Below are 72,089 nucleotides of genomic sequence, written 5' to 3'. Positions count from 1 at the left end.
AATTTGAGAAAGAACTTAGTCACCAGCAAGAATATAAGTCTGCAATATGAAAACGGATCATGAAAGTGTCCACAGCACGTGGTCAGTAGGGGTACAAGCTATGTTTTGGCACATTTTGTTAGTGTGGGTTGCCTACATCAGGGACAGGTATGCCCTCAGGGGCGAACCTATTGTTCTTCTTTGACTGACTGGTACTTAACCTATTGTTCTGTTAAGTGCTTTTCCATGTCACCCCCATTTCATTTTGATTAACAGGCACTTATCCTATTAAACAAAAGATCGCTAACAGAAAAAAGGCTCCAATGTGCGCAGGCACTGCCCACTGCCCCCTGTCCACTAGACCACACAGGAGGCTACCGCACACGCCCCCAGAAATCGGGATGCACCAACAGACCCCGCAAAGTGATGTGGCCGTCAGTTTCCAAGCCATGCACAGGTGCCCATTAGGATCCCTCAAACATGAGGTGGCCGCATCCCTTTCACACTTGACACCTGAGAAATTCCTGTAGAAATACATGATCACCTAGGCACCACTGCTGACGCGACTGGACAGGGGCGAAGACCTCTTTGCTGAGCAGAGATGCTCCAAGAGCACACTTACGTCGATACTGCTGTGACCCACCACTGGACACAAGTCAGTGCGAGCCATCACTCCCATGCCACTGCTGTCTACAACGAGCAGGTGAAAGTTGGGTTTATTTTAGGGTATACAGTTAGAGTCCTTTGGGTGTTTTCTTGACATCATAGAGCTTCAAGGCGCGCTCACGCCGGTAACATATGCGAGACACCTTTGGGCAGCATGCGTGTTTACTGTTGATGACGCAATGCCTACAAATACTGACATCACAAAATGGCACTGGGTGTATTCCTCCTAGTGGTACTAATGGGACAGCGTGTCTGTCACTGAATTTACCTGTCAAATTGGTGCTGCTGGCGGTGTGGGAGCACCAGCTGTCATTATTTTCTACAGATGAGACTTTCAGTGGCAAAATTAATTTGCATAGAACGCTAAATTGCACTGACAGTTAAAACCCGCTACTTTGCAGGAGAAGTGATATATGCTTCCTCGAGTACCATACAGGATATGTATTTATCCATTCTGAGATGACTGGATGCTCTTTTGAATGCTGGCAGGATTCCTACACCGTATTAGGTACGGTAATCTATTTTGATGTTGGTGTTTCCACGTTTTCATCCAACACACGTCTGCATGGCAGTTGTCGGATATTGTCCAGCCCAAATAGCAATCCACAGTATCGAGAGGCCATGATCCTACCGCTGGTGGACGTTTTCCCATCTTGCATGAGGAATCACATGATCTTCTCACAATCATCAATATTCAAATATGATTTCTGAATGGGTAACTCTCTGTATAATCTTCCCTTGTATATAGAATGTAGATGGTGTCACACCTACCCACTTTCTAGTGCTGCACTGAAATTCCATGACAACAGTTTACATACCCAAGAATGTAGCATTTCATGGCTATTTGACGTTTGTCACCTGCTGCCTTCATCATGTTGCAATTTTAATAATCAATTGCAATTTTAATAATCAACAGTGTATTTTGTTCACCATACTAGAGTTTGGTACTGTGTCCAACGCATTTTGGTAGTCGAGGATTACGGCAACAACCCATTCCTATGTGCTGACAGGTTGCATTGAGTTTCACAATATCTCTTTTTACGAAAACTGTGGTCAGTTCGGAGCAGGTCTTTCCTTTGTGAAAAAAGTTATGATACCAGACTTGAAAGGTGTTCTGTAATTTACGACAGATTGATATCAACAACACATATTTACGTGTATATATCCAAACACCTTTCTTGTAAACCACCAGACTGGCCTACTTCGTTTTTCCATTACTTGGAACGCTTCGCTTTTGCTGTAACTTACGATAAATTACTTCTGTTAGGCCACCATACTCTTATGAACAATTTATATAGAGCCCTTTTGAGTGATTATACAGAGTGTTTATATATGAATATCGGGGTTTTAACGCTTTATAATATTTATTACATTAGACTTGCAGTTATAAATGATATGTCAAATGAAAGAGCAACTCAAACAGTTTTACCAAGAACCTTATAAATGTTCAATGTGAGCACCATTTGTCACACGGCACACATCGAGTCTATAGCCAAGTGCTGGATAGGCCTCAAGGGGCCCAATGACAGGACTTGCTTTGCATGGCCTCCACGTTCACCATGCGATTTTTTCCTTTGGGGCTTCATCAAGGATCGTGTGTGCGAGCATCTGCTACCAGCAGACCTCTCTGATTTAAGAAACCGGATTGAATCAGCTGTTGGTACAATCACTGAAGACACATTTATCAACGTTTGGGAAGAACTCGTCTATAGATTTGATGTGTGCCATGTGACAAATGGGGCTCACATTGAACATTTATAAGGTTCTTGGTAAAACTGTTTAAGTTGCTCTTTCATTTGGCATATCATTTATAACTGTAAGTTAAATATAATAAGTATTATAAAGCGTTAAAAACCCTGTACTTGATTTCGTTTTCTGGGATCATTTATGTCTACACCTGTCTTTCGGGCCTCGCAGATGATTTAAAAGAGGGATAGTATGACCTGAAACCATTCCCAAACAAGTAATTTAGTATTTCGCTCTTATATCCATCACTTCCGTTTCGGTGCAGTATAATCACTGACCAACTGTATAGATAGCTTTGATTTGTTGATTCACTAACGAAAAAAAAACTTAGGATTTTACATCAGATTGTCCTAAACATTTACTTTCAAATTCACTGAACGCACTCAGGTTGCTCTCATTACACTCAACATGGCTTCGTTCAAAAATCGTTAGTCACTAAGGCCTTGATTTCCTCTGGATCTGAGATGAAACTCCCTTGGATTTCACAGCTTACATTCTGATTTGGTTTATATGGGTATCTGCTCCATCACAAATATTTATCGCACATGTATTTCTACAGGACACTGTACAATACCCTTCAATTTTATCCATTCATGGTTCATACACTCAGCTCCGAAGATGTATCTGTGACGCTGACTGTTCTTGCAATTGGTTAACAATATCTTCTTGCAGATGGCACTTACCTAAAGGTTATGCATTTATCAGAGTTACTTTTCCTTTTTATACATTTATTATGTTTTCATAGTGGCCAAACAGCAATATTTTAAGTACTTTGGTTTTTAAATTGGATTTATTATTTAGACAGCTACTCTGTTTCCTTACTATAATGTTGTTTTAACATGAGCAAAGAAACTGTTTTACTAGTTCTGAAGTTAATTTGTCCATGAAGACTATATACAGTTGAGAATGATTACTATCTTGAGTTCCCTACACCTAAACAACGGCAAATGGACAAACACAGTCTCAGAAACCACTATGCCACAACTGCCAAAAGAATTAGTCTGTATAAAGTACATGATTATCATTTCTGATCATTTTTCGCGTTTACTAGTGTGACACCATGTGAGGGAGTGCAACCGACACGATGCGAATCAATCTGGGCTCCCTCACCCGTCAACGATCTGAATGTTCAGCCATTAGTGCAGCGCAATCATTTAACTTTCTCTTACACTGATATTTCACACAAAAGCATCACTCGACCCGAAAACCATTTTTAATCTCAATTACAAGACAGACATACTGCAAGGTAAATAATGTTTATGTAACTCATTATATACATAATACCGATGACGCACATATTGAAACGTCCCCTTAGAAAAATTATAAATGACTGTGCTTAAACTGACACAATCTGACTTTCAAAAATCCTTTCAAAAGAATGGCCCTGACTAACAATAACCTATACCTTTCATGAATCATTTACCTCACAAAAATCTTCGCTACTCGAACTACTGCAATACAGCGAGCGCCACTACTGCCAGCTAAATAAAAGATTCTAACTACTGAAGGGACTAACTACTGATAGGCATAGTTAGCAAATGAAAGATTTTGATAAAAAACAAACAATGTATGTACCTTAATAATGTTCAAAAGTCATTATATATATATATATATATATCCAGTATTACAAATTTACTCTCTCTGATGGACACAAGTCCAGATCATCCGCTCTCAAAACTCCGCCATCTCTCTCCCCACATCCACCACTGCTGGCGGCTCACCTCCAACTGCGCAACACTATGCGCTGTTAACAGCCAACTGCCCAACACTACAATAGCAAATTCCAACAATGCAAACCAGCCACAGACTGTACACAGCACAGTCAGTGATTTTCATACAGAGCGCTACGTGGTGTTACCTACATAAAAACCTAAACAGACTACTTTCATAGCCCCCATGCTCCCCACAAAAAAATTTTACAAATTGTTTTGGGCAGTGGCCAATACAGATTTGTAAAAATTTTTTCATAATTACAATAACAAAGAAATCAAATTCACACACTTATTGATACAATGTTGGTCAAAAGCTAAAATTTTCTCACAGTCCATAAAGACAGTCCTGATCATTCATTACAGTAAAATTGCAGTGTTTTTTTTTCTCAAAGTCTAAGCAGTAAAAGAAAATGCATATGGAAGTAGTGGCTTTCCATGCAGTCTTGAAGAAGTAGTATTGTCCTTCCAACGGGAAGACAGTGCTGACTCTTGACATGCAGACAGGTAATGGGCCACAACAGCGCAAACCCACAGCAGAGCCAGTCGAAGTTTTGAAGAATATTGGTAGGTAGGTCATCACAGAGTAGACCCACTGTAGTCCTGTTAAAGGTTACGGTATTGGTGGGCCACCAGAGGTGCAGACCCACTGCAGTACTTGTAGAAATAATGGTATTGGTGGGCCATCAAAGATGCAGACCCACTGTAGTCCTTGTAGAAATTGTGGTATTGGTGGGCCATCAAAGATGCAGAGTAATACAAAATGAAATTTAGTAACACTATGCCTGGCAAACATCAGCAGCAAATGCTATAACTTATATCTAAACATGACAAAGCTCAAGCAGAAAAAGTATTACAGTAAAGATGGCCATGTCTAATACCTATGTCACATCTTAACACTAGAGTGATACATCACCTTGACTTACTCTACAAAACAAGATACCCAGTCATTGACAAAAATTATGTATGCAATTCCTGTGAAGGGAAAAGTCTTTTTGTGCTTCCTCGTTTTTTTTTTTGGAAGTAGATCATAAAATTATTATTTACTGGATCTGTAGGCATAAAATATATATATTAGTAGATCTATTAAATTTTATTTTAACCAATGCTGCAGTGCAGCTAGAAACTAGATATTAAAACAAAAACTAAGCAACTATGGCATTTAGTAAGGCAGTAAAAAATCTCTCAACTCACAAGACAATAGCCGTGAAATGTTTCTCATCGTTTCATTAGTCATTTCAATAAATATCAGAAAGTGTCGTATTTGCGATGCTTTCTACAAAGGAATGTCAATATCGAGGTTTATGGTCTCTTTTTTTTCTCCACCTAATAGCTTTTTCTCTGGGCAGGTGGCACAGCTAGGCGCCCACGACACATTACGTGAAGGTCACTTATCTTTCTTACCAAAATATTTACAACAGCAGTGACAGTCTCATATATAAAGATTTCACAGATTGAGAATTTGCGTTACAAATGTGTAGAAACAAAATCCTATAAATATAAGTGTCCAAAAACTTTTCGCCGGTTTTGTGATACAAACACGCATGTACACACATTTCATGACTCTTAAAGTATGATTCTTGGTTTCCAACATCCTTTTTCTCAAATCAGAGTCCCTAACCACTACCCATTATTCCTTACCTCATTACCCATATACATATTCGTCGACACTTCTTCAATATTTCATCATAATAAATATGTAGCATAATCAAATTCGTCATATTGCATCAGCTTATTGATCATAAAGATACCTCAGCAGCATAATACACATCGTTGAAGTAATAATAACATCATAACACCTCAGTCAAATATGAAAATCGTCATAGCTTCCTCCAATAATTTCAAAACCTAAAAAAAAATTATCTCCTCATTTCAGTAGTGTCATCTACCTCAAACGTACTTTAAAAATCATGATCCCATACCAAATACATCATTCACAGCTCTCATAGTATCACAATGGTTCCAAAAAAATATGAACAGTTCACATAGTACAGACGAAATACAATTTCATAAGTATGAAGTTATCCAGCTGTGTAATTGCGTAAACATGTGTCACTGACATACTAAAAAAAATGTTTGTCTCTCTCAGTTAAATGATCAGATAGCTGTGTAATTTATGTGTTAGAGAAATATGGTACCGATGTGTAAAGTTGTATAAGCAAATACCATATTAGCTAGGGCTCCTTGTGTTTGCTACACACATGGTACACAAAGTAAGTGTGTACCCCCCTGAGGATTTATGTAATTATACCCTCAGGTGTTACAGATTACAGCAATGGAATGAAATGTATCACGGAAAACCTTTGTATCTTTGTAATTCAAAAATCTTTAAAATAAATGTTTTCAGTACAAAATTAATCACTCAAATACGTGTACTGTAGCGCTAAACTGTGCGTCTTGTTCTAAGATAAACTCTGTCATTACTTAAGGGTAAAAATGTGCCAAGTGTAGTAATTATCGTCGTTCGTAAGCAAAGTTCTGTAGAAGTCAATGTATTTACCTCGTAATAACCAAAAGTGAAATGCTATGTATAGATATCGTAGTTATTACGTACAGTACCGTGATCAAGAAAGTACTATACTGTAATGTATTGTTGTGCTACGAAAAAGGCTGTCTCATTGTAGCTCTACCACAAAAGTTACTACTAAAACATGTTTTACTTTCCAGAAGAATTCAGAAAAACTGTGCAGATATGAAACAGATACACCGCAAAAGCAACAATGTAAATTGTGTCACATTATAGGAGGGTCATGATATGATCATGTAGCTGTCAAAGAAATCAAATGCTAAGTCATCTTTAATCTCACAGAATGTAATTCAAATAAAGAATGTCTTTTCAAGTAAACCAAAATGTTGCATTAAAATTTCGTTAGCAGTGCTGGTATATGTTCTAAGTATGTGAGCCTTATAGTCATTACGTAATCGTGCAACTAATAAGCAAGAATGTACACACACAGTAACACTGTGTCCTCTGTTCACTATAACAATGCATTTGTAATTACTTGTCTAAATAGGTTCCCTAGGTTCTTGACTGGATAGTTAACTTTAGAACATAGCTGCATGTTAACAGTTTCTAAGTGTGACAAATAGTACTTGTAACGTGAAGTGAGAAATTTTATAGCAAAGACTAAAAAACAGATTATCTCTCAATAAACGGTTTTACATGTGAAATGTAGTGCAATCCTTGTACCCTTTCTAGTGCGCAGAGTTTCAACTTAAGGCAATTATCATGTTGTATACGTCGGTAAGGAATGCCAAAATTTTTCTCAAGGTTAGCGTCTATGTTATTTTTCTCTGAGCCAGCCGGTGCACTTGGCTGCCTGCGGTTCGAGTCATTGTCTTTGTTGGCGCGCGTCGTTATTGGGATTTGGAGACATAACTTCTACAAATTCACCTTGTCGAGAGGGCCCTGCCCTGTTTGGATCCCGCCAGTTCTGATGAAATTCAGGTCTGTCGTTTTGTCGGTAGTTTACATAGTTTCTTTTTTGTCGGTCATGTGGTGGAAAATTTCTCCCGGAATCGCAACTGTGCGGAGGACCGTTGTGTCTGAATTCATTCTGTCTCCCTTGATAATAATTGTTTTGGTTCCCATATTGTCTGTTTCTATGGCTGTCTCTGTCACATTCATTACTATGGAAATGCGATCTTTCTCTGTAATTATTACTACTCTGCCAACGGTTGTCATACTGGTGGTGTCTGTTGTGGTCACGATTTGCGGTGTAAGAATAGCCTTGTCGTGTCCAGTTATTATTTCTGTCATCGCGGAATTGTGACGGATGTGACCTATAATTGTTGTGCTCCTGTTTTCGCGTTCCGCGATTGTCAGTGTCAATTTCCAATTCTTGTAACAGTCCCTGAAAAGCTTCAACGTCGTCTTTGCAACGTCCTGCCAAAACAATATGTCGTAAATGTTCAGGCAGTTTGATTAAGCAAATGCTGATGAGTTCTGGGGGGCTGTATGGGTTTGAAAGATACTGATTCTTATGCAACATGTCTTCAAAATATTTCACAAGACTGGAAAATTCTGATTGTTCGAAATGTTTCATCATTATGATGCTATGTTTTACTCGGTCTTGTGTAGCTTGAGACCAATATGCTGAGAGGAAGCCATGATAAAATTATCCTTCTCTGTGACAATCGTGATTGACCGATAGCATTCTTACAGCTGGTTCATTCTCTAAATAGCCACACATAAATTCTAATCTGTGCTCTGATGACCAGTTGGCAGGAAAACAATGAAAGAATTGATGTAGCCACGCTTGTGGATGAATGTCGTTGCCGGAATTCTTAAATGTTTTGAATTTACTTGTAGTAATAAACAGCTTATAGTCAGCTAGTCGCATGTCGGTCATTGTTACGTCGTTTCGGCGACTCCATCTCAAAATTCAGTGTACCTTGCCAATTTCTTTCATAATTTCCGAAGTGTCCTGTGTTATTATATTGTGGCTGTTCCGTATTTCTATGTCCCTCTTCCTGTATTGGAGCGCGAGTGTCCTCTGAAATATGTAATTCTTGTATTACTTGTGCTAACTGATCTTGTACTTCCTGGATTTCTCTTTTCTACTATGTATTGATTTAATTCTGATTTTGTTTGAATTTTTTAATTTGTTCATACTCTTCTGTGTCATTAAAGATTACCAGTCTTGTGTCACTCAGAGTATCATCTACCTTCATAGATAAATTATTAAGCTGATCCGAAAGTTCGACTACTTTCTCTGATAATGAACTAATTTCCACCATGTGTCTTTCTGAACCAATTTTCAGAGTATCTACTGTGTCCTTTAAGTTTTCCTGAGTTTCTGCAAGTTGTGTAACCGAATCGGTAGATGCAACTGAGTCAATTTTAGCATGGAAGGTCTTGTGATTTTCATGAACAATAGTTTGCAGTTCTTTTATGGCTGCTTCGTCATTCTGTAATGCATTTTCATGCCGCGAAAAAATAGGTTGCAAATGCTCACAAATTTGTGTTTGTACGTAATTACAGACTTTTTGACATTTCAATTCGATGTTGTGTAACTCAGTAGTTAAATCTTCACGTGTTTGTTGAAGTGTTTCTTTAATTTGTTTCTGATTTTGTTCCACTTGTTGCTGTGACTGTTTCTGATTTTGTTCCATTTGTTTCTGATTTTGTTCAAGCGTTGTGTCTTAACTTTTGTAGCCTTTGTCCCATTTGTTGCGTTAACTGTAATAACAATGCACTGGTGTCTGAAACATGTTCCTCAGTGCTATTCGGTAGTGCATTTGAACCGGCAATATTCCCATTTTGAAAAGCAGAAAATGTTTCTTGACTTATTTGAGAAAACGGTGAGGACGCAAAACCTGAATCTACGGTATTTGCAAGATTGTGTCCTGTCATTTCGGATTCCTGAGGCGAGCTGTTGCCGACCGATCGATCGATAATGCTTCCCTGTTCACTAATTGTTTCACTGTTTACACCATTATTTGTTGCCTGGTCCATTTCCCTATGCACAGATACCAAATTACTATTCTGAATATTTGTTAACTCATTACACAGTGGCGCTAACACACTACTCTCGTCTTCACTGTCATTTCTTAATTTACTTTGGAGCCTAGTGTTACGTTTTTCATACGCCATAATTATCACGTATTTCACACGATAACAAGAAAAACATAATTTGAAGAGCAAAAACAAGAAAACACATTAGCATAGCACTGAAAATAATATCTCGTTAATTACAAGCGCAGCTGCGAAATACTTGGTGCAAATCTACATGCATGCCACAACTGTTTTACTGTACAACAATGAAAAACTACAACTACAAAGGAAATTCTCTCTATAATTACGCACTAGCAATAAACAATAGCTACACTAATTACACAAACTACAAGAGCAAAACAGAGGATTCCAGTGAGGTATCCTCGGCTAAGGGTCGACATATGAAACGTCCCCTTAGAAAAATTGTAAATGACTGTGCTTAAACTGACACAAATTTTTAGCGCAACGCAATCTGACTCAAAAATCCCTACAAAAGAATGACCCTGACTAACAATAACCTATACCTTTCATGAATCACTTACCTCACAAAAATCTCCGTTACTCGAACTACTGCAATACAGCGAGCGCCACTACTGCCAGCTAAATAAAAGATTCTAAACTACTGAAGGGACTAACTACTGATAGGCATAGTTAGCAAATGAAAGATTTTGATAAAGAACAAACAATGTATTTACCTTAATAATGTTCAAAAGTCACAATATATATATCAGTTCATGATATCCAGTATTACTAATTTACTCTCTCTGATGGAGTCAAGTCCAGATCATCCGCTCTCAAAACTCCGCCATCTCTCTCCCCACATCCGCCACTGCTGGCAGCTCACCTCCAACTGCGCAACGCTATGCGCTGTTAACAGCCAACTGCCCAACACTGCAATAGCAAATTCCAACAATGCAAAGCAGCCAAAGGCTGCACACAGCACAGTCAGTGATTTTCATACAGAGCGCTACGTGGCGTTACCAACATAAAAACCTAAAAAGCCTACTTACAATATATCAGTATCTACTGTACTGCCCTTCAGAGTGATTGCGACCGTATGTAAACTCATCAAGCCTCAGCAATCACTGCTTTACAACCGTAGCTGCTACACTATGTGATCAAAAGTATCCGGACACTCCAAAACATACGTTTTTCATGTAGGTGCATTGTGCTGCCATCTACTGCCAGATACTCCATATCAGCGACATCATGTGAGAGCAGAATGGGTCGCTCTGCGGAACTCAAGGACTTCGAACGTGTTCAGATGATTGGGTGTCACTTGTGTCATACGTCTGTACGGGAGATTTCCACACTCTTAAACTTCCCGCACAGCCCAAAACGTGCAGGCCGGCCTCGTCTGTTGACTGACAGAGATCGCCGACAGTTGAAGGGGGTCGTAATGTGTAATAGGAAGACATCTGTCCAGACCATTGTACAGGAATTCCAAACTGCATCAGGATCCACTGCAAGTTATATGAAAGTTAGGCGGGAGGTGAGAAAACTTGGATTTCATGGTCGAGCGGCTGCTCATAAGCCGCACATCACGCCGGTAAATGCAAAATGACGCCTCACTTGGTGTAAGGAGCGTACACGTTGGACGATTGAACAGTGGAAAAACTTTGTGTGGAGTGACGAATCTCGATGCACAATGTGGCGATCCGATGGCAGGGTGTGGGTATGGCGAAAGCCCGGTGAACGTCATTTGCCAGAGTTTGTAACGACCACAGTAAAATTCGGAGGTGGTGGTGTAGTGCTGTGGTCGTGTTTCTCATGGAGGGGGCTTGCATCCCTTGTTATTTTGCGTGGCACTATCACTGGACAGGCCTACACTGATGTTTTAAGTACCTTCTTGCTTCCCAATGTTGAAAAAAAATTCGGGAATTGCGATTGCATCTTCCAACACGATTGAGCACCTGTTCATAATGCACGGCCTGTGGCAGAGTGGTTACACGACAATAACATACCTGTGATGGAGTGGTCTGCACAGAGTCCTGCCCTGAATCCTATAGAGCACCTTTGCGATGTTTTGGAACGCCGATCTTCGCACCAGGCCTCAACGACCGACATTAATATCTCTCCTCAGTGCAGCACTCCGTGAAGAATGGGGTGGCATCCCCCAAGAAACCTTCCAGCACCTGACTTAACGCATTCCTGCGAGAGCTGAAGGTTGGCCCGTGTGGCCGAGCGGTTCTAGGCGCCTCAGTCTGGAACCGTGCGACCGCTACTGTCGCAGGTTCGAATCCTGCTACGGACATGGATGTGTGTGACGTCCTTAGGTTAGTTAGGTTTAAGTAGTTCTAAGTTCTAGGGGACTGATGACCTCAGATGTTAAGTCCCGTAGTGCTCAGAGCCATTTGAACCATTTTTGAGAGCGGAAGCTGTCATCAAGGCTAACGATAGGCCAACACCATACTGAATTCCAGCATTACCGATGAATGGCGCCACGAACTTTTAAGTTATTTTCATCCAGGTGTCCGGATACTTGTGACACAGTGTAACTGCAGCAATAACATTCACATCCTTAGAGTGAGCAGCACAGTATAGACAATATGTGGCTATACGCTTACACATTAAGCAGATGGATCGTTTGTGTAGGCAGAGAGCCTAATTGTTCCAATATCATATAGTTACACTTCAGCTGCTTCTAGATATTTTGTTACATATCTTTCGCAATCATTAACCACATATACATATTCCGCATTTATGGAGTAAACACAGAAGCAATGGGACTTTTTTAAACACCAAGCCCATGTCCGAAACAAGAATCGAAATCGTAACTTACACTTCCAAGGTAGTGACGTCACTCACAGTCCACAGAAGCCGGCAAGGAGCGGAGTTCATATTCCGAAAGCTTATTCCCTGTAGGTTCTCCGTGGTTTCTGTGCATTGATCCAGGCATGACATGTTTATCACGATGTTCCGTCGAATTTAGAGCTTGGTCGCTGTTAAGGATCTTTCATCTTTGTTTCTCTGCTTGTTGATACCGCTGCTTCCGTTCATTTGTCGTGCCACATGCGTCATATCATAGTAAATGTTTGAGAGGTTCATACTTAGTTTTGAACGCGTTCATGAAACCAAGGCTCTGCTTCGTTACAGGCACAGCTGTCTCAGGCTTCCTCCTAGATTCAACCCGTACTAGGTTTCCTGCTGGATTCAACCCGTACTTGAGACACAGAATTAAAATTTTGATTACATAGCCGCACAGAGGTGCATGTGCTGGCTTCAACATCGTCTTCTTCATTATCTACACAGTGGATTAATTTTCATACAGAAATCTGTGTGAAAACTTGTGCAGTCCTAAATCATCGACTGCACACCGATCAGAGCAGTGCCGAGGAACGACATCAAGAAGGCGTTGACCGCGTGCCAATTGAAAGAGCGGACAGTGCCACACCTCCGGGAAGACAGGAGTTAAGCGCCCCCTGTCAACGCTGATGTAACCAGCCGTTCATCGCTTGCCGGCGCCAGTTCGGTCGAAGACTTCGTGAGCATCAACACTGAGCAATAGGAAGCCAAAACTTACCTTGCGTTCTGCGAGCAGTAATAGAGTGGAAAGTACTTGTCTGTAGGAGGCACAGGAAGTACAGGAATCAAGAAGTTAAGTTTCTTTACATTTTAGAAATAAAGTTTTCTGTTAATTAGACCATGTTTTGTACTTATGATTTTGGATTCCTGCCAGCGGCCATCGCAACTTCTCTCCTTCCTTGTTCGTGTCGATGCTGATTCCGACAGCAGCCGATACAACAAAATGAATTCTATATATTGTCAATGAAGAACAGGTTTAAGCCGGCTTATGCTGGGAACACACACTTAATTGAACACACTATCTGATCAGAAGTGTCAGGACACTTATTAGTGGAGATTAGTATGGGATGTGGCCACTCTTCGCCTACATGACGGCTTGAAATGTGCTGGGGACACTTTCAATGAGGTGACTGACTATATAATCAGGAATAACAGCCCGTTCTTCGTCAAGAGCCGAAACCAGCGAAAGCAGTGTAGTTGCACCCCCACCCTCCCCCCAGTGCGCAAAACCACCTGCTCTGTACTTCCTGCACTGCACTTGATGGCAGGTAATGTTCTCCAGACATTCGACAAACCCAAATGTTTCCATTGGATTGATGCATGCTACGAGGAGCGTTTGAAAAGTCCGTGCAAAAATAAACTACTTACGTGTTTGGGGTAAAACTGTTTTTAGTTTTCGACATAGTCTCCTTTTATACTTATACATTTCGTCCAAAGCTGTTCTAATTTGTTGATCCCTTCAGGATAATAGGAATTGTCCAAGTCTGCAAAATGCCTATTAGTTGCTGTAATCACCTCCTCGTTTGAATAAAATCTTTGTCCCGCCAGCCATTTCTTCAAATTGGGGAACAAGCAGTAGTCTAAGGGAGCCAAGTTTGGAGAATAGGTGGGATGTGAAACGAGTTGGAATCCTATTTCCATTAATTTTGCGACAACAACTGCTGAGGTGTGAGCTGGTGCATTGTCATGATGGAAAAGGACTTTTTTTGCGGTCCAGTCGCTGGCTTTTTTCTTGCAGCTCGGGTTTCAGATGGTTCAATAACGATGAATAATATGCACTTGTAATAGTTTTACCCTTTTCCAGATAGTCGATGATGATTATCCCTTGCGAATCCCAAAATACAGTCGCCATAACCTTTCCGGGCGAAGGAATGGTCTCCGCCTTTTTTGGTGCAGATTCTCCCTTGGTAACACGATGTTTAGATTTTTGATCTCAGGAGTATAGTAATGTATCCATGTTTTATCCACAGTGACGAAACGACGCTTAAAGTCCTGCGGATTCTTCCTGAACAGCTGCAACCCATCCTTGCAACACTTCACACGATTCCGTTTTTGGTCAAGCGTGAGCAATCGCGGAACCCATCTTGCGGATTGCTTTCTCTTGTCCAAATGTTTATGCAAAATATTATGTACCCGTTCATCCGATATGCCCACAGCACTAGCAATCTCACGTACCTTAACTCTTCTGTCATCCATCACCATATCATGGATTTTATCAATGATTTCTGGAGTCGTAACCTCCACAGGGCGTCCAGAGCGTTCAGCACCACTTGTGCCCATACGGCCACTCCAAAAATTTTTAAACCACTTATAAACTATTCTAATCGAAGGTGCAGAGTCACCAGAATGTTTATCAAGCTTCTCTTTAGTCTCCTGAGGCGTTTTGCCTTTAATAAAGTAATGTTTAATCACCACATTCAATTTTTTTTCGTCCATTTTTTTCGAATCACTCGACTTCCCTGATTCACACGAATACCAAACACAAATAAATAGACCAATATGGCTGAAACTTGGTGTGCATTCTTTCGAAATATGCTACTAACTAAACATGACCTCGATACGCCCCGGTGGTGCCATCTCTCGGACTTTGCACGGACTTTTCAAACGCCCCTCGTATAGCCTAATTCTTCATTCGCAGGCACTCGTTTCCAGTCATCCCCTATCCAGTGACGTCGCTCTTTACAGCACCTCAAGCGTCTCCTTGAACTGACTACAGAAATGTGTAGCTTACGAAGAGCTGCTCCATCATCGTGCTGCATTCTTTTTAACCCTCTGCGCACAGTCATTGCCTTAGCTGTACTCCTGGTAACACTCTGAAACTCGGCGGTGATTCCTTCCGCTGATTACAAGCAATGTTTTACAACTACCGTCCGTAACTCTCGAGGGTGCTCAGTCACATGAGGTCTGCCTGGTCATGGTTCAGCTACGGTTATCCCTTCGCGTTTCCACCTCACAGTTTATTTCCATCAGCCAACATGGGCAGCTTCAGAAGGGTTGAAATGTCCCTGATGGATTTGTTACTCAGGTGACATGCAATGACTGGTCCATATCCGAAGTCACAGACCTCTCCTGACCGACTTGTTCTGCTGTTCCAGCTTCTCTACCGACAACTCAATAACCCCTGCCTTGTTTTATAATGCCAGCGCCGCATCTCGCAGTATGTAATGGACAATTCTGCATAACAAAATTGTTAAGGCTTTCGTGGCCACTTGTTGACAAACTGCCTACTGGCTACTGTCTCGGGTTCTTTGGCCGATGTTCATCTAATGATTTTACTGACGTTTCGCCAGTACGAGTGGCTGGCTGGTATTGTCAAATCTTCAACCTCCATTGCCGGTGGTGAACTGGAACCGAGCTCGCGGCTGCAGATTATATGTACCTGGCGCGCCAATGTCGGAGGGCTTCTACGCGGTCATTTCCGGTGCGGTTCTCCTCTTGCTACCTGTGACGGTCGATCGCTGCAGTACGGGAAGCCAGGATTCGTTTACCTTAAGGCTTTCCTCTTTCTTGTTGAACCTGTTCGCGTGTTTTTGTATTTTTACAGCTTCTCTGAACAAGCGCGTGTGATGGTGCTTCTCTACAGCCAGAACTTCCGTGTCGGCAAATTTTATTACGTGTTTGGACTCACCCAATGCGTGCTCTGCCACGGCCGATTTATCCACCTGCCCAGCCTGCAATATCGCTTATGTTCTTTGATCCTGGTGTTGATTGATCGTCCAGTCATTCGGACATAAACTATTCCGCATGTGCATGGTATACGGTATATTCCCGACATTGCAAGTGGGTCTCTTTTCTCCTTCGCCGATCTAAGACACTCTTTGATCTTCCTTGTCGGTTTGAAAATCGTCTTTACGCCATGTTTGCGAAGAAATACAAAAACACGCGAACAGTTTCAACAAGAAAGAGGAAAGCCTTAAGGTAAACGGATCCTGGCTTCCCGTACTGTAGCCAACGACCGTCGCAGGTAGCAAGACGAGAACCGCACCGGAAATGACCGCGGAGAAGCCCTCGGACGTTGGCGCGCCAGGTACATATAGTCTGCGGCCGCGAGCTCGGCTCCAGTTCACCACCGGCAGTGGAGGGTGAAGCTTCGACAATGCCAGCCACTCGTACTGGCGAACCGTCAGTAAAATCATTAGATGAACATCGCCCGAAGAACCCGAGACAGAAGTCGATATGCAGTTTGTCAATTCTGCATTACATAGGGTCGTACGAATACCTTTGAACAGACAGTGCATATACAAATATACGAGATCTTTTCAAAAAATTCCGGAACTTTGTCCACAAAATATTTCTGCGCTTACCTTTTGCTTATTGTGCATGGTCTCCTTCGAAATACTCTCCTCCACATTCATACACGGCTCCCAGCGCTGTTTCGACTTCCAGAAGCAATCTTGGTACGCCTCTTGCTGGATCGTGCGAATTGAATTGCTGTCTGCGAATTTTCTTTTATCTCGTTTACGTTGCAAATCTTCGTCTTTTCAATGGTGTTTTCAATTATGGAAATAAAAAAAATCGCAGTGGCCAGGTCTGGGCAGTCCAGAGGACAAGGCGGCACAGTCATTTCGTTTCTTGTGCAATAGACGCACACCAACAAGGATCAATGATCGGGTGCTTTATCGTGATGCAAAAGGCGATGAATTGTTTCATCACATATCAGGCTGTTTTCTCCTCACATTTTCTCACAGGCGTCGCAACACGTGCCGATAGTACCATCGATTAACAGTTTGCCCCTGTGGCACGAATTCAGCGTGGCTTTGACATTCGACTTGACCTGACGAGCTTTTTTTCGTATTGAAGAACTTTTCCCGACTCATTACGAAGTTTGAACCTTGGTCTCGACATCATAACCGTAGATGGTTCAAATGGCTCTGAGCACTATGGCACTTAACTGCTGAGGTTTTCAGTCCCCTAGAACTTAGAACTACTTAAACCTAACTAACCTATGGACAACATACATCCATGCCCGAAGCAGGATTCGATGGTTCAAATGGCTCTGAGCACTATGGGACTCAACTGCTGAGGTCATTAGTCCCCTAGAACTTAGAACTAGTTAAACCTAACTAACCTAAGGACATCACAAACATCCATGCCCGAGGCAGGATTCGAACCTGCGACCGTAGCGGTCCTGCGGTTCCAGACTGCAGCGCCTTTAACCACACGGCAGAATTCGAACCTGCGACCGTGGCGGTCGCGCGGTTCCAGACTGTAGCGCCTAGAACCACTCGGACACTCCGGCCGACCATAACCGTAGACTTACGTCTCATCACCAATTATGATTCTCTTAAGAAACATCTCGTTCTCGTTTGCGCTATCCAAAACCTCTTCACAGATTGCGAGACGAAGGTCATTCTGGTCTTGACTCATGACCTGTGGGACTAACATGGCGGCAACACGATGCATTCCAAGATGCTGTATCAGGATTTCATGGCATGATCCAACTGAAATGTGGCATTCTTCTGCAGTCTCTCGGATAGTCGGTCTTCGATTGGCATGCACAATTTCGTTGACGTTCCTGAGATGAGCGTCGTCGGTAGACCTTGAAGGGCGTCCTTAACGAAGGTAATCTTTAGCTTCCGTCCAGCCATTTTTAAACCGTGTGAACCACTAGTAACGCCGAGTACTGATTGAGCAGTCGTCACTATAGGCTACCTGGATCATTTGGTGTGTCTCCGTGAAGGTTTTCTTAGGTTTCACACAAAATGTAATGCAGTCGCGTTGCTCTAAATTCGCAAACTGTGCAACAAAACGTTCTACTCAATACAGCACTGAACAATAACTAACAGACATACAACAATGAAACTTCTGCCTGTTAAAAATTAAACACAGCCATGTGCAGGGATGCCAATCGCATTTCACTGCAACACACCATTGGTGCGAAATTACAAATGTTGCGCAATTTTTTGAACAGACCTCATATATACAGTACGCAAAGGGTCACATAATTTTGTTGAACGTTTCTTCCTTTCTAGTTCTTTTATAAATTATAGAGCGCAGCAATCAGTAGTTCTTTTCTTTTGTAGGTTTTATTACGTAAATCCAGATTTCGGATAGTGTCCAGCCATTATCAGTGCTAAAAATACAAGAAGTACATGGTCAAATGATACAATAAAATGTTACAACTCGTGACATGAACCTCTATGGCTTGTATATTAGATTGCACTGAACCGTGAATTTACTTTCAAAATCTTTTCTTAAAGAATTTACTTTCTTTACTAGCGATTCACCAAGAACATTAACACATTTAATCACAGTATGTGAGCGTGGAAGTAGTTTCCAAAAGTAACTCATGAAAACAAATTTCATTCAACAAATGGAAATTTTATACCTAAAAACCATTTCCTTCTTTTTTTTTTAAAAAAAACAGATTTAACAATTAGAATGAGAAAGCACCCTCTAAATATGAAATTACAATTTATTCAGAGGCAGAAATAACAATTTTTTTTGAGACAGTATGAGCTTTCGGGCTGAGAACCTTGCCGCTCCCTTTTAACACGGCCGTAGTCACGACCGCTCACAACAACCTCCGAAAGACTACCCTGGTGCAACTCTGGAACACACCATATTACTTTAAACTAAAAATTTTAACAACTCACACAAATACATAAACTATGCACCCCGTAGGAGGGATGTAAATGGTACAAAATACTCACATTAAAAATATTACACTACACCGAAAGTGCAACTTGTTTTTAAAAGAAAACTTTTACGGTGGAAGGGTGGCAACTTTATATACTAATAAAAACCCATGAAATGCAATCTTACATAAAATGTACAAACATGCTCTATATTACACATATACCGCCTCTCAAGATGATAGGCAAGATAAACACATATTTCAGCAATTCGGCCTGTACACCTTAAGCAATAAATTCGTTAACACCGAATCCGACAAACATGACAGAGGCAGCTATTAACGTATGGCAGATTGACAGGGGGGGGGGGGGGAGAGGGTACTAAACAACCCGAACCGCAGATTGCTGTAAACCTCCCCAGTTCCACAAGGGAAAAACGGACCACCCAATTCACAAATAACCACCTTCCCGCGGGTGGGCAAACGGAGAAGAATGGTGGGACGACCCCAAAGCAAAATGGCTGGTGACCTCACCAAGACAACAAGTAGAATTTAACAAGAGTAAATCAAACAACATATCACCAATCACTTGCCTTCTAATAAACTGCGATTTCTCGAGAAGACCTGGCGCAGCACCCCCAAATCGCTCTCCCGAACCGTTCGCTGCCAGCCGCTTCAACGGACGCAGGAAGGCGCGCCGATCTCCCGTCTCACGGCGGCGCAGCTCGCATCGGCCAGACTGATGTCGTGGGTTGACTCCTGTTGCTCTCGTGTCGACCACGAAATCACTACCCCTCGCTATACGCCGCGGCCCACTGGACTCAGGTGGCGACCTCACATGCCCCGACGCTGAAGGCGGACAAGTCATCTTGTGTCTCAGAGCGCGACCGACCATCCGAACGACCCAACCGCCAATGACCATTGCCTGAGCAAACTCGAGCATACTGGCGGCCTAACGCACGGACTCAGATGCAGCAACTAAGCCCCGACCGGGCGACCACTCGCTGAGTTCTCTTACTGGCGGAATGGAAAGATTTTGCCCGCTTTAAATGTTGATCCGAACGACAGACATACTAGCACTTCGAACGACAGACAGACACTAACTGCCTAACAAATGCGGAAGAGAGACAGACCCAAACTGACCGACTGGCGAGCTCATAGCCCCCCTTAAATGCACGTGAACAGGCAACCTTTTCCCTTTCTCACCAGAGGGAGACACCAAAGCTGCGATTGCCACAGCGGCGCCACCGCCTGAAACGGAGGCCGACTGCTTCACACTACGCGCTGCGGCGCGCTCTTCAAAACAGCAAATTTTACCACGGATCATGCATACCAACATTTTCTAATATCGACACATGTTAGTTCCCTGTTGTTCGGGCGTCAGTCACAGTTCTTTGAATACTACTGAATAAAGAAGGTAGGCTGTGTGGGTAACACATCGATTGGTTGTATTGCGCCCTCTATATGAACTTCGTATATAGCATTTAAAGGAAAGTGAAAAAAATTCAAATATGCATGGGAATTACATAAAATAAGCAATAAATAAAATTCTTTACATTGCTGTCCGAGTTATTTCACATTTGCCGCTAAACATAGAAAATATAAGAAAATTTCCAGGTTCACTCCTTGTGAGTCAGTTGTTTTATTCTTTAAACACGTATGTAATGTCAGATGGGTAAAACCATTTTTTAAATTATTTATAAGACACAAGGAGACACCTGCTATATACAACTATTAGAATTGATTCTAGTTGTGTTTTATCAGCTAAGTCAGTAAAGCCCCCAAGTATTGTGATCTGTCTGTCATCTTCATTTTGACGCATGCGCAGAATACAGCTCGCTATACACTGCGAAACGCAGATGTCTTCGTCTGTTTGCGATGGCTCATTTGAGGATGACTGGCAGTCCGCAGCTCGTGGTCGTGCGGTAGCGTTCTCGCTTCCCGCGCCCGGGTTCCCGGTTTCGATTCCCGGCGGGGTCAGGGATTTTCTCTGCCTCGTGATGACTGGGTGTTGTGTGCTGTCCTTAGGTTAGTTAGGTTTACGTAGTTCTAAGTTCTAGGGGACTGATGACCATAGATGTTGAGTCCCATAGTGCTCAGAGCCATTTGAACCATTTGAGGATGACTGGCGGGTGCCCAGTTTAAATATCGTGGAATGAAGTGAACGACGGCTGCAAGTCTCAATGTAGACAGGTGTAATGTGCTGAGAATACATAGAAAGAAATATCCCTTATCATTTAGCTACAATATAGCAGGTCAGGAACTGGAAGCAGTTAATTCCATAAATTATCTGGGAGTACGCATTAAGAGTGATTTAAAACGGAATGATCATATAAAGTTGATCGTCGGTAAAGCAGATGCCAGACTGAGATTCATTGGAAGAATCCTAAGAAAATGCAATCCGGAAACCCATTGCTTGAATACTACTCAGCAATGTGGGATACGTACCAGATAGGGTTGATAGAAGAAATAGAGAAGATCCAACGGAGAGCAGCGCGGTTCGTTACAGGATCGTTTAGTAATCGCGAAAGCGTTACGGGGATGATAGATAAACTCCAGTGGAAGACTCTGCAGGAGAGACGCTCAGTAGCTCGGTACGGGCTTTTGTTGAAGTTTCGAGAACATACCTTCACCGAGGAGTCAAGCAGTATATTGCTCCCTCCTGCGTATATCTCGCGAAGAGACCATGAGGATAAAATCAGAGAGATTAGAGGCCACACAGAGGCATACCGACAATCATTCTTCCCACGAACAATACGAGACTGGAATAGAAGGGAGAACCGATAGAGGTAGTCAAGGTACCCTCCGCCACGCACCGTCAGATGGCTTGCGGAGTATGTATGTAGGTGTAGAACATCCAGTTCGCCGGGAAAGTTTTGCAATCGAAAGGTTTTGAGGTAACGGCGCAGCCCGGCACGAGAGCACCAGTTGGCGCTTTTTACAGTGGAATAGTGGATTCCGATCGGCTTTTTCAACTTTTAGCTCATTTCTCGTATATTTTTGCGATAAGCCTGAACGCCAACATTAACGACGATTGTCTCACTGTACCTCTTCCTTATAAGAGCCATGGAATCCGTTAAAATGAATATCGCTCAATTTAAAATAAATAACTGCTTTACTACCTCAATTGATACAGGAGTTAAAAGCATTAACAGCGTAACTAAAAGCCGTACCCCTGTGCTCACCATCACTTGCCGGAATCCTCGCTTCGTTATCTTGAACCAGTTACGAAGGGCCATGACGCATTACGCGACTCGCCCTGTAAACATGGTGTATCATAATTAAATGGCGAAACTTGGGACGGGTGTAAGTGTTCGATAACAGAAGTGAAAGCGTTCACGTAAACATGGTCCTCAAAAGAGTCTTTGGAGAGACAAGTGCAGATGTGTAGCTAAGACCCTCCACTGACTTCACTGGCTATGAAATAAATGGCTCTGAGCACTATGGGACTCAACTTCTGAGGTCATCAGTCCCCCTAGAACTTAGAACTACTTAAACCTAACTAACCTAAGGACATCACACACATCCATGCCCGAGGCAGGATTCGAACCTGCGACCGTAGCGGTCGCGCGATTCCAGACTGTAGTGCCTAGAACCGCTCGGCCACACCGGTCGGCTGGCTAAGAAATATTGTGCAACTTAGTACTAATATATTTGGAACTTGAAACTTCCTGGCAAATTAAAACCGTGTGCCGGCTCGAGACTCGAACTCGGGATCTTTGCCTTTCGCGAGGAAGTGCTCTACCAACTGAGCTACCCAAGCACGACTCACGACTCGTCCTCACAATTTTACTTCCGCCAGTACCTCGTCTCCTACCTTCCAAACTTCACAGAAGTTCTCCTGCGAAGCTTGCAGGACCAACACTATTGGAAGAAAGGATATTGCGAAGACATGGCTTAGCCACAACCTGGGGGATGTTTCCAGAATGATATATTCACTCTCCGGTGGTAGAGCACTTGCCCGCGAAAGGCAGTGGTCCTGAATTCGAGTCTCGGTCCGGTACACAGTTTGAATCAGCCAGGAAGTTTCAAAAACAGCGCACACTCCGCTGCAGAGTGAAAATTTCATTCTGGTAGTTGGAACTTTTCGATTAAGAGCCCGTCTATTTCCAGTCCACAGCGTAGTATGGCTCTATCCATTCATGACGCATGCTGATCTCGTTCCCGTGTTTTACTATTCCCTCATTCAAAACAAATGCCGGGTGGTCAGAAACAATCTGAAGAGATTTTAATGGGGTTGCAGGATAGAGAAATAATTGTTTAGAAAAAAAATTCGATGCGTTGCACCGCTTGTGAGTAAATTAGCATTGAAATTAGCCAATCGGGCCGTTGCGCCCGCAAATTCAAGCGGGAAGCCAGATACAGCTAGCGTCAGTTGTCCTCATACCGCAGATGATGCTGCACAAGGTTGTTCAGCCTTTCGCTCGGTTTCGGTCCTTACTCCCGTCCCACATCCAATTTTTGTATCTCTCCCTGCCGCTTGAACGTGCGGGCAACGGCCTAACTGGCTGTCTTCACCGCTAATTACCTCGGAAACGGTGCAACGTATTGAATTCTTTTCTAAGCAATTATTTGTCAGCACAACCTACCTTACAACACCCATACAAACTTTCCAGACTCTTTCTGACCACCCTTTATATCAGTTCTTGCACCACATTCATTTCTCTCAATACAAATTTGCTTCTCGCTTTCGGTCTCACATTATCTTATCTCAGTACTGATTTTTCTAGCACCAGTCTCTCACTTACAAGCAAACATAAGGAACTTGATCTCATATTTTAAGGAGAAAAAAGCGAAGTTCCAACGTATCAGCACCAGCAATTTACCCCTCTCTAAACTTTGCGCGATAATTCTGACAGCACGCATTTATGACCTTGTGAAAGTACAGCGTTTAAACTTCCCCGCACACCGGCTTTTTGTCATTCGTTCCGCCCACTGCAGCCGCTTAAAGCGCGAGCACGATATACTGTCAGTTTACAGAGTGTGATGTTTGTGACATATTGTTTTGACACTGGTAACATGCTTTGTTCACTGTGTCAACATGCACGCTTTCTATCCTGCAGGTAGCGCCACACATCTCTTCGCTTCGAATATTTTAGTGTTGCGTTCCACAAATCCAGTGTAAATGACTGAAAAGAACGAGTGTGCCAGAATGGTGTAGAGCTATTTAATTATTAACATTACTGTTGTACGTTATTTTCTCAGTATTTTAAAGCTGGCATTATTAAAGTGAAGTACATTTGCAGAAGATGTGCTATCGTTCAGTGCGAATAACTAGTTTAAATTTAAATCGAAAACGATCTAGTTCATTTCATTATAATTCTTCAGGTGCTTGGGCTTATTAATTTTGAGTTTGAGGCATATATACAGCTGCGAAATATCAGTGTGAGAATATTGTTAAAATAGTTTTGAACGTATATCTCGCGAGGTTGAAATATACCTTTTCCCTCTGCTTCAACAAACACTGAAGCGCCAAAGAAACTGGTATAGGCAGCATATTCAAATACAGAGATATATAAACAGGCATCGAATCTCCGACACTGATGCGGCCGGAAAAAAGATCCTACAATAACTGGACCAACGACGACTGAAGAGAATCGTTCAAAATGACGAAAGTGTAACCGTTCCGTAAATTGCTGCAGATCTCAATGCTGGGCCATGAACAAGTGTCTGTGTTCAACGAAATGTCATTGGTAGGGGCTTTCGGAGCCGAAGGACCACTCATGTACCCTTCGGTTTTGTTTAGTTTTGTTTTGCTTAAGGGCGCTAAAACCAACTGGGTTCATACGCGCGCGAGTCAAAACTACAAAATACGAAGGCAGAGTGGAGTTAGAAACGACTAGACTTGAGTCCCAATTGACATAATAGAAGACGGCTAATAATAGACATGTGGAAAAACGACTAAAAAAGACACCATACAGAAACGGAGGTCCAAACATAAAAACTAAATGGCCTTCTCCATATTGCTTTAGCGTATAAAAAGTAAAACGCGGTCGACAGCCCGCGCGTCATTTGCTAAAACAGGCGATAACTCAGACGGCAAGCCCAAGCGGGAACGTAAACGGTTAAAAAACGGGCATTCCATCAGGAAGTGGCGGACAGTTAAAACTTGGGTGCAACGTATACAAAGTGGTGGGGTAGCGCCACTTATCAAATGACGATGGCTAAAAAGGCAATGCCTAGTTAAATGACCTCCTCCCGGCGGGAGAACCGAGAGGAGGTCGTCCAAGCCGCTGGGAGAGGCTTAATAAGCCGGAGTTTATTTCCGTGAAGGGAGGACCATTGGCGATGCCAAAGGGACACCACCTCATGACAGACGGCAACACAGAGATCATCGGAGGGAATATAGGAACTCGCGAGCTGAGATTCGAGAACTGCAGCCTTGGCAACAATGTCAACAGCCTGGCAGACCGACATGACCAGGAACCCACAGAAACATCACACTGGCTCCACCAAGAGCAAGCAAGTGACAGTATTCCTGGACCCGCTGCACTAAGAGATGGGCGGTGTACAGCGCACATAGCCTTTGAAGGGCGCTGAGTGAGTCTGAGCAGAGGACACAATTGAAAAAATTGTATCACCGGATGTACTCCGTGGCCTGATACAGGGCGAAGATCTCGCCTGTAAATACAGAACAATGTGCCGGAAACCGATATCGCAAGGCACGGGTGCCAATGACGAACGACACCGGACCCCATGGTCAGTCCGAGAGCCATCAGTGTGCACAAAGGTACTATGGCGCAGTTCCATGCGAAGGTCGTGAAACTGAAGGCGATAGAGCGAGGCAGAAGTAGTGTCCTTAGGAAGCGAATGAAGGCCAGGGTAACATGGGCCGCTTCACGAAGCCAAAGTGGTGAAGGGTTCACACCCATCGGGAAAGTTGCAGGTAGTGGGAAGTTAAGCCATCGTAGCAAGTGCCGAAAGCAGACTCCAGGATGTAACAGAGAAGAGGAACGAGCCCCCTACTGGCGATCAAAGGAATCATCAAAGAAGGAGGCATACATAGGATGGGTGGCCACGTTTGGCAGACAAACTCCGTGCATACCTGCTGAGGAGAAAGTCGCGGCGTTAGGACAGTGGTAGTTCAGCAGCTTCAGCACAGAGACTCTCAACCGGGCTAGTGTAAAAGGTGCCCGTGACCAAACGGATGCCACGATGGTGGATAGTGTTAAAGCGACGTAAGAGGAATGGACTGCAGACGCATAAACAAAGCACCCTTAGTCGAGTTTCGAACGGACAAGGGACCGGTACAAACAGAGGGAGTGGTTCGATCGGCACCCCAGGAAGTCTCATTGAGGACACGCAGGACATTGAGGAACAGCATACAGTGGGCTGCCAGGTAAGACACATGGGAGGACCAAGAGAGTTACCTATCGAGCTTGAGCCCCAGAAATTTCGCAGTTTCAACGAAGGTAAGGGTTACGGGCAAAAGATGTAAACATGGTGGACAATGGTTCAAATGTCTCTGAGCACTATGGGACTTAACATCTGATGTCATCAGTCCACTAGAACTTATAACTGCTTAAACCAAACTAGCCTAAGGACATCACACACATCCATGCCCGAGGCAGGATTCGAACCTTCGATCCTAGCGGTCGCGCGAATCCAGCCTGAAGCGCTGGGCCCAACGGCCGGCAAAGATGGTGGGAGAAACCAATTGCGTTGCCAGAATTTCAGACAGACCGCTTTGTCAGAGGAAAAGCGAAAGCCATTGTCAATGCTCCAGGAGTAATGACCATCAGGACATCGCTGAAGACACCGCTCAGTGAGACAGGTCCGTGGAGAACTGCAATAGATGGCAAAATCGTCAGAGATGCCCGTCGGGAAACAGGCCATTATAGGGTTAATGGAGATAGCAAAGAGACTGACGCTCAGGAGGAACCCTGGGGCATACCGTTTCCCTGGTTAAAGGTGTCCGACAAGGCAGAATCCTCACGCATCTTGAAAACTCGGTCTTTTAAAAATGCCTGAAAGAAACAGGGCGGGCGGCCACAGAAGCCCCACGTGTGAAGAGTGCGGAGGATATCAGTTCTCCAGCAGGTGTCGCACGCCTGCTCCAAATCGAATAGCACGGCCACAGTCTGGGGTTTCCGCAGAAAACCATTCATGACATGGGTTGAGAACGAGATGGCCAACTGCAGAACGCCTCGCTCGAAATCTACACTGTGCATTCGTCAAAAAAATTGCGAGACTCGTGACACCACACCAGCCGAGCATGAATCATACTTTCCATCCCCTTGCAAACGCAGCTGGTAAGAGAGATGGGGCGGTAGCTAGAAGGAAGGTTTTTCTCCTCATCGGGCTTAGGTATGAGTATGACAGTGGCTCCACGCCAGCGTCCGGGAAATGTGCCCCTGCCCAGATGCGATTGTACGTGTTAAGCAGACAGTGCTCACCCGCAAGAGAAAGGTGCTGTAACATCTGAATGTGGATGGCGTCTGGCCCTGGGGCAGAGGATCTGGATGAAGTGACAGCATGATCTAACTCCCTCACTGTAAAAGCGACATTGTAGCACTCACAATTCGGGGATGAGAAGGGCATCGCCCAAGCCTCCACCGCTTGTTTCCAATGGAGGAAGGCAGGGTGATAGTGGGAAGAGCTCGAAACTTCCACAAAATGGTGGTCCAAGGTGTTGGAGATAGCAACAGGGTCCACGATGACATCGTGTGCTACTGTCATGACTGCGCGATACAAAGCTTTACGCCTCGCCTGGACCTGTCAACACCAACATTGGACTGTTGATGACTGCAAAGTGTTGCCTCGTCGGACGCGTCTCGTTTGAAATTGTATCGAGCGGATGGACGTGTACGGGTACAGAGACAACCTCATGAATCCATGGACCCTGCATGTCAACAAGGGACTGTTCAAGCTGGTGGAGGCCCTGTAATGGTGTGGGCCGCGTGCAGATGGAGTGATATGGGACCCCTAATATGTCTAGATACGACTCTTGACAGGTGACACAAACGTAAGCATCCTGTCTAATCACCTGCATCCATTCACGTCCATTTTGGTTTTCGACGGACTTGGGAAATTTCAGCAGGACAATGCGACACCCCACACGTCCTGAATTACTACAGAGTGGCTATAGGAACACTGTTATGAGTTTAAACACTTCCGCTGGCCACCAAACTCCCCGGACATGAACATTATTCATCGTATCTTGGATGCCCTGCAACGTGCTGTTCAGAAGAGATCTCCATCCCCTCGTAGTCTTACGGATTTATGAACAGTTCTGAAGGATTTGTGGTGTCAGTTCCCTCCAGCACTAATTCAGAGATTATTCGAGTCCACGCCACGTCGTGTTGCGGCACTTCTGCGTGTTCGCGGGGGCCCTACACGATATTAGACAGGTGTACCAGTTCTCTGGCTCGTCAGTGTACCACGAATAGGAGGGAAGGCTCCGATTGTCTTTCCGCTGTACAGTGCTTTGCGCTCGGGCATTCTATGGCTGTAGTGGTGCGGAGCTAGAGACGAGCAACAGGTGCGCCCAGAAGTTTGAACGCTTCAATTTCAGCGAGTCGTAACTGCCTGCTATCACAATTATGTCCCAAATTTTTGGGCGGGGTCGATTGATGGGTCTTATAACTTTCAAGGGTGCTACTTTCTCCTTAAAATGTGAGGTCAAGCTGATGTTTCCTTGTTAGTCTTCAACATGCCCAACAGACTTTTAGTAACACCGGTTTTTATAATTAAAGTGAAGTTACTTACAGAGATCCAGTGTGAACTGTAATTGTCGTATAGGAAGAAAACTTGGTTAATATTCTAATGCATTAACGTGGAACCGATTTACGCTGGAAAAAATTCGTTCCAATCTTTTCCACCAGTTGCAAATCTGTCGTCGAGAATGTAAGAAAGACGGAGAGAAATATTTCCATATGTAATGGATTAAGAACGTGATGTTGTAAGAAATGATCTAACAAGTGAGACGATTTTATTATTAACTGCCACTTACACAATTTCTTGAACATCAGAACTGGATACGTTATGGAGGTGCTATAGAGCGCCAGATTTGCATCTGGTGACTAAAATTGGCACTAATTTTTTCCAGAGCAAATCGTCTCCGCATTAATGCAGTAGCATATTCACGAAACTTCGCTGCCATATCGTAATTACAGTCCGCACTAGACAATAACTAACAGACACACAACAGTGAAACTCCTGGCTGTTACAAATTAAACACAACTATGTGCAGGGATGCCAACCGCATCTCGCTGCAACACACCATTGACACTTTAAGACACTCTAACATTGCATTGGCATTTGGCAACAAACCGTATAAGTACGTATAATGTTAAGGGAACCACTCTTGCATGCTTAATGTTGCCGTCTGGGCCGGCCAGTGTGGCCGAGCTGTTTTAGGCGCTTCAGCCTGGAGCCGCGCGGCCGCTACGGTCGCAGGTTCGAATCCTGCCTCGGGCATCGATGTGTGTGGTGTCCTTAGGTTAGTTAGGTTTAAGTAGTTCTAAGTTCTAGGAGACAGATGACCTCAGACGTTAAGTCCCATAGTGCTCAGAGCCATTGGAACCATTTTGTCGCCGTCTGGTAACACAAACAGTCCGGCTGGCCTGTGTTTACCTTCATTATGTTGACATAATGACTTAAAAATCGGTAATCTTTGCTGAAAGTCGAGTATACGTAAACACGTGCGTAAGCAATTGAAACAGTGGATTATTCCTACCACTTAGATCACATGTAGTTAGATTTTTGTGTATGTAAAATACTTGATGATAGCACGGACTTTCTATGTATTTTCTGTTTTTTTGCCAGTATTTTCTGTTTTTTTTCCGTATAGCAACATTCTTAAAATATTGAAGGAATAAAAAGTACATCATAATTCCTATGTGAAACTTTTTACTTAGTATTTTGTGTGTGTGATTCTAACCCCAGATATTTTTTCAGATATTTTTTTCACTGAAATTGGCTTCCTACAAAAAAAAATCATGCAGTAGAGGGTTGATTATAAACACCCGTTATTAGCTCTGCCGTCACTACACACCACTTAAGCTTTAACGCCAGTGTTGGTATTCTGAATCTCTCTTTGATTGCATTATAATGATGCTATATCATCACTGTATTTGCACGCCACATCGGATAAATGGGCTAGTCCAGCAAGGGCCACCGGCGCTTGGCAAACTGCCGCACGAGTTGTCCCATCTGGGTTACCCGTGGCGGAAGATTTATTCGCGGTCGGTCGCCGCCGCTTGGAGAGAAGCCGCTCGCATGAATTCCTCAATAAGAAAAGCCTTCCTAAACCGCTAGCGGCTGGAGACCCTATTATATCGATTTCGGTTCTCAACAAACACAACATGGGGTTCAGCTATTGCTGTTTGTAAATAACACTCCAAACGAATTAAACTGCGTGGAAAAAATCAGTTTACTGACTGACACAAAAAGCTGTTTTATTTACGTTTATCAATAGTCACAGACCTCGTGATAACGTCGTTTACGAACGAAATGTTTTAGAAAAAGAAAAATGGACTTGTAATTTTACAAAATTACTTATTTCCCTTAGATGACAAAGTGCTGCTGTGACCTAAGATGAAGGGACTTAGAAGAGAAAGGACTGCTTTCTACTACCCCTCGGCACGGTTAACGTTTTGTGTAGCTAAGAAATTAACATACTGTACCGAGGATGTACCAGAGAACAGCAAAGAAAAATGTATTGTTGGACATGGCATATGTACCCAACAAAAGTAATTACAAAAAATAACACAGCAGTGGGGAAAGAAAAACCTTCACAATATCAATGTGAACCGTGATTTATTTTCAAAGAATATCCTTAAGAATTTATTTTATTTACTACCGATTCATCAAGAACATTAACACATTTAATTGCACTATGTAAGCATGGAAGTAGTGGCCAGTGTGTAACTGATGAAATCATAACCAAATTTCTTTTTACAAATGGGGATTTTATTCACTTTAATAGTGCCTAAAAGCATTTTCTTTAAAGAAACAGATTTAAAATTATAATCAGAAAGCACCCTCTAAATATCAAAGTTACAATTTATTCAGAGGCAGAAAGAAACAAGTTCCGACTGTATGAGCTATCGGACAGAGAGCCTTGCCGCTCCCTTTTGACACGGCTGTAGCTACGACAGCTCACAACAGCCCCTGAAAGACTTCACTGATGCAAATCTGCAACACACCAGATAACTTTAAGAGTTTTAACAATTTACACAAGCACAAAAACTATGCACCCCGCGTAGGACGCGTGGAAATGGTACAAAACACTAACAATTAAAATATTAACCTTGCCACCGAATGTGCAACTTGATTTTAACTTCTAAGAAAAGTCTTAAGGTGAAAGGGTGGCAACTTTATATACTAAAATGACCATTTACATAAAATCCCATGACATGCAATCGTATATAAAATTCTACAAGGTTGGCCAAACAATAGTTAAGATGCTCTACAGTACACAGATACCGCCTCTCAAGATCATAGGCAATAATATCAAAGTTTCCAAAGATCAAAACATATTTCAGGTATTAGCCCGTTACACTTCAAGCAATAAATTCGTTAACACACAAAATCCGACAAACATAACAGAGGCAGCTACTAACGTACGGTAGATTGATAGGGAGATTACCAAACAACTCGACCTGCAGGTTGCTCTAACCCGCCCCTACTACACAAGGGAAAAACGGACCCCCCCATTTATAAACAACCACCTTCCCGCGGGTGGGCAAACAGAAGAATGGTGGGACGACCCCAAAGCAAAATGGCTGGTGACCTCACCAAGACAACAAGTAGAATTTAACAAGAGTAAATCAAACAACATATCACCAATCACTTGCCTTCTAATAAACTGCGATTTCTCGAAAAAACCTGGCGCAGCACCCCCAAATTGCTCTCCCAAACCGTTCGCTGCCAGCCGCGTCAACGGACGCAGGAAGGCGCGCCGATCTCCCGTCTCACGGCGTCGCAGCTCGCACCGGCCAGACTGATAACGTGGGTTGACTCCTGCTGCTCTCGTGTCGACCACGAAGTCACTACCCCTCGCTATACGCCGCAGCCCACTGGACTCACGTGGTGACCTCACATGCCCCGACGCTGAAGGCGGACAAGTCATCTTGTGTCTCAGAGCGCGACCGACCATCCGAACGACCCAACCGCCAATGACCATTGCCTGAGCAAACTCGAGCATACTGGCGGCCTAACGCACGGACTCAGATGCAGCAACTAAGCCCCGACCGGGCGACCACTCGCTGAGTTCTCTTACTGGCGGAGTGGAAAGACTCATTTTGCCCGCTTTAAAGGTTGATCCGAACGACAGACAAACTAGCACTCCGAACGACAGACAGACACTAACTGCCTAACAAATGCGGAAGAGAGACAGACTAGCAAGCTGGGGACGAGAGACTGACCCAGACTGACCGACTGGCGAGCTCATAGCCCCCCTTAAATGCACGTGAACAGGCAACCTTTCCCCTTTCCCACCAGACGGAGACACCAAAGCTGCGATTGCCACAGCGGCGCCACCGCCTGAAACGAAGGCCGACTGCTTCGCACTACGCGCTGCGGCGCCCTCTTCGAAGCAGCAATTTTTACCACGGCTCACAATGTAATGAAAAAAATTATCTTACTTCCAGTGCACTTTTAGCGAATTATATAAATTGCTAGTGAGTGCCCGGTATCGCCCGGGTATGTTATTATTCCAAATTTCTGTTACTACATCTCCTGCTCCCCCTATCTCTGTCGATCTCCTGCTCTCCCCTCTCTGCCCATTTCTTTCTCGCCTTTCCTCTGTCCATCGCCTCATTCCCTCCCCCCCCCCCCCCTCTATTTGCGCTTCACCCCTTTATGTTCATCTCCTCACGTCCTCTAAGTTGAACACCTTCTCCTCCTGTTCTTGTCCATCTCGTCCTCCCCCTGTTTGTGTCCATTCCCTCCTCTATCGCTCTCCGTCCATCACATCTTCTTCCCTTTCTCCGTCCATTTTCTCTTCCCCATCTATCTGTCCACCTCCTCCTCTGTCTTACCTGTGTTTATCTCCTCCTACCTCCTCTCTTCCCATCTCCTGCTCCCCACTTTCTCTCTCCAAGTTACGACCTCCATCCCAATAGCAGGATGCTGGTTCTTACCCCTGCAGTATTCCTGCTAGTAAGTAATATGTGTACCAACTTGTGTTAAAATCGATCTAGGTGTTTAGCTGGAGCTTTTTACCAGCGGCTTTGCCAGAGTACGAACATCTCACATACATTTAACACATATTTCACATATATCTGTAGCGAATTTTGCCCTGTAGTTTCGTTTACAAGCAGCTCAGTGTCTATCGTGTCATATCTCCTAAACAGTGTGACGTAAAATTACATAATTTTGCAGGTACCTTTAGTGATATATACACATCAAAAAAAGATTTGCACCACTCCGGTTTCCAGAACTCCTGAAGATGGACGTTGACTGTGGATACTAGCCACAGACACATCCCTCTGACTGTTCAGAGATGTCACTAAACCCACCCAAATATGTAAACAATCATGCATGAGCAGCACCTATTAGACGGAGGGGTTCCGACAGCCGATCAGCTCCAATCATTCCACCAGAAAGGAGGTACACGGCTCGTGTTGTCTATAGTTTGACCATGCCTAGACGGTCAATACCGCGGTTCGATCGCGTCCGCATTGTTACCTTGCGTCAGGAAGGGCTCTCATCAAGGGTAGTGTCCAGGTGTCTCGGAGTGAACCGAAGCGATGTTGTTCGGACATGGAGGAGACACAGAGAGATAGGAACTGTCGATGACATGCCTCATTCAGGCCGCCCATGGGCTACTACTGCAGCCGGTGACCGGTACCTACGGATTGTGGCTAGGAGGAACCCTGACGGCAACGCCACAATGTTACTTTGCGCAATAGACTGCGTGATGGGCTATCTCACACCCGACGTCCGTGGTGAGGTTCATCTTTGCCACCGTGATACGATGTAGCGCGGTACAGATGGGCCCCACAGCATGCCGAATGGACCGCTTTGGATTAGCATCACGTTCTCTTCACCGATGAGTGTTGCGTATGACTTCAACCAGACAATAGTCGGAGACGTGTTTGGAGGCAACCCGGTCAGGCTGAACGCCTTAGACACACTGTACAGTGAGTGCAGCAAGGCGGAGGTTCCTTACTGTTTTGGGGTGGCACTATGTGGGGTCGACGTACGCCGCTGTTGGTCATGGAAGGAGCCGTAACGGCTGTACGATACGTGAATGCCATTCCCGACCAACAGTCCAACCACATTGGCAGCATACTGACGAGGAATTCGTCTTCATGGATGACAATTCGCGCCCCCATCGTGCACATCTTGTGAATGACTTCCTTCAGGATAACGACATCGCTCGACTAGAATGTGTGTGAAATCTTATGGGACTTAACGGCTAAGGTCATCAGTCCCTAAGCTTACATACTACTTAACTTAAATTATCCTAAGGTCAAACACACACACTCATGCCAGAGGGAGGACTCGAACCTCCGCCGGGACCAGCCGCACAGTCCATGACTGCAGCGCCCTAGACCGCTCGGCTAATCCCGCGCGGCTCGCTCGACTAGAGTGGCTAGCACGTTATCCAGACATGAAACCTACCGAACATGGCTGGTATAGATTGAAAAGGGCTGTTTATGGACGACGTGACCCTCCAGTCACTCTGAGTGATCTACACCGAATCGCCGCTGAGGGATGGGACAACCTGGACCAACAGTGCCTTGTGGATAGTATGCCACGAAGAATACAGGCATGCATCAGTGCAAGAGAATGTGCTACTGGGTTTTAGAGGCACCAGTATGTACAGCAGTCTGGACCATCACCTGTGAAGGTCTCGCTGTGCGATGGTACAACATGCAATGTGTGGTTTTCATGAGCAATAAAAAGAGTTGAAATGATGTTTATGTTGCCCGAATGAGATTTTCAATCTGCAGCGGAGTGTGCGCTGGTATGAAACTTTCTGGCACATTAAAACTGTGTGCCGGACCGAGACTCGAACTCGGGACCTTTGCCTTTCGCGGGCAAGTGCTCTACCAACTGAGCTACCCAAGTACGACTTACAACCCCGTCCCCACAGCTTCAATTCTGGCAGTACCTCGTATCCTACCTTCCAAATTTCACAGAAGCTCTTCTGCGAACCTTTCAAAACTAACACTCCTAGAAGAAGGTCAGTTTTAATCTGCCAGAAAGTTTCATATCAGCGCACACTCCGCTGCAGAGTGAAAATCTCATTCTGGAAACATCCCCCAGACAGTGACTAAGCCATGTCTCCGCAATATCCTTCCTTTCAGGAGTGCTAGTCCTTGCTAGTTCTTCTGTAATTTTTGATTGTGTGAACCAAGATATCTATATGTAAAAATATTGTGTAACAGTAGACACAGGAGGCTCATGATTTTTATGCAGTCTGATGACATAAAGCAAAGCGCATGAGCTCCCTTGCACTCACATAACAATAGGCAATCAAAATTTGACGCAAGCAGACGTGGAGTGTTACAAGGTTCTGTTTTGGGTCTTCTATTGATTTTGGTATACATGAATCAGCCTTACTTTGCCAATTCAAAGGTGCAAATTTTGTCCTTGTTGCAGATGACGAACGTACTAGAATAATAATTTTTTTCCAGTATTCGAAAACAACAAATCTTTCAGGGATTATTACTGAATTTTGAAAAAGCCGCAGTAACATACTGTTCAGAACTTCTCACAGGACTCCACAAGCTACAAAAAATAGGCCTCTCAAAAATTAAATATAAGACGTAGATACTTTTAAGTTTTCAGGACGACATATAGATCACAACATTAAATATATAGCCTCCTATCTCGAAATAATAAGCGCCTTAGATCAGTACGTTTTAAGGACATATTATTACTGCCACGTGTGATTTATAAATGAATAAAGTAGTTTATTGTGTGTATTTCCATCAGTTAATGAGTTATGGAATCATTGTCTGGGAAAGAGAAACTTACAAACTACGGAATCGTGTTCTAAGAATTCTACTTGGTGTTAAGTCTCCAATTAAACAATTACTTCGCAATATATACTTTCTTTAATGTCAGTGGTAAAAATCGTGAACACAACACTAGTACCCAGAACAAACTGTTCAGTCACTTCTAGGTGTTAACGCTAATATTGAAAAAAATCAGATACATAGTTACACATGTATTCAACAATGTGCCAAAGCAAACTAAATGTCATGTAATCGTAGGGGATGTTGTGGTATTTAAGACTGAATTCAAAAACTTCCTGTTGAATAACTCTTTTGATTACGTAACTGCAAGGACTCTTTTCAACATTTGACTTATTTTATAATTATAATTAGCACTACCTACATCTACGCACATATTCTGCAAGCCACCGTACGGTGCGTGGCAGAGAGTACGTTGTACCACTACTAATCATTTCCCTTCAAGATCCACACGCCAATAGAACGTGAAGAAAAACTGTCTACATGCTTCTATACGAACCCTAACTTATATTGGTGATCCTTACGCGAAATGTACGTTGCGCCTGTAGGACCGTTCTACAGTCACCTTCAAATTCCAGCTCTCGAAATTTTCTCGACAGTGTTTTTCGAAAAGAACCTCTCCCTCCCTCCACGGATTCCCATTTGAGCTCCCGAAGCATCTTTGTAATATTTCTGGTAACAAATCTAGCAGCCCACCTCTGGATTGGATCGATGCCTTCCTTCAACCCGACCTGGCACGGATCCCAAACAGTCCAGCAGCACTCAACAGTCGGTTGCACCAGTGTCCTATATGCGGTCACCTTTACAGATGAACCACACTTTCCTAAAATTCTCCCAGTAAACCGAAGTCGACCATTCGTCTTCTCCATTATAATCCTTGCATGCCTGTCCCATTTCATATCACTTTGCAACGCTACGCCTGTGTTGAGCACCACGCTGCTAATGCTATATTCGATCATCACAGCATTGTTTCTCCTACTACATTTTTGTAAATTTGTAACTAACTGCCATTCACCACACCAATTAGAAATTTTGTCTAAGTTATCTTGTATCCTCCTACAGCCAAAAAATTTCAAATGTGTGTGAAATCTTATGGGACTTAACTGCTGAGGTCATCACTGCCTAAGCTTACACACTACTGAATCTAAATTATCCTAAGGACAACACACACACCCATGCCCGAGGGAGGACTCTAGCATCCACTGGGACCAGCCGCATCCTACAGTCACTCAGCGATGATATCTTCACTTACACCACAGCATCATCAGCAAATGGTTGCATATTGCTGCCGGCCGTTGTAGCCGAGCGGTTCTAGGCGCTTCAGTCTGGAACCGCGCGACACTCGCCGTCAAGGACAATATACTGGGTTCTATTATTTAAGAAGTCCTCAAGCCACTCACATATCTGAGAACCAATTCCGCATGCTTATACCTTTATTAACAACCCGCAGTGTGGCATCGTTTCAAATTCTATTCGGAAATTTACAAATTTTGATCTGCCTGTAACACCCCCCCCCCCCCTCCCCTCATTCATAGTTCGTAGTGTATCATGTGAAAAAATAGCCCTCTGAGTTTCGCACGAGCGATGCTCTCTAAAGCTGTGATTTGTGGACGGGAGCTTTTCCATCTCAAGGAACTTTGTTGTATTCTATCTGGGAATATGTTCAATAATTCTGCAGCAAACCGATATTAAGGACATTCGTCCGTAATTTTGCGGGCGCGTTCTTTTACTCTTCTTAAATACAGGAATCACTTGCTTTTTTTTCTAGTCGCTGGGAACTTCGCGCTTGAAGAGAAGTTCACAATAAATGAAAGCTAAGTAAGAGGCTAATGCAGCAGAGTATTCTTTTCGAAACCAAATTGGTTTTCCATCCGAATCTAGCGACTCACTCGTCTTCAACTGTTTCAGTTGCTTCTCTACGCCATGGGTGCCTATTACTACGTCGTCGAATGGCGGTACGTTTGTACGATCCTCCTGCAAGAAAGATTTCTTAAGTGCGAAATTCAGACCTTCATCTTTCCTTTTGCCATCTTCTGTTTCCATACCAGACTGATCAAGGAGTGACTGGACAAAAGCCTTCGACCCGCTAAGTGATTTTACGTATGACGAGAATTCTCTCGGTTTCTCAGCTACATATTTCGTTAAGGTGTGACGGTGGTACTTGTATGCTTTGCGCATCGATCGTTTTGCACAGACACGAATATCTACTTACTTTTGGCTGTCGTCATTGACGAACTCTATTTTCAAACGAGAGTGCAACAGTGTTTGCTTTCTCAGCATTTTCCGAATTTAGTTATTAAACCATGATGAGGCTTTTCTGTCCGTAATCCACTTAGCACATACTTTTCCAGAGCGCACTTTACAATCCGTTTAAACTTTGATGGTAATTCTTTTACTTACATAATGTTGAAACTAAGCGATGTCTATACGTTGTCTAAGTGCGATGCTAGCAACTGCTTACCTGTTCTTTCTAGCAAAAACACTCTCCTAAACTTCTTGAGTTATTTATTAGCTTTAGTAACCATTGTCAATGTGATAACGGCATGATCACTAAATCCCTGTCTCTATACTGACACTGTCGATAAAGTCAGGCTTGTTTCTAGCTAAAAGGAGTAAAACATTTCCATTGCATGTGCGCAGTTGAACTAGCTGCTCCATACACTTGCCAGAAGCGAAAACTTGTCAAGACTATCTGTACCCCCTGCAATGAATCCACAGACGTCTCAGTCTACACTCTGCAGATTAAAGTCTCCTCCGAGTAATATGACATGATCTGGGTATTTCTGAACTACTCAGCATAGATTTTCTTGAACGACTCTATATGTGTTACGGCGGAATCGGGTAGCCGATAAAAACATTCAAGGCTTGATTTCACTTAGACCTTTTATACGTACAAGAAAACTTCATCATCACGCTCAAAGTCGACCTCATTAGAGACAAAATTTTTGTTAACTGGAATGAAGACTCTCCTACGGCGTCAAATCTATCTTTCCGCTGTACATTCCATTAGTCGCTAAATATTTTAGAGATATCTACTTCGCCAGCTCTCGGTCCCGAGAATATGTAATATGAGCGCCACAATTTTTCTGGTGGGCAGTATATTCGGAAACTTTGTCACGAATACTTTGACATTTTGCTGATAAAATTTTTACACTTGTTATGTCTTCACCATGAATTTAATCCGATTTCGCTGTCTGCGTGATGACTGCCGAGTATTCATCAGAGTATCTCGAACTACCGCCGAGCCTAAGAAAATCCATGTGTTCTCCACACGTGCTTTACGACCTGTCGATAGGAGTCCTACAACTCTCCACGAGATAACGCACATCTATAAATCTTCCGCCAGGACCACCATAAAGTAGACGAAATCTTTGGTTTTGACCCTTCATTTGGCTCTAAACCAAAAGACCCTGATCAACTCTGGGAACAATGCTGCAAATTTGAAGCTCTGCCTGAATTCAGCAGCCTTCACCATTTCCGACAAGTGCCCGTATGAACTGAGGACGACCTCTAAAGCCAAACAACAGGCGTCATTGGTGCCGATGTAAGCCACACCTTGCAGACGACTGCACACTCCATGTCGATAGCCGCAGGCAAGGCCTCTTCCACATCTCGAATGAGGCTTTCCAGCAGGCAAACCGAGCGCACATTGACCTTCTTTCTGGCCGCGAACGCCATTTCCCTGAAATAATCTATAACGCGCCAAATATTAGAGCTCCCGATAACTAGCAAAACCCTGCCCCGTGTGGCTGCTCGGACTCTGCCGAAGGAATGGGTGAGGCCAGACGGCTAACCTCCACAATGGCTTTCTGCCTCGATCGATCCGAACGCCTTACCATTCCCCATCCACTCTGTCGCAAATGTGGCTACCCCGTTCGCACCCACCGGATGGTGCCATGGCAGCAGAGCCCGTGGTCGAAGCATGCGGCACCTGAGGTGTCCCATGCGATGCACAGATGCTTCTCCTCTGCTACACACCGAGGCAGTAGCCAGAAGATCGCTGACCGTTGCCAGAAACGCCTTCAGCTGTTCACGAACTGCGGTCAGTTCCTCCTGCGTTCACACACATCATGAACACATCCTGTCCATTCCGGGATTACTAACAAATCATAGAAAGAGCTAAATAAGTGTTTTGATGCTCTGCAGGTGCGTAGCAGGTGATCGCTTCGACCTGACTGGGCTTAAACGAACGATTTTGGCTCTTCAAAAGAAACAAATGAGCTACCTCTGGGCTACATACTGCCAAAATTTACACATTAAAGTTACAAAACGCGGGATTACACCTCTTAAATAGAAAACACGCACGGAATTTAAGAGTTAAACTACTAATAAAACACCGAATAAGTTAAATATGCGACTCGCTGCTCTGCATAAGTGTAGTAGGCGACACTTGGAAATATACAGTCAGTTTTTCGTATTACACTTAAATTAAATTTAATGTTCATATTAGACTTCTCACCTCCTACAGACCACTACCCGCTGCATCCAAGGAATAAAAATAACATTATGTAAATTTACCTTCTGCTCTCTCGCTCTCTCTCTCTCTCTCACTCTCTCTCTCACACACACACACACACACACACACACACACACACACTCACACACACACTCAGTAACATACCCCTACCTAGTAAGTAGCTTTCGTGTGATACTACAGGAGGAGAAATATTGCTTCAATTGGTAAAAACTGATATTGTTCTTTAATAGAATCTTTGTATCTTTAGGAAGCTGAAGTGGAAGTACAACTGTCTCTTTTAAATAAAATTTTCTTTGTAGGACATATTCTGATAGCTGACTCTCCGGATGCATTATATTTTGCTAGACTGTTTGTTTGAATTCGGTCTAAGCCAAAAATAGCTGCACAGCATCTGGTCTGTGTGGTTGCATTAAGACAGCGTCCAAATGTGCCAACAAATTTATACAGTGTCGCCTATATAATCATCGGACTTCGGGAGCTTCTGATAAATGGAACAGGTACTGATTTACAGACACTAAAATTACGATCGGTTGAGAATGCCGATCGATCGCCCGCACTTCCACACAAAGTGTCAGCTAGCACAGTTACTAAGGCTACAACTATTCCTTAAGAATTGCTTCAATTTGAAAGGTAGCTCGTGGTGGTAAGATTACTTGAATGAAAAATTACGTTCTTTTTGTGGTGATATTACTTATAGGACGATTACATTTATCCCATCCAAGCGTGAAGGGGAGAAGATGAGGAGGTGGAGGAAGAGGAGGAGGAGGAGGAAGAGAAGGGGGAGAGAGAGAGACAGAGAGAGAGAGAGAGAGACAAAGATAAAGCAGTCATGAATCATTGTCGTGTCGTAATCATTACATTACAAACAAACTCGGAACGATAATGTACAATCGTGCTCAAAAGTATCCGAACGACCTGAATTGCATTTCGCCTGATTCACATGCAACCCACATAACGCAGCTGTCTAGCAGGTCTTCTAATCGCTCCTTGGTACAGTCGTTTGACTATTGAAAATGGCTCCAACAAGTCACCACTAGAAAACTCGGCTCTGTATAGCAATAACTCAAGATGTAAAGTAATACCACGATACTAAAAATATCAGAGAACACCTTGTCACAGATAAGACTGTCCTTAAGGCTTGTAAGCTCACATTTATTGCAATAAATGACATACCTGAAATGCTTCCGCTCTCATTATTACGTCAGATAGGTATTGCACATAGTAAGTTCGTCGCATTCATGATTTCCTCTTCAAAGTAACATACCGTACTTGTTATTTAACACAAAATTACATTAAAAATTGAAGTTATTCACGAGCAGCTAGTTGAGAATATGTACGAACTTCAAATGAAACAACGAACCGTCTCGTTCTGCATTTGGATTCAAACCCAGGTCGTGCAGACTAAGATTAAGTGACTGATGGAAACTAACAGTCATTCTTGACTAGGCATACAGTGAGTGATATACCTCGATTTTAGACAGCATCTGTTAGCAAATATCAACTTTAAATTACATAACGTAAACATTTTTAATGTCCCTGTTAACGAACTACGAGAGATGTTAAATATTGCTTCTTCACAAATAACTTACTGGAAATGCCGTGATATAAAGCTTTGTGTTGGACAGGGATTCGAACCCAGAACCTAATCGGATTGTTATCGAAGCACAATCAACTGTGACATATCGGATTTTCTCGGCAGTAGCTAGATGTCTTAACTGAAATTACAAGACGAAACATTAATTTTTTCCTTCCCAAGACTCCAACTTGGAATCTATTGCTGTTATATATTAGACAAATCGAACGTTAAATATGGGTTTGTTACATCAGCAGCGACATGTGAGCATGTTTGAACTAGAAATAATATGACGAAGAGTTCAAAGCTGACGGGGAATCGAACCCCACATATACCGTTGTTGACTACACACAAAGAGACGTCAGCTACAGAATTTTTCTCCACCAGCAGTTCGGAATAACATCCTTGAACTTAGAGTGATCTCTCAAATAGTTCTGTGTCTTACTGGGAGTCAAAAACATCAGATACCGTTAGTGTTGACAGCGAATGAAAATGCATTAAAAAGCAAAATTATTATCCATCAGCAGATAGATGTTTTCATGCTAGACCTTCATAATACGTAATGAAATCTTTAGTGCTGGGCCAGCATTCGAACCCATTCACACGCAATATGTGGAGATGTTGAGGAATCTGCAGTTTTGAACAAACAACAAATTATAGTCGAGCTGTATTGTCACTAAGGGATCAAATTCCGCGTTAGGGCGGTCTGAGTTGCATTCCAAGTTCAGAACCAATTTTATCGACATACAAAAGCTCCAATAAAAGATGGAATATGGGTCCTGTGACCCTACATAGCGTTTGTTTCGTCACTATAAATAAATAACTAGTATCAGAAAGTTAACTGGTGACAGAGTTCCCACATTTCGCCACTCCTGACTTTTTTGTGGTGCAACCTAACGACTACTTGGTAGAGAAGGAATATCACGTTTAATGTGAATTACAGACCACAATGCCATTATATCTTCTTCATTTGGCGTACCCAGAAGAGAAGAGAATCTGTCTCTCCCTACTAAAAATCGCGGGCAGAAGTTGGAATCGAACCCAGACGATCATCACAGGAACCTATCACCAATGCAACAGACCACCAAATCATCTGCTGTACGACTCATTTTTCTTTCATAACACCGTTGCGGCACACTCGATGAGAATTCTGACACACCGGCTCCCTGTAATGGTTTGCAGCATGTTCAGTACATTCATTTACTTGGTTGACCGAATCACCATGAACTAGCTGCCTCGGCTACCCAGTGCATATATTCGACTCTATTTTGTAATCACCAAAATAAAATCATATAACTGCCACCTATACGGAACTGCCAACAGTGTTGGATGCAGAAATTTGAAGAGGAAGTGTTCCTTTCCATTTGAGCTACTCTATTGCGCTATCTGTTGGTTGAAAACGTCGTGCAGTGCAAAAGAAAAGCTGTAACTGTCTGTCTCTCAGAAGTCTAGATCCGGCCATATGCATTATCTCACAGCACTGTGGAATGCGGAAGTTCTGGAGGACCTATTGTTGACTTCTGGAGGTGCTGTAGGTAGATGACAGCTAGTAGCATCATGGTAAGTGTCACGCTCTGTAGATAAGATGTCGCGAGTTCCATTTCATTTGCTGCTACATGTTTTACAATGCAATTCTGCTGTCTGGTGAAGTTACCAATTTAATGGAACTTTGAACATAATTACCTACACTTCTCAACACAAAATAGCCACATGTGCAAAAAGGGCTAACTTCTGCGACATTTTGTTCTTTTCAGGTTTAATAGACAGCCAGGCAGCAGATGCATCTCGAAGCTTTTGTATTACGTATGGGGAGAGCGCATCGTGCCAAAATAGTTAGAAAAGTATTTTCAACATTAGCTGTCGTCTGGTAGTGGTATTTTATTCTTCTTCAAACCTTGTTTGACAGCTTTAACTCAGAACAAGTTTTCTACATGCATGTAATCAATAAACTGCATGTGCAATGTCAGACTGTTATAGATCACATCAGAGAATTCGCATATATCGTTGATGATTAATTTCTCTCTTATGTTTAGTATTGTTTTAACAATACTAAAGAAACCTTACTAAAATTGTGCACTGTATTAAAAGAAATGAAATAAAACTACCCACGGTAACCTTACGACGAAAGTCTGTTTTGATAAAACCGAGTATCTGTACACAAGCGTGCCTCTATCGGCACAAATTAGTAAAATATTACTCACTTAGATTTCGATTGGGTCTGTGTTTAATTGGTATGCTGTGTCATACTCAACAGGTATGCAAATGTGGCATTTCATAAATGAAGTTATGTTTTCCTAGAGACCCAAAATTTGCTTGTCAGCAGCGGAACGAGGCGTTACCTGTTGTGCAGCATTGTAAGTTTTTCACCATTGCACTATGAGCTGAAAGTATTTTCTTGCGATTTCCTTATCGATGTTTGATCTGACTGCTTGTAGCTCTTTCAAAGAAGGGATAAAAAAGTTACATTCAGCGAGACTGGAACCGCGAACCATAACATACGCTTTTCAGAGGTCAGCACGTCACCACAGAGCTAGCGAAGAGGTATATGTTCCGCATTTCTCTTACGAGACCAGTAGAGTCTAGAACTCGTAAACCGCTATTTAAAGGACGAGTTTAGTTGCTATTTACACATGCAACGACTATCCTGGGCTGAAAATCGTAAATTTACAATCTTTTGTTAAACCTGAAGCGATAATAACTCAGACTATTCAATAGAAATGACAGGAGAAATCAAGTGAACTTTGAGGCTTAATTCCGTGCACACCAGGAAGTAACTTGTCGATCACAGAGTTGCCAAATATACCTTGCCTTGTTGCCAAATCTCAGTTACCGTACTAGCAGAAAGAAGACGAACCGATGTGATCCTACAGCGGGCTGGGAAGTGACCACAGCTGGCCTTTCAAAGACGCGGCTGCTATGGCCTGGAATACATAATGCGTCTGATTCGCGTTTCTGTAACCAGTTTTAGGGACTTGAGCATAGTTACTAATAATACTCAGAACTGACTGCAAACTAAGCATCATAAATCAGTAACTCTCATAGTTGCTTCTATATTTCTTTCGTAACTGTACTCAAACCTAAAAAACTCATTCACGGACATTTTCATGCCTCGCCGATAGTCGAGCACACCAAACAAATAAAAATAAAAAAAGAATGTGTGTGTGTTTGTGTGTGTGTGTGTGTGTGTGTGTGTGTGTGTGTGTGTGTGAGAGAGAGAGAGAGAGAGAGAGAGAGAGAGAGAGAGAGAGAGAGAGAAAGAAAGATAAAGAAGAATGAGAGAGAGGGTAAAAATTGTTGTAAAGAAATTGAATACCGGTATGTAAACAAATCTTTCATTAAAATGACATGTTCCACATCATTATGAAGTGTCGTATTCATGATCTATGGAACATGTATTAATCCAATCTAATCTAATCAATCATATTGCTGAATAGCCGTTAAGAGTCATGAATTACCGAAATTTTCGCCAATATCAGTAGTAACCAAATCTAAACTTGAAAATAAAAGACGACAGTTTTTGTAATAAACCGGGACTCGTATCAAGTCCCTTTCATCGCTGTTAACTAACAACGAAATATGTCTGATATACCTCCATTCAGAAGTAAAATCAAATGTTAAGTATCGGTTTTTCTTACCAGCTGCTAGGTGTTTGAATCTAAAATAAGGATACAAATTTTTGTGCCTGAGCGACAATCGAACAGCACCCCTATCGTTCTTCTTTATCGTCCACGAATATAGCTTAATTATCAATTGCTTACTCACCAACAGTAAGATGTGTGCGTGTTTAACCATGTGTTGGCAACACATGAACAGACATTAAAAATACACGTTAATTTTCACTAGCAGGTCGGTGTGCACGTGATAGGGCTTGAAACGAAATTATGAATATTTTTGTACTGGATCAGGAATGGGACCCACATACATACCTCTGGAGGTGACCTAGAGAAGATTGCAGTCTTGGAAAAAGGAACAAAATGATTGAACTATCCTGTTCTGAGAGATTCAGATCCTCGAAAGAGGAGATACGAATTCGAATCACGGTCAAGCACCAAATTTTTCAGCATCTCTAGTTCACTCAAGTACAAGTAAAATAAGAACCCTGTTCCTTTGTATGGCTAACGGTTCATCAAATAAAATAAAATTTTCTAATGTAAGTAAGTTTACTGGCGACAGTATTTCTGTTTACAGTGACCTCCGCCTACGTCATTTCCCAAAGATATACTATGGTGCGTGACACTTACCATGATGCTACTAGCTGTCATCTACCTACAGCACCTCCAGAAGTCAACAATAGGTCCTCCAGAACTTCCGCATTCCACAGTGCTGTGAGATAATGCATATGGCCGGATCTAGACTTCTGAGAGACAGACAGTTACAGCTTTTCTTTTGCACTGCACGACGTTTTCAACCAACAGATAGCGCAATAGAGTAGCTCAAATGGAAAGGAACACTTCCTCTTCAAATTTCTGCATCCAACACTGTTGGCAGTTCCGTATAGGTGGCAGTTATATGATTTTATTTTGGTGATTACAAAATAGAGTCGAATATATGCACTGGGTAGCCGAGGCAGCTAGTTCATGGTGATTCGGTCAACCAAGTAAATGAATGTACTGAACATGCTGCAAACCATTACAGGGAGCCGGTGTGTCAGAATTCTCATCGAGTGTGCCGCAACGGTGTTATGAAAGAAAAATGAGTCGTACAGCAGATGATTTGGTGGTCTGTTGCATTGGTGATAGGTTCCTGTGATGATCGTCTGGGTTCGATTCCAACTTCTGCCCGCGATTTTTAGTAGGGAGAGACAGATTCTCTTCTCTTCTGGGTACGCCAAATGAAGAAGATATAATGGCATTGTGGTCTGTAATTCACATTAAACGTGATATTCCTTCTCTACCAAGTAGTCGTTAGGTTGCACCACAAAAAAGTCAGGAGTGGCGAAATGTGGGAACTCTGTCACCAGTTAACTTTCTGATACTAGTTATTTATTTATAGTGACGAAACAAACGCTATGTAGGGTCACAGGACCCTTATTCCATCTTTTATTGGAGCTTTTGTATGTCGATAAAATTGGTTCTGAACTTGGAATGCAACTCAGACCGCCCTAACGCGGAATTTGATCCCTTAGTGACAATACAGCTCGACTATAATTTGTTGTTTGTTCAAAACTGCAGATTCCTCAACATCTCCACATATTGCGTGTGAATGGGTTCGAATGCTGGCCCAGCACTAAAGTTTTCATTACATATTATCAATCTCTAGCATGAGAACACCTATCTGCTGATGGATAGTAATATTGCTTTTTAATGCATTTTCATTCGTTGTCAACACTAAAGATATCTGACGTTTTTGACTCCCAGTAAGACACAGAACTATTTGAGAGATCACTCTAAGTTCAAGGATGTTATTCCGAACTGCTGGTGGAGAAAAATTCTGTAGCTGACGTCTCTTTGTGTGTAGTCAACAACGGTATGTTCAAATGGTTCAAATGGCTCTGAGCACTACGGGACTTAACATCTGTGGTCATCAGTCCCCTAGAACTTAAAACTACATAAACCTAACTAACCTAAGGACATCACACACATCCATGCCCGAGGCAGGATTCGAACCTGCGACCGTAGCGGTCACGCGGTTCCAGACTGAAGCGCCTAGAACCGCACGGCCACACCGGCCAGCCAACGGTATGTGTGGGGTTCGATTCCCAGTCAGCATTTAACTCTTCGTCATATTATTTCTAGTTCAATCAGGCTCACATGTCGCTGCTGATGTAACAAACCCATATTTAACGTTCGTTTTTCGTTTTCTCTAATATATAACAGCGATAGGTTCCGGGTTTGAGTCCTGGGAAGGAAAAAGTTAATGTTTCGTCTCGTCATTTCAGTTAAAACATCTGGCTACTGCCGCGAAAATCCGATATGTCACAGTTGATTGTTCTTCGATAACAATCCGATTAGGTTCTAGGTTCGAATGTCTGTCCAACACAAAGCTTTACATCACGGCATTTCAAGTAAGTTACTTGTGAAGAAGCAATATTTAACATCTCTCGTAGTTCATTAACAGGGACAGTAGATGCTGGGTAGGAATTCGCGTCCGTTAAAAATGTTTACGTTATGTAATTTAAAGCTGATATTTGCTAGCAGATACTGTCTAAAATCGAGGTATATCACTCTCTGTATGCCTAGTCAGGAATAACTGTTAGTTTCCGTCAGTCACGAATTCTTAGTCTGCATGACCTGGGTTGAATCCAAATACGCCGGCCGCGGTGGTCTAGTGGTTCTAGGCGCGCAGTCCGGAACCGCGGGACTGCTACGGTCGCAGGTTCGAATCCTGCCTGGGGCATGGATGTGTGTGATGTCCTTAGGTTAGTTAGGTTTAAGTAGTTCTAAGTTCTAGGGGACTGATGACCACAGAAGTTAAGTCCCATAGTGGTCAGAGCCATTTGAATCCAAATACAGAACGAGACGGTTCGTTGTGTCATTGAAGTTCGTACATATTCTCAACTAGCTGCTCGTGAATAACTTCAATTTTTAATGTAATTTTGTGTTAAATAACAAGTACGGTATGTTACTTTGAAGAGGAAATCATGAATGCGACGAACTTACTACGTGCATTACCTATCTGACGTAATAATGAGAGTGGAAACATTTCAGGTATGTCATTTATTGCAATAAATGTGAGCTTACAAGCCTTAAGGACAGTCTTATCTGTGATAAGGTGTTCCCTGATATTTGTAGTATCGTGGTATTACTTTACATCTTGAATTATTGCGATACAGAGCCGAGTTTTCTAGTGGTGACTTGTTGGAGCCATTTTCAATACTCAAACGACTGTACCAAGGAGCGATTAGAAGACCTGCTAGACAGCTGCGTTATGTGGGTTGCATGCGAATCAAGCGAAATGCAATTCAGGTCGTTCGAATACTTTTGAGCACGAGTGTACATCACATAACTTTTTCATTGGATTATGGTTACATTTCTTTGATAAATGACTATGTTGTCTTAGGCACTTTGCCAATACTTCAAACACTTGACACGCACGCTCACTCATACGTACGTAAGTACATACATACATGGCTTCGAATTTCCTTAGTACAGATTATGTATTCTAAGCATAGTAGGTTCGAATCAACGCATAGTAATTTGAATCTTTATAATGTACAGTTTTCCTTCTTTAAATACCGCACACACTACTCTGACATTGCATTTCTCCGAAGCTCAAGTCAAATAACTTGATCGATGGCCTCAATAAGTTCTGGCGCTTTCCGTAAACAAGACTAATTGCTCCCAGCTCTCCTGTTATTTAGTCACACAAATCAAATAAACGAAAAATTGCGGCACTGTACAAGAACAACGTATAAATAGATTGCAAACATAAATAAGAACGGACGTGATGAGAATCGATTATTGTCACCTCCGACTACGATTTCTCAAGGCATCCGAATATCGCTTCCCGACACTAAACCCTTGTAAGAATGAAATGATTTTTATCAAACTTGGCTAACATTGATTTGCATCCATTTTCAGACCGCCGTAGGTAGTTCACGAGATGCAAAACTTTATTTGTATTCGATGTGAAAACTAAGGTTAGGGTATAACATCGCTTATAAGTAGAAACTGCACCAACTGGCGAAACGTGTAGAAATGCATCTAGCGTGGTCTCTAGGCAGACCATTTCCAGTATCCATCTAAAGTCAATGTCGTGCAGGAACCACCCACTCCAAAAAAGAAAAAGAAATCCGTAAATCAAAATTTGTTATATCATATGTAAATAAGGTATAAAAGGAAGCGAAAATGGGGACGGTATTAGCAAACAGGCAATTCGCGATGGCGAAGAAAAACATCACATATGTACCTCCAAACGACTCTCTGCAACGAGAAATGAACGGGTCAAAGAGCGGACAGAATCTGCTGAAACAAGAGGCCAACGTTATGCCAGTATATGATCACAAATAACAAGCAGACCTTGGTATGCAAAAAGCTGTTACGGCAGAAATTTTGAATCCACCATAGCACGATTGAGTTTTCATCACGCACGCTACAGACAGACCGTGTTCATACTGTCGAGTCACCGCTTTGGAAAAGTGGGGCCGCAGATTATGTGAACGACTAGTTCTTTGGATGTGACGGTTGAGACAAGAATCGTCACTACTGATTCGGCTCTTGGTGGCGCCAAAATTTTCGCTTCCGATATTTGCGTCAACTCTTCTTGAGGGAAGAGACTATAGCAGTGGTTGTCAAACTTTTTTTCTTAAGAGCCATTATCGTCATTGTAGGGCGACACATTGGATTGCGCAGAAAGTGGGCCGGCTCTAAAGTGAGCACTCTAAGAGAGACTCAGTTTTCTCCAAACGACAGTAATTGACAGAAGCTTACCACTTGAATATTTTGAATACACATGTAAAAAGGTATGACACCAAATATTTTTAATTAAGAAACGAAATAATATTGGAACTGCATAGACAGAGTAGCGCTCTGCAAGACGCTGGAAGAATTCAGCATTGACAGAAAGACAAGAGCAATCATTCGGGAAACATTAACTGACACAGTCTCCAAGGTTAAATTTATGGGGGATATCTCGGAACTATTTGAAATCCAAACTGGAGTGCGACAGGGTGACGGACTTTCACCATTACTCTTTAATATCATTCTTGAAAAAATTATCAGGACATGGGAAAAAGAAGTCAAAGTAATCCAAATTGGCATTAGAAAAGATAATAGATTCAATGTGAAGTGTTTAGCTTTTGCGAATGACCTTGCAATCCTCACAAAAAATAGAAAAGAAGCCACTAACGCCATAGAGAAGTTACACGAAATTGCACAAAGAACTGGCCTTCAAATATCATATGAGAAAACCCAGTACATAGAAAGAGTGCCACAAGACAAATTGCCTATTCTGACAACCCATGGGAAAATCGTACAAGTACCACATTTTAAGTACCTAGGAGAAATCATCCAGCCATCAGGGATCAACCTAAAGGCCAATGAGGAAAGAATAAAAAAAGTACAGAAAGCATATAAACTCACGTGGAACTATTATAACAAAAAGTCCATATCCATTAACGCAAAATTGAGGCCCTACAACACTGTCGTACTTCCGGAGGCACTGTATGCATCTGAAACAACACAAATAGGTGGGCAAACTAAAATCAAAGAAATAGAGAAACAAGAAAGGAAAATTCTCAGGAAAATTTTTGGCCCGATACAAGAGCAAGGAATCTGGAAGAGGAGACCAACATCAGAATTATATAAATACACAGACAAGATTACGGATACAATAAGGAAAAGAAGAATGCAGTTCTACGGACATATCCACAGGATGAATGAAAACAGAATTTCAAAGCGAATTCTTAAAGTCATCAACTCAGGCAGGGGAAAAACAAAATGGATAAAAAAATGGTTCAAATGGCTCTGAGCACTATGGGACTCAACTGCTGTGGTCATCAGTCCCCTAGAACTTAAACCTAACTAACCTAAGGACATCACACACATCCATGCCCGAGGCAGGATTCGAACCTGCGACCGTAGCAGTCGCACGGTTCCGGACTGCGCGCCTAGAATCGCGAGACCACCGCGGCCGGCCAAAATGGATAAAAGAAGTTGAAGAGGACCTCAGACAAGCACACATAACAGTAAACGATGCAGAAAATAGAACTGAATTCAGGAACATCATCAAAAAACATAAATTTGACACCACAACACAGAAGAGACCAGGATGCAAATGGACAGCGGAGCGAAAGAAACAACACAGTGAACATATGAAGAAAATTTGGGCTCAGAAAAAACATTAGCAATCATCATAAAGGAATTCAAGTTCAAACGCTCTCTTAAATGGGAATAATCGAAAATAATAATAATTGGAACTGCATGCGCTTTTCTAAAGGGTTACATAGTGACCAATTGTGTGTACCCAACCGGTTACTGTGGCCAGTGCCATCACAACACGGTCCTGTGGTACTTCATATCGATACCACCGCACAGGCTTTCTGAGGTTTTTAACAGAATAGCAAGTTTCTTTTAAACCCCAACACCGGTCGTGTTGCATCCGGAGGAACCAATGGAGCACCCCGTCCAGCCATGGCTGCAGCGACTATGGAATAGGAGCGCCCTCCGCGGCCGCATTATGGGACGGTCGGCAGCAGCCTCTCGACCCACTTGCGTTCAGAGCCACTTCGTCACGTGACACTAAGCAGACGCCGTCTAGTCGCGGCTCCAACGCCGTAGCTCGTGCCTAGCACAGCGAGACTCTTCGTTGTCGACAATGATGAGCTGGACTCTGTTCCTTGTTGCATTATTTTTAATGAGTCTTCATTCACTTGTAGAAATACGGTTCACTAATTCTTTTATTTTTAGTGTTAACTTGTTCGCTAATCCTTTCTGTTCCCGTCCGCAGCACTCTGTAGCACACCTCTCCTAACCACCATGTGCGAACTCATACGCAACAGACATCATCTTTATTTCTCTGATTTTCCGGCGCATTTTCTAGGCATTTTCGTGCCACAGTCTCTGACAGAATATCAAGCGGCTTGATAGAACGTTTTTAGTCAGACTTCTGTATTAAACCAAATATAACAGCACAGTGGTGGTGTTAAATAATATAACTTCATGAATTCAACATGTCATAAAGGTATAGAGTGGCAGATAATTGCTTTGTATAAAAAACGGTTGTATTCCGCTTGTTTTTTGGAATTATCTAAGAGTTGTTGAGTCGGCCGCTGTGTCCGAGAGGTTCTAGGCGCTTCAGTCCGGAACCGCGCTGCTGCAACGGTGGCAGGTTCGAATCCTGCCTCGGGCATGGATGTGTGTGATGTCCTTAGGTTAGTTAGGTTTAAGTAGTTCTAAGTCTAGGGGACTGATGACCTCAGACGTTACGTCCCATACTGTTTAGAGCCATTTGAACCATTTAAGAGTTGCTGAGATAAACACGTTGGCCACCTTAACCCGATGAGTAGTGTGGAAACTTTTCCTGATGGGAAGTTTGTAGTTCAAAGAGAAACTATCAGATCGAAAGAAACAACATCGTTTCCAGAATGATATTTTCACTCTGCAGCGGAGTGTGCCCTCGAAATGCATAGGTCCCACGAGTTCGAGTCTCGGTCCGGCACACAGTTTTAATCTGCCAGGAAGTTTCATATCACCGCACACTCCACTGCAGAGTGAAAATCCCATTCTGGAAGCATCCCTCAGGCTGTGGCTAAGCCATGTCTCCGCAATATCCTCTTTCTTTCAGGAGTTCTGCATGGTTCGCAGGAGAGCTTCTGTAAAGTTTGGAAAGTAGGAGACAAGTTATTGGCAGAAGTAAAGCTGTGAAGAGGGGGCGAGAGTCGTGCCTGAGTAGCTCAGATGATAGAGCACATGCCCGCAAAAGGTAATGGTCCCGAATTCGAGTCTCGGTATGGCACACAGTTTTAATCTGCCAGAAAGTTTCAACAATGTCGTTGTTTAATCATTGATGTGGTAATAAATTATTACTCTCCGTACATTGGTGGTAACAAGCATAATATAAATGACATGCTTTACATCAGACAAAAAAAATTGTAATTTTTGAGAACGTCTCTCTTGGAGAACAGTAATTTTTCTTAGTGCTTTAAAATGAACGTAAACAAATGACGATCGTGGAATTCGTACCGCCTACTCCGTTCTCTCCCACGGCGTTCCATTATGATATGTCTGAAGATGATCAGTAACTGAGCGAAACCAGTAACCATAAAAATAAATGTTTCTTGCAGTCGAGGCGGTTTATGTTCATTTTAAAAAAAGTTTTTATTAAAAAGTAATGGAACAAGGTCCCTCTGTCAATCTCACTGACAACAATGGCGGTATACAGAGTGGTTATAATTAAAGTCAAACTTTCAAAACGCTGTAGGAATAACACCACTGGTCAAAGCGATGCGAAATTGCAACGGAATATTATCGGAGAAGGGGGAAAACGTACGGAAGAAGAAGAAAATAGTGAAAATGGATCAACAGATGGCGCTGTATGTGTCAGAATACGTAAATGAAAACACCTGTCATGCGCACGACCCATTGAATTTGGTGTACACGACTTTGGTGTCTGCGACGTTCGCCATGACCGTCTCAATGCAGGATAGCGCTCTGCTTGTAAAGTTGCATTCCAAGAATGATGACTGTGCATTCGTCGCTCTGCAAAATGGTTCAAATGGCTCTGAGCGCTATGGGACTTAACTTCTGAGGTCATCAGTCCCCTAGAACTTAGAACTACTTAAACCTAGCTAACCTAAGGACATCACACATGTCCATGCCCGAGGTAGGATTCGAACCTGCGATCGTAGCGGTCGAGCGGTTCCAGACTGTAGCGCCGAGAATTGCTCGGCCACACCGGCCGGCTCGCTCTGCAGAAGTTCCGGACACTGAAGGATTTGAAAAAACGCGTTGATCCGATGACTGTCGTGGGTCTGGAGAAAATTATTTGGAAATTTTGGTGTTTAACCTTGTAGAGGTAAGAAACGAATTGGTTCGATGTTAGTGGAAGCAGTGGCCACAGGAAAGTAGGAGGAGACGACTGGCGGTGTGCAAACATGTAGTGCACAGAGAATTGCCCGAACATTGGACATACCGTGAGCACGGTGCGTAAAATCCTACGAAACATCCTTCTTTGCTATCAATTCAAAATTACCTATGTACACGAGTCCCTTTCTGTTGACCTGCCAGCAAGAGAGACCTTTGCTTTAGAATTTCTTGCACGCATGGAAGTGGACAATGATTGGCCGTGGAAGATTTTGTGTACAGACTGTGCCCACTTCCATCTGACAGGATACGTCGGTACACAGAATTGTCAAATATGGGCAGTGGAAAATCCACACGCAAATCAACCAGTACCACTTCATCCTGTGTAGTGTGGGTTTACGGCATCATTTATCATAGGACCATACTTTTTCGAAGAGACAGGTGCTTCCCCTCCTGTTACCTGTACCGTCACTGGTAAACGCTATGAGTGTCTTTTGCGCAACCACGTCATTCCAGCTCTCCAACAGCATGGATGTGTGGCTGGGATCATTTTTGTGCACGATGGCGCACCTCCGCACATTTCAAAACCAGTTAAGTAGCTGCTGAAACGCCATTTCAGTGCTAGAATTATCAGCCGCCATTTCCCTACAGCCTGGCAGTCCCTATCATCTGATCTTAATCAGTGTGACTTCTGGCTGTGGGGCTGTCTGAAAGATGCTGTGTTCAGTGTTCCAACTGAAAACTTGGCAACATTGGAGGCATTGTGCAACACATTCTGAACATGATTACGGAAAATACTTCGATCATTTGTGGAACATGCTGCTTCTCGATTTCAATTCGTTGCAGAAAATGGTGGACAGCATACTGAACATGTTTTGCGCCAGTCACATGGAAATTAATAATCTGATTTGATTTTGATTGATCCTTCTTATGTGGTTTTTGGACTCAGGACATTTAAAAACCGATTTTTCCCATTCGATGTGATATGACCTTGCCGTCGTGGATGGATTTATGTAACTAACAGTATCACACCTGTACACCCATGCACACTGAGTAGTACAGTTTGTTTAGTCAAACGTACACATTTTGCATTGTTGTATGATTCACTTTTCGTTTTCAGTCGACCACCATTAAATTATGATACTTACAACCCATCTATTGCTACATTTTGTAACAATAAGTTTTCTTCTGTCATACGTTCTCCCCTTCTCCGATAATATTCTGTTGCAATTTGACGTCATTCTGACCAGTGGTGTTATTTCTACAGCGGTTTGAAAGTTTAACTTTAATTATAATCACCCTGTATGTTATAACTAGTCCAACCGCTTCTCGGTGTTTGAACTAGTCTGACCACTTCACGGTATAAGACATAGTTTGAACACTTCTAGCCAGTCAGCAGCGTTGTTCAGGGATGCAATGACCACTTCTTCCATCCTGGCCACTTTACCACACCTTCCCATGCTGATCTTACCATTAGTTGGTAACCTATACAAATTAGTGTGTTATATTAATTAATAACAGTTATTACTATATGAGACACGGTCACAAATCTTTTAAATTTCGTTTCTCTTCTACTTATTGCACTGTATTTCAACAGCCTTAATTTGATATCATATTAATTGCTACAAACATGTACCACATTTGAAGTGACTTTCTCTGTAATTCGCATTCACGAATGCATGAGACTTCCTCTTAACACACCATAGCAGCTGATATGTGCTAGTTACACACACCTGAGTTGTCAGTATTGTGAGACCAACGATAACTATTCCCCCTCTCGCTTCTGTCACGCAGTCGCTGCGCTACATGCCACTACTCCCCTGACGTAAGTGGAAAACCTTTTTAGCCCAAGGACGAATTCACCAACATCAATTAAAATTAAGCACATTTTAAGATCTTACTGTAGCTGTAAGAAGTTTTGTTCGTTACTGACAAGGGAAACACACCATCGCACGCCTGTCACACACCATACACACCCCTGTGACAAATCACATGTGTTTTCCGGTGGAGGATTCCGTTGGCTTGTCGCGCTGTCTTCAAACGTTTGTGGTCCCCATTCGGCAGCCGCTTCCTTCCGGCTGCCAATAGAAGAGTTGTGCAGAATCGACTGTCATAGGTCCCTACCTTGCACCTCTTTGTTGCAAACGGACGTTACACCATGACACAGACAAAAATTTGAATAAAGCGAACAGCGTAAAAAAATTGTACACGAGGGAGGTGTGAACACGGCTGGCACGACTGACAGTCCAACACCGTAACCGTTTCACCACGACGCCACCTATCCTAACGGCTGCTCTATACCGCATTTCTTGTTCTTGAACCGTTCTTTTTTCACAGTGCAGTACACTTTCTTCCTGTTTTCATGCTTGATCGGTGTTCAGTTTTGGACAGGCTGTCCACTGGGCCCATTTACCACTAAATCCGATTGGGGGGGGGGGGGGGGGGTGCGATAGAGAGTTGCCCTTGTGAGCAAGAGAAGTACACTCCTAAGAAGCTCTTAACGTTAGCGGCCATTTTTGGATTCTACTAAAAAGTGCTATAAGCGTATTATTATAAAACACGGTTGAGAACGGCGAGCCGCTCGGAGAGTTGATTCGGACCGCAAGAGGCCCCCGGGCCGCAGTTTGACGACAAATGGACTGCAGGATGTTTGCATAACATATAAAAGAATAATGTAACATAGATATATGCTACTGGAGAGAAATCATTAAGAACAATAGTTAAAATAAGACAGCACATATAAATTTGAATTTACCCATTAAATTGACTGTGTAATGCGGTAACTGACACATGTAGCACCAAAGCAACATGTATGTTGTTAGTAGTTCTACCACTAATGTAAATTTCTTAAACATCTAGCTAAGCATAGTTTTAACAGCCATTACGGTTTTATTTCCCTCCCTCCCTCTCTCTCTCTCTCTCTCTCTCTCTCTCTCTGTCTCTGTGTGTGCGTGTGTGTGTGTGTGTGTGTGTGTGGTGTGTGTGTGTGTGTGTGTGTGTGTGTGTTTTTAGCTGACCTAATGTGTTGCAGCTAATGGCCCTCGTTGTAAATCGTTGTTTTTCTACATGCAGTTTAGCGGAAAAGGTTGTATCCGACCTATCTTAGCTGAAAAAGCCCTGGTACGAAATTTTAAGAACCGGTTACTAAGGTTTACGAGTTGTATGTAGTAGGCTTTATGGGTAAATACTTTATCTTAGATTACTAAACGCACGTAAAATTTTCGCCTGTAGTTGGTATCTCTTCGTGGTTCCCGCCAACTACTATTTGCTGACGCTGGTACCCTTGTCCTAGATATTATGGATGTTTAGTACAGACTGTCTCTTTTCTAATAGTCGGCATATTTGTTACCAGTTATCTCAGTATGGGAACGTATGTGAAATATCAAATAGTCACAGTTAGACGAGTGTTAGCTTATATCACGTTGGCTTTCTTCTCTTCTAATCTCGCCTTTTGCTACTGAAATTAGCACAATATGGGTGGTGCTGAGCTTCATTTTGACACTAACATGCTGGTCGATTTGCTTGAAGGAGCCGATAAAAGACACAGACAGTGGAGAATATGGTGAAGAGGAAGAGTTTCTTCTCCAACAAGACAACGTTGTGTGTATGGATAACAGTGATGTAGACTCAGACGTTGAATCAACAAATGAGGAATCGGATGAAGAATCCCTGGGTGACCGTGGAAGAAAGCAGAAGACTCTCTGCTCATCTTCTGCGTAAAATACGCTTCGAATCGTAATAATTATAACGCATAGCATAAAAGCGTGCCAACGGCCTTGCCGCAGTGGTAACACCGGTTTCCGTCAGATCACCGAAGTTAAGCACTGTCGCGCTGGGCTAGCACTTGGATGGGCGACCATCCGGTCTGTCGACCGCTGTTGGCAAATGGGGTGCTCTCAGCCCTTGTGAGGCAAACTGAGGAGCTACTTGACTGAGAAATTCTAATGGCTCTTAGCACGATGGGACTTAGCATCTGAGGCCATCAGTCCCCTAGAATTTAGGACTACTTAAACCTAACTAAGCTAAGGACATCACACACATCCATGCCCGAGGCAGGATTCGAACCTGCGACCGTAGCAGCAGCGAGGTTCCGGACTGAAGCGCCTAGAACCGCTCGGCCACAGCGGCTCCAGTCTGGGAAACTGACATACGGCCGGGAAAGCAGTGTGCTGACCACATGCCCCTCCATATTCGCATCCAGTGACACCTGTGGGCTGAGGATGATACGGCGGCCAGTCGGTACCTTTGGGCCTTCATGGCCTGTGCGGGACGAGGAGGAGGATAGCATATAAGTGCACAGGATAAATTATAAGTTCTTTTCCATGACTTTTGAGCAGCAACATTGACATTATAGAGTATATAACAGGGCATTTTGTACTTATTTTGTATGTATCGTGCCAGTGGAGATTTAATACCGGCAGTTAACAAGTACATAGCCCGTAAATAATGATTTCTTTTAAATAAAATTTGGAGTAGTAAGATTTACTATGGTTTATTAGTAACGTAAGAATTTTCCCATTTTGTGCTCTAGCGATAAAAACCACTGAGAACTTTTATTTAAAGACTGTGCATTTAGAAAAGGCTAAAATTGGTAGACATCCAAGATATTACACTGCACACTTTCCAGCACGAATCTAGTGGCTTAATTAAATAGGTAGTCGACGCAAGAATGTGTTGCTGTCACGTCACGTGCGAATTTACGGTGGAAATGAAGCGGTTCGTGTGCTCTTCAAACTACGCAGCGTTCGCCGATGCGTCTGTCATCGAAGCATGTAGGTAATTTCCGTCCTGTAAACAGGCACTGCCCGGCGCCGTGGTTGTCAGCAAACAGGCGTTCCATTGAGAGCCCCGCTGAGCTGTGCCTTAAAGCCGATGGACTCTCCTGGTGCTGCCTGTTCTTCAGTTTCCTCTCTGCCACACGCTAACTCTCCCGTACCCTATCTCTAGTCAATTTACACTGTCCTGATGAAAGCTGACAAGTGACAAGTAACCACGCGGTGTGTGCGGCAGTCTAAATTCGTAGATATCGGCAAGTCCAGTATTTTTTCCATTGTGCGGCGCGCTACACTGCAACAAGGGACCTCAAACCATTAGTACTTATATTCTAACGAATTTTTCTAGAAGAAAGAGGAAGCCGCCTGGTAGAATTTTGGACAGAGCACAACTTAATCATAGCTAACACTTTGTAGAAGAATCATAAAAGAAGGTTGTATGCATGGAAGAAGCCTGGAGATACTGACAGGTTTCAGATAGATTATATAATGGTAAGACAGAGATTTAGGAACCAGGTTTTAAATTGTAAGACATTTCCAGGGGCAGATGTGGACTCTGACCACAATCTATTGGTTATGAACTGTAGATTAAAACTGAAGAAACTACGAAAAGGTGGGAATTTAAGGAGATGTGACCTCGATAAACTGAGTAAACCAGAGGTTGTACAGAGTTTCAGGGAGAGCATAAGGGAACAATTGACAAGAATGGGTGAAAAAATACAGTAGAAGAAGAATGAGTAGCTCTGAGGGATGAAGTAGTGAAGGCAGCAGAGGATCAAGTAGGTAAAAAGACGAGGGCTAGTAGATATCCTTGGGTAACACAAGAAATATTGAATTCAATTAATGAAAAGAGAAAATACAAAAATGCAGTAAATGAAGCAGGCAAAAAGGAATACAAACGTCTCAAAAATGAGATCGACAGGAAGCGCAAAATGGCTTAGCAGGGATGGCTGGGGAACAAATGTAAGGATGTAGAGGCTTATCTCACGAGGGGTAAGATAGATACTGCCTACAGGAAAATTAAAGAGACCTTTGGAGAAAAGAGAACCGCTTGTATGAATATCAAGAGCTCAGATGGAATCCCAGTTCTAAGCAAAGCAAGGAAAGCAGAAAGGTGGAAGGAGTATATAGAGGGTCTATACAAGGGCGATATACTTGAGGACAATATTATGGAAATGGAAGAGGATGTAGATGAAGATGAAATGGAAGATACGATACTGCGTGAAGAGTATGACAAAGCACTGAAAGACCTGAGTCGAAACAAGGCCCCAGGAGTAGACAACATTCCATTAGAACTACAGACAGCCTTGGGAGAGCCAGTCCTGACAAAACTCTACCATCTGGTGAGCAAGATGTGTGAGACAGGCGAAATACCCTCAGGCTCCAAGAAGAATATAATAATTCCAATCCCAAAGAAAGCAGGTGTTGACAGATGTGAAAATTACCGAACTATCAGTTTAATAAGTCACGGCTGCAAAATACTAACGCGAATTCTTTACAGATGAATGGAAGCCGACCTCTGGGAAGATCAGTTTGCATTCCGTTTAAATATCGAACACATGAGGCAATACTGATCCTACGACTTTTCTTAGAAGCTAGATTAAGGAAAGGAAAACCTACGTTTCTAGCATTTGTAGACTTAGAGAAAGCTTTTGACAATGTTGACTGGAATACTCTCTTTCAAATTCTGAAGGTGGCAGGGGTAAAATACAGGGAGCGAAAAGCTATTTACATTTTGTACAGAAACCAGATGGCAGTTATAAGAGTCGAGCGGTATGAAAGGGAAACAGAGGTTGGGAAGGGAATGACACAGGGTTGTGGGCTATCCCCGATGTTATCCAATCTCGATATTGAGCTAGCAGTGAAGCAAACAAACAAAAAATTCGGAGTAGGTATTAAAATCCATGTTGTTGCTGTGGTCTTCAGTCCTGAGACTGGTTTGATGCAGCTCTCCATGCTACTCTATCCTGTGCAAGCTTCTTCATCTCCCAGTACGTACTGCAGCCTACATCCTTCTGAATCTGCTTAGTGTATTCATCTCTTGGTCTCCCTCTACGATATTTACCCTCCACGCTGCCCTCCAGTACTAAATTGGTGATCCCTTGATGCCTCAGAATATGTCCTACCAACCTATCCCTTCTTCTGCTCAAGATGTGCCACAAACACCTCTTCCCCCCAATTCTATTCAATACCTCCTCATTAGTTATGTGATCTACCCATCTAATCTTCAGCATTCTTCTGTTGCACCACATTTCGAAAGCTTCTATTCTCTTCTTGTCTAAACTATTTATCGTCCATGTTTCACTTCCGTACCTGGCTACACTCCATACAAATAACTTTCAGAAACGACTTCCTGACACTTAAATCTATACTCGATGTTAACAAATTTCTCTTCATCAGAAACGCTTTCCTTGCCATTGCCAGTCTACATTTTATATCCTCTCTACTTCGACCATCATCAGTTATTTCGCTCCCCAAATAGCAAAACTCCTTTACTACTTTAAGTGTCTCATTTCCTAATCTAATTCCTTCAGCATCACCCGACTTAATTCGACTATATTCCATTATCCTTGTTTTGCTTTTGTTGATGTTCATCTTATACCCTCCTTTCAAGACACTGTCCATTCCGTTCAACTGCTCTTCCAAGTCCTTTGCTGTCTCTGACAGAATTACAATGTCATCGGCGGACCTCAAAGTTTTTATTTCTTCTCCATGGATTTTAATACCTACTCCGAACTTTTCCTTCGTTTCCTTTACTGCTTGCTCAATATACAGATTGAATAGCATTGGGGAGAGGCTACAACCCTGTCTCACTCCCTTCCCAACTACTGCGTCCCTTTCATGTCCCCCGACTCTTATAACTGCCATCTGGTTTCTGTACAAATTGTAAATAGCCTTTCGCTACCTGTATTTTACCCCTGCCACCTTTAGAATTTGAAACAGAGTATTCCAATCAACATTGTCAAAAGCTTTCTCCAAGTCTACAAATGCTAGAAACGTAGGTTTTCCTTTCCTTATCCTATTTTTTAAGATAAGTCGTAAGGTCAGTATTGCCTCACGTGTTCCAACATTTCTACGGAATCCCAACTGATCTTTCCCGAGGTCGGGTTCTACCAGTTTTTCCATTCGTCTTTAAAGAATTTTTATTTTATATTCTTCTTAAAGTCTGAGGCTATTTCGCCTGTCTCAAACATCTTGCTCACCAGATGGTAGAGTTTTGTCAGGACTGGCTCTCCCAAGGCCATCAGTAATTCTAATGGAATGTTGTCTCCTCCCGGGGCCTTGTTTCGACTTAGGTCTTTCAGTGCTCTGTCAAACTCTTCACGCAGTATCATATCTCCCATTTCATCTTCGTCTACCTCCTCTTCCATTTCCATAATATTGTCCTCAAGAACATCGCCCCTGTATAGACCCTCTATGTACTCCTTCCACCTGTCTGCTTTCCCTTCTTTGCTTGGAACTGGGTTTCCATTAAAGCTCTTGATATTCATACAAGTGGTTCTCTTTTTTCCAAAGGTCTCTTTAATTTTCCTGTAGGCAGTATCTATCTTACCCCTCGTGAGATAAGCCTCTACGTCCTTACATTTGTCCTCTAGCCATCCCTACGTAGCTGTTTTGCACTTCCTGTCGATCTCATTTTTGAGACGTTTGTATTCCTTTTTGCCTGCTTCACTTACTGCATTTTTGTGCTTTCTCCTTTCATCAATTAAATTCAGTATCTCTTCTGTTACCCAAGGGTCTCTACTAGCCCTCGTCTTTTTAGCTACTTGATCCTCTATGCCTTCACTACTTCATCCCTCAGAGCTACCCATGCTTCTTCTACTGTATTTCTTTCCCCCACTCTTGTCAATTGTTCCCTTATGCTCTCCCTGAAACTCTGTACAACCTCTGGTTCTTTCAGTTTATCCATGGAGAAGATATAAAAACTTTGAGGTTCGCCAATGATATTGTAATTTTGTCAGAGACAGCACAGGACTAGAAGAGCAGTTGAACAGAATGGATAGTCTTGAAAGGAGGATATAAGATGAACATCAACAAACGCAAAACAAGGATAATGGAATGTAGCCGAATTAAGTCGGATTATGCTGAGGGAATTAGATTAGGAAATGAGACACTTAAAGTAGTAAAGGAGTTTTGCTATTTGGGGAGCGAAATAACTGATGATGGTCGAAGTAGAAAGGATATAAAATGTAGACTGGCAATGGCAAGGAAAGAATTTCTGAAGAAGAGAAATTTGTTAACATCGAGTATAGATTTAAGTGTCAGGAAGTCGTTTCTGAAAGTATTTGTATGGAGTGTAGCCATGTATCGAAGTGAAACATGGACGATAAATAGTTTAGACAAGAAGAAAATAGAAGCTTTCGAAATGTGGTGCAACAGAAGAATGCTGAAGATTAGATGGGTGGATCACATAACTAATGAGGAGGTATTGAATAGAACTGGGGAGAAGAAAAGTTTGTGGCACAACTTGACTAGAAGAACGGATCGGTTGGTAGGAAATGTTCTGAGGCATCAAGGGATCACCAGTTTAGTGTTGGAGGGCAGTGTGGAGGGTAAAAATCGTAGAGGGAGACCAAGAGATGAATACACTAAGCAGATTCAGAAGAATGTAGGTTGCAGTAGGTACTGGGGATGAAGAAGCGTGCACGGGATAGAGTAGCATGGAGAGCTGCATCAAACCAGTCTCAGGACTGAAGACCACAACAACAACAACGGCTCTATAAAATTTTATTTATAAGAAGCCTGTCAATAAGAACCTAAATCCCGTTGCCAACAAAGTAATGTAGATGACTTTGTATTAAGGCTTTACTGAAATTTGGTTACGTTCCTTTGACATTCAAAATGGTCTTAGAACCATGAGTGTAGTAAACAAATGACGCTGGCCTCTGTTTCAATTGCCTTAATAAATTTGCTTGCAGTGTGAAAAGTTCTATGTTATAGTACTACAGTACTTCTATGTTATAGTACTTATATTCTAACGACTTTTTCCAGAAGATACAGCTTTATAAAACTTTATTTATAATAATTCTGTCAATAAGACAGGCGCTCAGTCCGGAACCGCGCCTGCTACGGTCGCAGGTTCGAATCCTGCCTCGGGCATGGATGCGTGTGATGTCCTTAGGTTAGTTAGGTTTAAGTAGTTCTAAGTTCTAGGGGACTGATGACCACAGAAGTTAAGTCCCATAGTGCTCAGAGCCATTTGAACCATTTTTTCCGGTAATCGATATTCATGTACTTGTGCTGTATACAAAGTCTGTTCTTTCTTGGAGAAAACAGGATTGAGTTCATTCTTCCTGGCATTTCATTTCACTGATGCTCTAAATCACTGAGAGGAATGGATTTTGAGGGTGCCCGTGTCTTTAGGATGCTCCTAGAGTAACTCTTTGCGTGTCATGAATCCTCTGTGCATGCGTTAAAGATTGAAAAGGTGTTTCTTGTCACTAGGTTGTGGAATTTCTGTTAAAATTTTTAGATAAATTTTAGTTCGTCCACGTAGGCCGGAGGGAAGCATCACCATACAATGATATTTCCGTAAATGCGTTTTCCCATCATCAAAATGTTATTTACTTCATTCTTCATCGTCTCGCTTGCTAAGCTGGAAATAAATGTTGCCAGCAAGGATAACAGTCATTGAACACTGCCTCAGGGAATTTCCATTTTGTCTCCTGTCCTAAATTTGCAGTACTGCTTTGCATAGTTTAATCTTCTTCTTTATTCTCGTGAATAGCAATCTGCTGCTCATCACAAGTAGGTTTTGATGTACCTCTAGTCCACACCTGAATTTGTTTTGCACGTAATTATTTTACTTGTAAATCTTTGTCTAGCCATGATCTGTTTTGCTGTCGTGGTCTTCAGTCTGATCCGTTTCAGCTTTCAATGCTAATGAATCCTGTGCTAGCCTCTTCATCTCTGCATAACTAGCGCAGCCTACATCCATTTGAATTTGCCTAATGTCTTCCTCTTGTCGATGCTGTCTACGATTCCCCCGCCCCCCCCCCCCGCCCTCCCCCCCCCCCCCCGCCCTCCCCCTCATATACTTCCCTTCATTTCCAAATTGACAGTTCTTTGGTGCCTCAGAGTGTGTCCTATCAACCGATCCATTCTTTTAGTCAAGTTGTGACTTAAATTTCTTTTTTCTCCAATTGGATTTACCTGTCTAACGTTCATCCTTCTATAGCACCACATTTATTGTCTTCCTGTCTGGGTTGAATATCAGCCACGTTTCACTTCCTTGAAACCTACACTACAGACAAATGCCTTCAGAAAATACTTTCCTACCGAGCGAAGTGATGCAGTGGTTAGCCCACTGCTCTCGCATCAGGAGGACGACTGTTCAAAACCGCGTCCAGCAATCCTGATTTAGGTTTTCCGTGATTTCCTAAATCGCTTAAGGCAAAGTTCCTTTGAAAGGGCACGGCCGACTTCCTTCTCCGTCCTTCCCCAATCCGATGAGACTGATGACCTCGTTATTTGGTCCTCTCCGCTCCCCCCCACCCCCCCAAAAAAAAAGATCTACCAAAGACTTCTAATACTTAAATTCAAATTCGATATTGACAAATTCCTTATCTTCAAAAAAATCTTTTCTTGCTATTGCTTGTCTGCTTACCTTTTTCAGCCATCATCTGTCATTTTGCTGCTAAAATAGCAAAACACATCTACTACTTTATGTGTCACATTTCCTAATCTAATTCCCTCGGCATCACCTGATATAATCCCACGACTTGTACACTCCATTACACTTGTTGTACTTCATATTAAAAACTCTCTTCAAGATGTTACACATTCCGTTCAGCTGTTCTTCCTAATCCTTAGCTGTCTCTGACAGATTTAGAACGTCATCAGCAAACCTCGACGTTTTTATTTGCTCTCTTTGAATTTTAATTAACCATCCAAATTTCTCCTTCGGTCCCTTCACAGTTTGATCCATGTAAAAGATGAAAAACATAGAGGATAGGCTATAGTCCTGCCTGACTCTCTTTTCGACAACTGCTTCCCTTGCATCTCCTTCAACTTTTATAACTGCAATCTGGTTTCTGTGCAAGTTATAAATAACCTCCAGTCCCTGTATTTTACCTTTGCTACCTTCAAAATTTCAAAGACTGTAGGGGAGATAACACTGTCAAAAGTTTCTCTAAATCTAACAAATGCTATAAATTTAGGTCTGGCTTTGCAAGGTAAGTCGTAGGGTCAGTATTTTTTCTCGTGTTCCTATATTTCTCCGAAACCCAAACTGATCTTCCGGACTCTACCAGTTTTTTTTCCATTCTTCTGTAAATAGTACGTATCAATACTTGACAACAATGACTTATTGAACTGATGATTCAGTAGTATCCACGTCCGTAAGCACCTGGCTCTCCTAAGGATCTCAGTAATCCTGAGGGAATGTCGTCTATTCGAGACCCAGGTTTCCACTTAGGTCTCTCAGTCTCTATTAGTTTCTCCTCGAAGTATCATATCTCCTATCTCATCTACATCTACTTCGTCTTCTCTTACTAAAACATAATGTACTGCAATAAATATATTCTTGTTTCTTCTTCTCTTTTCCAAGTGTACCCCTTCTCTTATGATTTGCGATGGAAGTTCGCTACAACCAGCTGAAGCATGTGTCAGAACTCTAGAATCCCCGTTTCTTCTTATTCCTTCCACCAAGTCTATATTCTCCACTAAAAATATATTTCATTCCTTTTCCCATAATAACTTATTCCCTCACAGAGTTGGAAGCTATAATTTGGCAGTTTCCGTACAATCTGTGTATTACGTGAACGTTTGGGGTGAAAGGACTGGAAGGAAGAGGATGGGAAATAGGTAGGAAGGAAATAATAAATAAAACGCATGTTTGAAGACAACCGCTTTTATTTTAAACCCAAATGTCGACAGGTTTCAGCCACGGACCATCTTCATCTAAGAGTTAAATGGTTTAAGCCACAACGCTACATTTGTCATTACTTAAATAATGTGTAGAGCATGTCATGGATATCAATATACGACGCAGGATCTTTAGAAGCAAACATACTAATAACAAGTGTACACAGAGCAGTACTGCTTTGGAGTGAATGTCTATTTTGCTAGTGTTTGATACGATTGCTTTTAAACGTGGCTCCACTGAGAAAGATGGAGAGCGATACCTAAAAGCAGCTTATGCTTTGCATTTCTCCAGTGGAACTCACAATCGAACGTTATATTTTCTAGACGTTGACTCCGGATATTAGATAATGTATTTCTTTTATATAATGACGCGTCGAGCTATATTGGAACAGTGAGGTTCAGTTGACGCTCTTGTGGAATGACCTGCACGTGGCATTTGCAGCTACTGTGAATGTGGAGCGGATACCGTTCTGTTTGCGTTTTCCATCTGATTCGTGATCGCGTTTTGTATGCCGGTATTTAACTCAACAAAAGGCTTTGCATCTTACGTTTTTCAAACCTATCTTGTGAAGCAGGTCTTTGTATGACTGTTTTGACAGCACAATGTGAGTCATGTAACGTTAATCTAACTGTCCTGTGTAAAAACTTTGTATTCTCAAGATCCAATAAAAATTAAGGTCCTGCGCTGCTCCTACGGTCGCAGGTTCAAATCCTGCCTCAGGCATGGATGTGTGTGATGTCATTAGGTTAGTTAGGTTTAAGTAGTTCTAAGTCTAGGGGACTGATCACCTCAGATGTTAGGTCCCATGGTGCTTAGCGCCATTTGAACCATTAATTAAGGACCAGCTACACAGTAGTCAAAATCTACGAAAAACTAAATTTTCAAGAAACGCTTTATATTTAATTATATGAATAGTATTCATCGCTGATGCCTTACAAAATTATATTTCACAAATAAACTCTAGATACATAATACAATGATGGAATTATGTCTATCAGCTTTCAGTGGCAAATAAAAAATATTTAAAAGTCATGAATTTTTCCAAAAGTGAACATCTACAGAATAATTATTATAGGGCAGTAACATTCTGATTTATTGTAACTAACTAAAAAAATAGTAATTTAATAAATTTGTTCATTAAGATAATGTAATTATTTTCACTGTCATGTTCACAGCAAGACTCAAGGACCCTCTCCAGAGAACCGTCAGGCTTCTTTTGATTATGTTTAAAAAAATCACTTTAGCTTTTTTACATCGTCAGCTTTTTGACGCTCACATGAATTCCAGGTTTTTTTACAGCTGACTGATCTACACTGAAGGAAAAAAAATAGCAACAAGACGTTGTGCGACGTAAACGAAAGTTGGAAGCTGTCTTTTACATCAGACGCTCCAGCCGTATAAGAGTGGCGTTAGTAGTGCTACTAAGAAGATGTAAATCTGGTGTGCTTTAAATACACGCTTTAGACGTCATGAACGTCGCTTACATTTGAGATTGGACGTGGTGAGCTGATGTTAGTCAAGGATGCCTTTCAGGCGACAAAGACTCGTTATCAACACCTCACTTAGTTTGAACGAGACCTGTAACAGGGCTACGAGAAACTGGAAGTTTCTTCTGCCATATCGCAGCGAGACTTGTCAGGAATGTAGCCACAGTACATGACTGCTGGCTAGTAGTGGTGATCAGAAGAATGTACTGTCGGGAGAAGACCGAGCTCCGGACGGCTATGTGTCACTAACGAGAGGGCAGGTCATCGTGTTCGGCGTATGGCTCTGTTGCATCGGCGTATGGCTCTGTTGGATCGTACTGCATCTGCAGCAGCAATTTGAGCAGAAGTTGGCACCACAATGACACAAGGAACTGTTACAAATCGGGTACTTCAAGGACGGCTCCGATCCAGACGTTCTATAGCGCGCATTCTGCTAACCCCAAACCACCGCCATTTGCGACTTCATTGGTGTCTAGCGAGAGCTCGTTAGAGGACCGGGTGGAGGGCTGTTGTGTTTTGTGATGAAAGCTGGTTCTGCCTCTGTGCCAGTGGTGACCGTATGATGGAGTTATGGCCAGGGATGTGATTTCGTATGACAGCAGGCGCGCTCTAGTGGTTATCCCACGCAACCAGACTAAAAATTTGTACGTCAGTCTGGTGATTGGATCTATCTTCTGCCATTCATGAACAGCATTCCAGAGGGAGGTATTTTCCAACAGAATAACAGTCGCCCACATACCGCTGTTGTAACCCAATATGCTCTACAGACTGTCCACATATTGCCCTAGCCTGCTCGATCACCATATTTGTCTCAATTGGAGCACAAATGAAACGTCACCGGAAGACAACTCCAACATCATTCACACACAGTATAAATCGCCCCTGTATTGACCGACCAAGTGCAACAGGCATGGAAGTTAATCCCGCAAACTGGCATCCAGCACCTGTATAATACAACGCATGCACGTTTGCATGCTAGCATTCAACATTCTAATGTCTAAACCGATTACTAATGTACCAGCACTTCACATTTACAATGGCCTCGTGCTTACATTAACCTGCGATCTAGCAAGGTTAATCACTTAAATATGTTACCTAGGTAAATGCACCCCCAAATTTCTTTCTCTAGATTATTTTTTGGGGTAGCGATTTTTTTCCGTCTGTGAATGATCATGAAACTATATATGTTAGTTTTCTCCACTTAAACAATGAAAAGTATTTTGTTTTGGCTTTGCAGACGGTATATTTGTTTGCTTTTTTATAACTAGGAACTCTGGCTATAGACATTTTAAGTGGTAGCTTCTGTTTTATAAATCTGCTGGCAGAAGTCTTGAAATCTTGCACGTGCCAGCGCTTGTCCACATCCATACAGGTACCATAGCACATCAGAATCTTGTGATAGTATGATGGTAACCTTATGGTTTTAAGTTTTCTCAGTTCCTTTCTGACGGAATCAAATACCCTATCAAGTGGCTTGTAGTCTAAGCACTGTCTGGAAGGCAGTTGAGCTACTTTGTCAAGGCCGGCCGGAGTGGCCGAGAGGTTCTAGGCGCTTCAGTCTGGAACCGCGAGACCGCTACGGTCGCAGGTTCGAATCCTGCCTCTGGCATGGATAAGTGTGATGTCCATAGGTTAGTTAGGTTTAAGTAGTTCTAAGTTCTAGGGGACTGATGACCTCAGATGTTAAGTCCCGTAGTGCTCAGAGCCATTTGAACCATTTACTTTGTCGAAAGTAACAACATGTCTACCACAAGGAGTATACGTTCACACTTGGGGGGCATAGTGTGCAAGTGGTACAAGTGCTTGCTGAAGCAAACTGAGTAAATGGCAGCCGAATTTAAGTTACGATTTATAAATTATGTAAGTTACTATCGAAAGATCAGATATTTTATCCCAACACACAGTTAGTCTGTCTATACTTGTAGGTATGGTTAAAGACTGTAGTATGTCTGCATCGTTTTTTATAATGTATTAAGAACAATGATCCTCCTTTCATCTACGAACTTTTTAGTGCAAACAGGCACAAATGGAAAAACATTTTATTTACTGTGCTATATTTTGAAGATTTTTTGGTACAACACGCATGATAAACATAGTGCAATACTTCATCATTATAAAACAAATATACGTGAGTAATTAAAGAGAAATTAATATAACAAGCTGAAAGATAGATAAATGCCGGGCGCGATTAGCCGAGCGGTCTAGGGAGCTGCAGTCATAGACTGTGCGGCTGGTTCCGGCGGAGGTTCGAGTCCTCCCTCGGGCATGGCTGTGTGTGTTTGTCCTTAGGATAATTTAGGTTAAGTAGTGTGTAAGCTTAGTGACTGATGACCTTAACAGTTAAGTCCCATAAGACTTCACACACATTTGAACATTCGAATAGATAAATAGCAGATAAAATTAACATACGAAGACATACGAACACATACGACAGGTTATTCATAGTCACTTTCTACAATTGCATCACGTGATCTTGGCCTCAGAAAGTTTTTTTACCAAGTGTAACGGGTCGCCCCTTCTCTTTTCTCAACATGAAAAAATTCAGTCTATAAAATCATAATCACTTTCTTCTGTGGAATCTATTGAAAAATGTCACGCGTGAGCAACACTCGTGATGCTGTACCGTTGTGTTGCTCATATTGACACAATAGATCATAACATCTTTGAACCTCGTTCCCTTCTTTGATCACGTCCTCTTCTTTCTCCACTCCTTCTTGTTGCACTCGTGGTGACAGCTGTTTGGAAATGGCATATATTGTTGCAGAACTCATGATAACGCGGAGGGATATACTTAATATCCTCAGGATTTTTCCATTTCTCAAATTTTATTTCACACTCATGTTGATGCTGCAGAACGGATCGATACTTGGCCTCCGAAAATCTGCCTCTATAAACTTGAGATCATGGTTTACTGAATATCTCAGCTGCATTGTGCGACGATTTTCTTCGCTGATACCGATCCATCTGGTATTCCTCCGTTGTATATTGTCTCTTTCTGTGTCTTTAGCAACTTTATCCTTTGCTATAGAGTTCATTACTTCAAGTTCATTACGTAAAATGTTCTGCTGACATGCTTCACTGCTTCCATTCTGTCTTGGGAAACAAATGCATGTATGAAGTGTTCTAAAATCTTTATAGTATTCCAAACATGTATTGCCAGGTTGAAAGATCTTATGATCTATTGTGTCGATATGCTGGTTTTGCGCTAACATGTACAAGGGGGTATTTCAAAATATGACCTATTTAAAAATGCGTTAAGTGTTACTGTACGCACTCTTAGAGTCATACACGTCAGGCTATTGCTGTATTTTTTAAAAGTACATACATTAGGAATAATAGCAATTCAGCAATTCTTCTTCTGACCACCATTTCAGTTGGATCCTAAAAGCAGTGCAGGCACTAGCTCAGAGCTTACACTTTATCTTCACAGAGTGCAGAATTATGCAGGAAATAGCTTATCCTTCTTTTGCTGAGAAGGGATCCGTATTTTAAATTTCCAAAAGTGTGTTTACGTAATTCTCGTGTGAAATGTCACTTGCACC

The sequence above is a fragment of the Schistocerca americana genome, chromosome 7 (genome assembly GCF_021461395.2).
Source record: "Schistocerca americana isolate TAMUIC-IGC-003095 chromosome 7, iqSchAmer2.1, whole genome shotgun sequence".
NCBI lineage: Eukaryota > Metazoa > Arthropoda > Insecta > Orthoptera > Acrididae > Schistocerca > Schistocerca americana.
This window is presented reverse-complemented; position numbering follows the sequence as displayed.